At 33.3% G+C, this 72,089-nt stretch overlaps 4 protein-coding genes and 2 long non-coding RNA genes across 7 annotated transcripts; 1 reads left to right on the top strand and 5 right to left on the bottom strand.

Annotated features, from left to right (window-relative positions):
- Nucleotides 1-4,750: 4,750 nt before the first annotated feature.
- Nucleotides 4,751-8,656, bottom strand: LOC128280658 (uncharacterized). Its single transcript, XR_008270758.1, has 2 exons — nucleotides 8,566-8,656; nucleotides 4,751-4,933 (listed from the first exon to the last, which is right to left on the bottom strand). It is a non-coding gene; the product is annotated as an uncharacterized LOC128280658 (long non-coding RNA).
- Nucleotides 8,657-17,032: 8,376 nt separating this feature from the next.
- Nucleotides 17,033-19,088, bottom strand: LOC108455247 (pectinesterase-like). Its single transcript, XM_017753827.2, has 2 exons — nucleotides 17,933-19,088; nucleotides 17,033-17,842 (listed from the first exon to the last, which is right to left on the bottom strand). The coding sequence occupies exons 1-2, from the start codon at nucleotides 18,915-18,917 to the stop codon at nucleotides 17,142-17,144; spliced, it is 1,686 nt and encodes a 561-aa protein (XP_017609316.1). The 5' UTR covers nucleotides 18,918-19,088; the 3' UTR covers nucleotides 17,033-17,141.
- Nucleotides 19,089-31,590: 12,502 nt separating this feature from the next.
- On the bottom strand, nucleotides 31,591-33,650 carry LOC108455248 (probable pectinesterase/pectinesterase inhibitor 21). Its single transcript, XM_017753829.2, has 2 exons — nucleotides 32,484-33,650; nucleotides 31,591-32,393 (listed from the first exon to the last, which is right to left on the bottom strand). The coding sequence occupies exons 1-2, from the start codon at nucleotides 33,466-33,468 to the stop codon at nucleotides 32,146-32,148; spliced, it is 1,233 nt and encodes a 410-aa protein (XP_017609318.2). The 5' UTR covers nucleotides 33,469-33,650; the 3' UTR covers nucleotides 31,591-32,145.
- Nucleotides 33,651-45,294: 11,644 nt separating this feature from the next.
- Nucleotides 45,295-47,327, bottom strand: LOC108455249 (pectinesterase-like). The gene is made up of 2 exons (XM_017753830.2): nucleotides 46,183-47,327; nucleotides 45,295-46,092 (listed from the first exon to the last, which is right to left on the bottom strand). Exons 1-2 carry the CDS (start codon nucleotides 47,165-47,167, stop codon nucleotides 45,392-45,394), a joined length of 1,686 nt encoding a protein of 561 aa, XP_017609319.1. The 5' UTR covers nucleotides 47,168-47,327; the 3' UTR covers nucleotides 45,295-45,391.
- Nucleotides 47,328-55,942: 8,615 nt separating this feature from the next.
- LOC128280890 (uncharacterized) lies at nucleotides 55,943-58,483 on the top strand. 2 transcript variants are annotated; one of them, XR_008271087.1, is made up of 4 exons: nucleotides 55,943-56,079; nucleotides 56,552-56,637; nucleotides 57,142-57,222; nucleotides 58,227-58,483. It is a non-coding gene; the product is annotated as an uncharacterized LOC128280890 (long non-coding RNA). The 2 variants fall into 2 exon arrangements; XR_008271086.1 differs by lacking the exon at nucleotides 56,552-56,637 and having other exon boundaries at nucleotides 55,952-56,079.
- Nucleotides 58,484-64,643: 6,160 nt separating this feature from the next.
- Nucleotides 64,644-66,697, bottom strand: LOC108455250 (pectinesterase-like). The gene is made up of 2 exons (XM_017753831.2): nucleotides 65,533-66,697; nucleotides 64,644-65,442 (listed from the first exon to the last, which is right to left on the bottom strand). The coding sequence occupies exons 1-2, from the start codon at nucleotides 66,515-66,517 to the stop codon at nucleotides 64,742-64,744; spliced, it is 1,686 nt and encodes a 561-aa protein (XP_017609320.1). The 5' UTR covers nucleotides 66,518-66,697; the 3' UTR covers nucleotides 64,644-64,741.
- Between the last annotated feature and the right edge of the window lie 5,392 nt (nucleotides 66,698-72,089).

Below are 72,089 nucleotides of genomic sequence, written 5' to 3'. Positions count from 1 at the left end.
TTGAGGATGTTTAATCATTAAATGAAAACCATGTTATATGCTTTTGATTTTGTATAAGTGTGTAAGAGATCAAGGTTGACCAAAGCTTGGAAAATAGCCTAGGTATATTCCACACAGGCAGAGACACGACCATGTGTCTCAGCCGTGTATGGAACACGACTTTGGGACACGGGCGTGTGGAGCCTTAAAGCATGAAATTTCCAAGATTTTCGTAAGTTCTCGGTTTAGTCCCAAACCCTTTCTAAAGTATGTTTTGGGCTCCGTAAACTCAAATAAGGGACTATGTGTAAGAGAATGAACGCTTTGAAATATGAATAAAATTTTATGGCTCGTATTTTAGTTTAATGTTTGTATGTTTTTCTGGTAACGCCTCGTACCTTAGCCCGGCCTCGGATACGGGTAAGGGGTGTTACACTCGAGGTCTCGATACCTCGTTTTCAATTTTAATTATTTTAATATATATATATAATTAGTACATTTCACTATTTCAAAATTTTTCCTAACTTCACATTTAACTTATACTCACTAAATTAATAATATTTCCTACTCATTTGTCAGATTTAGTGATCTCGAATCACCGTTCACACCCTTTGAAAATTAGGTCATTACGGGTAAATTACTACATCAAGACCGAATGATCTTGTTGAATTGAATATCTTACTGGTTTTGATTCTAATGATAAATGTTATTGTGAAATGATGACAATTAATTGAATGTTCATGATGTGTTTATTTATTGGATTCTATAGTTAAAGTATAAATGCATAAATTAAGTATTGGTTTATAGAAATACCACTGAGTGTATACTCAGCGTACGGTTTGTTTCCGTGTGCAGGTTAGGTACAAAGTAAATAACGTCTCAGTATCCAAGCCAACTCCCGAACTCAAATACTTGGTGATGTATCTTATCTTGAGGAATGGTATGTACCTAGTGTAAGGATGAAAAAGGTTAATCTATATAAGCAAAATTTATGTTTATAAAATAGTCACTTATATAGTTTATTTTGAATTGATTTGGATGGTATTTAAGTATAATGTTTGGAAATTCTATGTTAAATAGTTATTAAAAATACGTGAGTTAAATCGTTATACTAGTGGTTTTAGTGTGTATTAGATGTGTTTAATCATGTTTTGGATTGGTTGAAAGATTGTCAAGGTTTGCAGGGTTGGTAAATTTGAGCTATAAGGTTCATTTTAAGTCCACACGGCATGTCACACGGGTGTGTGATTAGACCGTTTGAGACATACGGCTTGCACACGGGCATGTTGATAGACTGTGTGTCCCCTGCATCTTTAAATGTGAAGTCAGGATAGTAAAAGACACGGCCGTGTGTCTTGGTCATGTGAATGACACGAGTTTCAAGCATGGTCGTGTTTCAAAATCGTGTGAAAATGGCTTAAAAATGGTGAATAATCAGTTTACCACACGGCCTAGCCATATGGGCATGTGCCCAGGCCGTGTGCCCCTTTGATGCTTAAGAAATTGCAAGTTAGAATTACCCATGGGCTGGCCACACGGCCATAGGAGCCACACGAGCATGTGCCCCTAACTTTAAGAAATTTTTTTTTCAAAGATTTCCAAAGTTACCGATTTAGTTCCAAATCACTTCTAAAGCATGTAATGGGCCCCGCAGGCCCATATTAGGGACTTTATGGTAAAATTTGAAAAGTTTTGATTTGGAATGCAAATTTATGACTCGGTTTTGTATAAATGCTAGTGTATAAGTCCGGTAATGCCTTGTAACCCTATTCCGGTGACGGATACGAGTTAGGGATGTTACATATTTACTTAAAAATAATATTTCTTGAATATTTGTTAATGAATTAAATGAATTTTGCTTAATGTTAATAATGGACATGAATTAATAAAGTATGTAAATTTGTGCTTTTTTTATATGATTTTTGTGCATAAAATAAAATTATTTCATGTTATTTATTAATATGTTAAATTTGCTTATACAGTGGAATCATAGAGTTGAGCTTATTATAATGCTACATGGACATGAGTTATTATTCTCCTGTGTTGGACGACAAGACCAAGCTTAATGGGTTATCAAGATGCCACCTTGACCCAATAAAAAAGATTATACATGTTGGTCAAGTCTACAAGCTAGTTGGGTCATTAACCTCCCAGTTTAAGAGAAGAGAGGCCTAAATTCGGTAACCACAATTAGGTAGCCAAGAAATCAACTTTGGGAAATTTTTTGAAGGCCCTTACATTTGGAAGAACAATGGAAATCAACACACAAGATTTGCTTGAGAAACCGTCTACCCCTTACATGATTCAAGCATCTTGATGACCCCTTACATGATTCTGAAAGGACTTAATTTGGTTTCCAAACTCATGAAAGATCGAGTTGCCATAGAATATTTTCTGAACACTATTGAACATGAGAAAAATGAATTAAGTTGATTAATGTAATTATCCTAACCTATTCATGTTATTGATTGTTGAAGTTACTTTTCTGCTGCTAAATCTATTAATAATACATTTAGATGATTTTCATACTTAGATTAAAATTGCATTAGGGATCAATTTTGCATCTAGTCAAATTAGTTTAGTTTAATCATCATCACTCAAATTATTGTGTTCTTATAACCAAATTGTTAACTTATAATTTTGCTGATAATCGATTAACATACACAGTTCTTGTGAAGGCGATAACTCATGTACTTACTTATTACTTGAAATGATTGTGTACACTTGCACAAACCGAGCGTTACAGTTACGCCAAAGTAGATTGTTATAAACTGTGAAATAAAAGGGTTGCTGAGAGTAACGGGGAAGATGTAGCTGGTGCTAATTTGGCAGCCGAAAGCGGTGATGATTTCTTGTTAGTGTCAACGAGTGATAGCTCCGAGCTTACGTCCAAGTGGCTTCTAGATTCGAGATGTTCTTTCCACATCTGTCCTAACAGAGATTAGTTCTTTACATACAATTTGGTTGAAGGTGGAGTTGTGCGTATGAGAAACAATTCATCTAGTAAGGTAATCGATATTGGTACTGTTAAAATTAGGATGCACGATGAGACGATTAATACACTCTCAGATGTCAGGAATGTATCTGATTTATGAATGAACCTCATCTCCTTGAGTATTTTAGACTCGAAAGGTTTCAGAATCAACATCGAATCGAGTGGCATTAACTCATCTCCTTCAGTATTTTAGACTTGAAAGATTTTAGAATCAACATAGAGTCGAGTGGCATTAAGGTGTCTTATGGGGCTTTCATTTTGTTAAAAGGTAAAAGGACTGGCAGTCTTTACATTTTGGAAGGTTCTACAGTGATTAGTGAAATCAAACGTCCCTCGTCCGTTATGGAGTCGAAGTCAACTTGTTTGGAGCGGAGGCAACTTGGTTATAGGAGGGAAAAAGATATGATTGTTTCGTTGAAGAGAGGTTCTCTTTTGGACGCAAGTTTTGAAAAGTTAGGATAATGTGTTCGTGAAAATCAAACCCGAGTTAGTTTTAATTTGGCAGTGCATAAGTCGAAGCCTAGAAGTCTTCTAGCTTCTAAGCACAAATTCGACTAATTTAATTCCCTATATAGTTCAAGATTGGTCCAGACGGGCTTTGACAAAGATGGCGTGATGGAGATACGAGTCAATGTGGAAATTTGTTGAGTATGACTCATATTTCAATCAAACTTGAGATATAATCTCCTAGTTAAACTCTGTTTATTTGTTTCAGTCAAACTCTGATTAATTTAGATTATTTTATTATTATTTGACCTATAAATTTAGCCTATAAATAGGCTATTTTACAACCTTAGAAAATAAACCCAATAAAATATTAGAACTCATAACACTTTTAGAGAATTTTGTGTTTACATTTTGAGGAATCTTTTTTTTTTGGGTTTAGTTTTTTTTTCCATTTTTTGTACTTTTTGTTATTTTTCCATTATAGTAAAATTATCTTTGCCCATGGCTTTTTACCCTACTTGGAAGGATTTTTCCACGTTAAATTTATGTGTTCAATTTCTCAATTTCTTCCGCTATTTTTTTACTTGTTTGTTGCTTAATCAGGTCGATCCCCAACAGGAGTCATTATTTCATCAGAGAACACAGCACGATTGACTTTCAACCCAAACATACAATTGTCGGAGCTTTGTGTAAGAATTAGGCGAAAAATCATCAAATCTACCTAGATGAGAGTATGTTATTGAAATATTGATTTTGTGCTTTGGTCGACCCCATCAAATATAAGGCTTTCGACATTAGAGGCATGAGGATGAAGATGGTCGGAGGTTGACACATGTTCCAATTCAAGAGGCCAGAATGGAAGAATAAACTGAGAGTCCAACAATATAGATGTGCGACAGGTTCACGACTTTTTTAGAAGTTTCCCATTATGATATCCTAAAATCATCAATAGAAAGATACTCATCGGTTTCAGCCCTAGATTTCAACTGCGGTAGGACATACATCCACCAATTGGGGTTTGGCGGTGTAACACTCCTTAACCCTAAACCGTCATCGGATCAGGGTTACGGAGCATTATCAGACATATTGGACAACTTAGAAATAATTCATAAATAAATAACATTCATAGCATATTTTAACTTTTAAGTCTTTATAATAGACCCTCGAGGCCCAAAATACGTATTAGGAGTGAAACGAATTTTTTTTTCTTTTCAAAATTTCGGCAGCACTTCTGGTTATTTTGTATAAAACCCCCTGCAAGTTCAAACCAAAAACAACCAATACCATAAATACTATATAAACTTTTGTACCATTTCATTAGTATAAACATTAAAATACTAATTACCATTTTTATTTACAACAAAAGTCTTGTAACATTCTGATGTGATCAAAACAACACCTATGTACATGCCACTTTTAATTCAAAATATGGTACCTACTTATGAAGCTCTTGAGGATGTGATGAGATGAGAGATCTTCTAGCCGACTCTACCTCTTCGAGTCTAACTGTACCTACGTGTTAAAATTAAACGCGTTAAGCCAGTGAAGACTTAGTAAGCATTATAAGAATAAATAGGCAAATAAATCCTATTAAAATATTATAATCCCATTTGATCAATATATATTTATATGTATATAAGTTTCTTTAGTTGTATCTTATATTAACAAAATTTAATTTATTATTATATAAGTTATAAAACTTACCTTAGTACATTGATAATTCGCTTTGGTTCACAACTTATAACTTTAGCCTAAAGTAGACTTAATAGAACACATTGGATATACGGAACAAATACAAAAGTGCATTATTATGCACAAACAAACAGAGAGCACTAAAGTGCTATACAGAGAGCACAGATGTGCTAAACAGAGAGCACTTAACATGCTAATAATAGAACGGAGAGCACTAATGTGCTAATAATCAGAGAGCGCGCTAGAGTTCTTTAATGGCATGCCACTAATATCGTAGTAGTTTTAAACTCATCTACTTTGTAACGCCCCAATTTTCGGGAATTTTAAAAATGTTGGAAAAATTTAAAAATTCTGTGTCCTGTTTGTTTGTCGTAGGATTAAGTACGTTAGTGGGCCTCTAGAAGGCCCAAGCTTAAGGTAAAACCCGGTAGTTTTAATTAATTTGAATTCCATAAGAAAAAGGGGTTCTGGTTAATTGGGCTTTTAGGTATTAATTGTGTAAAATAAATCAAAAGGAAGCATATGGTAAAGTGGCTAAGTGACGCCACTGGGAATGCTATAAATGGCGTGTGGATGATTGGGAGGACCCAGGTTCAAGTCACAATGACAGCAAATAAGGGATTAATTTTTATGAATGGAAAAGGTAAGTAGTGGAACTGAAGTGAAAGTCTGTCAGGAGAGGATTTAGGAGTTGATAAGGGATAGGATTTAGGAGTTGATAAGGGATAGGATTTAGGAGTTGATAAGGGAGGAAATCTAGGAGCTGATCAAGGAACAAGAGGTGGCCGGCCAAGGGACTTTGGCATGGGAATTTCGGCTAGGGTTAGTGCCAGTATAAATTCGGCATTAGTGGTAAGTGGTGCCGTTTCCTGACCATTCTCTTCTTGAGCCACCCTACTCTATACCACCTTCCTTCCATTATTTTTAAGACTATAGCCGATTGCCTCAAATCCCGAAAACTTGACTCCTTTTGTACCGATTTTTCCCTAGCCAAATCCCTTATTTTTCTCATCATCTTTGGCCGATTATCTCAACCTTTAAACCCCAGGTTTCTGTCGACAATACCACAAGTAAAAACCCTCATATTTTATCTTTCTTTACACTTTTGCAAAAAGCCGAAACTCCCACACTATCCTAGGGACATAGCAGAATACTGAGATCACTGAGGGCTCGGCTTTTGTTAGCGTTTGAGGGCTTAGAACTGCATCAGAATCAAGTAGGAACTAAGGGGGAACGTTGACTGGAAGAATCGGTGGTAAGTCTTTCCAACTTAGTCTATCTTGCATATTTTAAGAAAAGCCGGAATCCCTAAAAGGTTAGGGAAGTTGTCGTTTTTTGGACTTGTAGCCCTAAGGGGTTGTGATAATAGTATTATTTTGGTAATAGTGTGATTAAGAGGCTGTTGATCAAGGGCTTGGACAAGTGGAACGAACGGATCTGGATCGAGACACTATTTTCGGCAAAGGTAGGAACGCTAAGGCCTAAGGTGTTGTTGGCCGAATATGGTAAGAAGTTAATATGTAGTTCGTTTCGGTAGTAAGATTAACGTGGTAGTATTATAATTGTAGGCAATTCGTGTGTGGATCTCGTCAGTGAATCGTCATAAAACAGGTGTGTAACTGACACCCTCTCATAGACTAGATCGGCAAAAGCCGAAATGCCAGAAAGTTGGTATCTTGGGAATTGGCGAGTGTGCGAATGCTCGTAAGATAGTTGGGTTTGCATGTTTGGTATTCTGAAAGTAATAAACTGCAGTATGTGCGATTTCGTACATTTTGATAATTTGGGCTTAATGGGCCAAAAATCGGGTTCATGGGCCAACGGGCTCAATTTGGTAAGTATCTTGCTGTAAGTATTACGATAGTACGTAAATGGATAGGATATGCATGAAAACCCTAGAAGTAGCTAAATCACTACAATACCCTTATGTATGGAAAATTACCATGATACCCCTAGGTGTAAATGACCAATATGCCCCTAGGGTTAATTTTGTCTGAAAAGCATGTTGATTTAAATCTGTATTATGTATGCCATGAATGAATATTTGTTGCATGAGGACATGGGTTATATTTTGGAGGAAGCGTCCTGGTGGCTATGCCACAATCATCTGATCTGGTGGCTCTGCCACATATATCTGATACGTGGTTACGCCACGATTATCAGATCTGGTGACTCTGTCACATTATTCGCTCGCGCCATTTGCATAATTTCGTGGCGTGTAGCGGTTGGGTGGGTCGAGTAGTCTCCCACATGGTGAAAGGTTGGTAAGGGGTGTATGTGGTTGGTTATGTGTTGGGTTTCGCATATACATGAAATATCGATCGATCATTATGGGCCTATGGGCTTAATTTCAGATTCGCTCGGGCTAAGGCCAATTTATTGCATTTACGTGGTTTGAGTGATATGGGCTATGGTTGGGTTAATTTTACATTGAGTTTCTCCAAACTCATCCTTATTTTCATCCATGCGGTAATCCCCACCATAGTGGGCTTGAGCTGCGAGGATTCGGAGTGGCCACTGCTCGCAATATGGATTTCTTCCGGTGATTTGGACTTCAATTTTCTTTACTTTGATGATTTGGGTTTTGTTATGTAATAAGGCCGCTTATGATTATTTTTAATTGGGTTTCGATTTATAACTTATCATGATGACCTTAAATTATATTAACTATCAAAATGGGCTAGATCTAGGTTCGTTTTCCAAAAACATAAACCGATTTCAAGTAACACGATTACAAACAAGGCTTCGCTATGATAACGTTTACAAACTTAAATACGTTTTATTCTAAAATAGACATAATTTCAATGGTAACCTAAAAATATACGCGATGTTAGAGTGTGTCAATGGCGGTGTGCATGTCTAGGATTGATCCGAAAGAGCTTGGTACTTAAGCAGTCCGATGGACTCACCTCCTTTTTCCGGTTTCTTACCTGGTGTACAGTTTCCATTCACTTTAACCCTTAATGAATTAATCCTTTGAACATCAAGTACGATTTTCTGAACTTAGAACGGAAAAATGTTTTTAACGTTTTTGATGTGGCACATCGGATCCGGTCATAACGTCTAAGCCGGGTTTGGGGTGTTACATACTTGCGCATTAAAACTGAATTTCATACATTTAAATACTTTACATAAATATCTTGAAAAAGATTTCTCATTTCTTCATCATTACAATTTAGTTCATATCACACAATTCACAAATATCACATCTTTTCACACATATACTTTTGTCACAACATTATTACTTAATGTTCAAAAATATAACTTCTTATATTCTCCAATTATAATTTTCTTTTCAAATTTCATAATCCATAATCTATTATTATTATTATTATTTATTTACTTATAAATTTAAATATATACATATATATTACATTTTATTTCTAAATAATTCTATACTACAATATAAACATCTAAATAAAATTAATTTAAAAAAATCTTGTAGTACTTACAACAAAAAGATTGAGATGATGTCTTCCTTCACTCCTTAGCCTTCTCTTTTCCTTTTTTACAATTAGGTCCTCTCCTTTCTTTTCTTTCTCTTCAATTTCATATAAAACATATAACATTTATATGTTAGAGAAAAATAATTAAATGACTTTCCTATGCTATTAAAAAAATAAACATGTATAATATAATAAATTCATCATTTCTTACATTAGCTTTCATTTCAATTTATTCCATAACTAAAATTGTTTCTATTTCTATTACAATCTATACTTTATTTTTATTTAAATTCTACTTATAACTTAGTTTAACTCCCAAATTTTCACTAATAAACCCCAATTTCAAACTTCTTATAATTTACTCCTTATTGCAATCTATTTCACAATTCAATCTTTTTTTTCAATTCTAATTTGAATTTTTCATAAGTTCAATCTCTAATTTATCCATAAATTCAACATAAACTATATAAAAAATCTACTAACTCTCAAAATTTCAACATTAACCTAATAGTATTTTGTTCTAGGATCATAAAACTCAATAATTACAAGAAAATAAATTAAATTGACTTACCAAATTGAATTTGAACCCTTGAAATCCCAAATTTTCTTTTTTCTTTTCTTTCTCCTTTTCTCTATTTCGTCCCTACTATTCTGTTTTGTTTCTTCTTTTATTTTGTTTCTTTACTTTACTTATGTTTTATATATTATATTATATATTATATAATAATATAATATATTATATATTAATACTTAAATATTAAGTTAATATAATATATAATATATATTTTATATAAAAATATCTTAGATTTTTTTCTTTCAACATTAAACCGCCTCATTTTATAATAATGGCATATTTCCCTATTTAGTCCTTTTTATTTTCTTTAATCTATAATTAAACTTTCACACTTATTTCAACCTAATCCTTTTTCCTAATTACTTCTAATTAAGTCGAATTCACCTAATCAAAACCTAATTAGACACACAACTAGCTTCGTAAATATTTATAATAAATATTTACGAATCCGATTGATCGGAACGAAGTCCCAAGAATGCAATTTTTTCTTTCTTTCTTTTCTCTTTTTATCAATTTAACTATATAACCAATAAAATTTTCCTATCAAAATTTTCATGCAGTATTCCTGTAATGACCCGAATTTTACTGTTACCGGAAAAAGTGTATTTTCGAGTCTCCGTTTCTGAAAAACGGATTCGTAAATATTTATTAAAAATATTTACTAAGTAAAATGAGTGGTTAATTAGAGTTTAATTAAGTGAATTTAATTTAATTAAGAGTAATTAAGAAAAGGACTAAATTGAATAAGGGTAAAAGTTGAATTATAGATTAAAAGAAAATAAAAGGACTAAAAAGAAATTATACAAAAGTATAAATTGAGACGGTTTACCGTGAAGAAAATCTAAGATTTTTTTTATGTTTAGTATATTATTATATTATTATATTATTATATAATAAAGATAGTTTATGTTTTAATTATATTATATTATATTATATTATATATATAAACTAAAGAAGCAAATGAAAGGAAATAGAAATAGAATGAAAGGAAACAGAGAGCAGGGGAGAAAAAGAAAGAAAGAAGGGGAGAAAAGGGAAAATTGAAGGTTTGAAGCTTTAAGCTTTAATAGGTAAGTCAATTTGATCCCTTTTCTTACAATTTTGATGTTTATGGAATTCTAGAGAAGAGTACTACATGAATTATATCAAAAGTTAGGAAGTTAATGAATTTTTATGTGTTGATTAAGTTGAACAAAAAGATGAATTAAGGGCTAAATTGATAGAAATTCAAGTTAGAAATGAAATAAGGATTGAATTATAAAGTGATTCATAAGTTTTATGCTTTAAGGACTAAATTGAAAGAATTTCAAAATTATGGTTTTATGATGAAAATAGATAATTATGTCTAAGTTTGGTTAAAAATTGAGTAGAAATAAAGTATGAATTAAGATAGAAAAGTAAGTGAATTTAGTTAGAACTAAATTGAAATTAAAGTAAATCAACATTTTGTACTAAGACTATTTTGGACAGTAGCAGTAGTCTAAGTTTGAAAAATCACCAAAAAATTTATAAATTGAATTAGAGGATGAATAAAATATGGAATTAAATATTATTGAGTCTAGTTTCTTATAGAAGAAACGATATAAGCAATTGAATTGTAAATTATGAGATATAATGAATTTTGTGAGACAAGGTCAGAATGAATTCGGGTTCCCCTGTTCTGACTTTGTAAAATCACCAAAAATTGAAGAAAAATAATTAGAGGCTTAAAGTTATATGTTTAGAATCCCTAATGAGTCTATTTTCAGGAGAAATTAATGGGAATATTATCCGAGTTCTGTACTGTGAGATAATTAACTTTTAGTGAAGAAGGGACGAAACTGTCAGACAGTAGAATAGGGGTAAATTTAAAGAATAAACTGTACTTAATGGCTAGACCAAAAATTCTGAAAATTTTATTGTAAGAAGATTTGTGAGTCTAGTTTCAGGAAAAATTAGCTGATCCTAATTTAGAATTCTGTAACTCAATATATGAATTAGTAATGTATTAATGATTATGAATTGTATTAATTTCGTAGTCAATGTGGTACCGGAAATCTCGGCTAAGAAAGGACATGACAAAGTCAACGGGAGTTAGCTCGAAAATTACGGTTTGTATTTCTATAATCTGAACTTAGTTATTATTTGTTATATCTATATACATATGGCAATTGTTAGTGTTAGAATTATGATGTTTTACTATTGGAATGGATTGATTTTGGTATGCGATGAATTTATTGAATTTATATTGATTGAAATTATTTTGATTGAAATTATATTGATTGAATTATATAATATATATGGCTTATGTAGAAATTTGAATATTGAATGAATGTTATATTGAAAATATATTGATTGGAAATATGAGGAAATTGATATGAATATATGAGATTGTGATATTTGAATATTTGGTATTGAAAAGTGAATTGAATTGTATTGAATTATGAATTAATGTGCATAATTGAAATATATTTGTTGAATTGAATGAAATTGTATGAATTGTGAAAATGGGTAAATATGTGTAATTATCGGAATGAGATATTGATGAAAGAATTATTAAATTGAGAAAGTGAATGAAATACCCTATTAACTAGTCGGGCTGAGTCGGATATAATTGGCATGCCATAAGATCTGGAAGTGTACGGGATTTGCCGGCTTTATCGATCAGGCACTTTATGTGTTGTATTTCAGGCACCTCCTGTGTCGTATCAGGCACCTCGTGTGTCGTTTTAGGCACTTTATGTGCCGTACTCTGATCAGGTACTATGTACCGTTTTAGGCACAATGTGCCGTACTGGTGTGTTTGGGTTGGAATCCGTGTATCCGTCAAAGTCCGGGTTTGTTAATAGGGGTAAATAAGTGAAAGATAAATCGAATAAATTTGATTGATCAAGCTATTGAAATGAAACGAGAAATTGAATTGAGAATTGAAAATTTAGATATGAAATTGAAAATATGAACCAAAGGTTCCTGAAATGATTGGAGTTCGAATTGATGATATATGATGCCACTTGATGAATTGAAATGTGATTTGAGATATATGAATCGTATGTATATCTTGAAAGCTATCGAGGATAGTAAGTTGATATGATATAAATGAAATTGATGTTATTGAAATGAATTAAAATGGAATATGATTGATAAGTGTATAGTTGAATATAGTTTAATGATATTGAATTGTGAATAAATTGAGGAAAGCTATACCGAATAGTAAGTGAAAGAGCGGAGTAAATAGTAATGGATTTATTTAAGAATTGAACAATTATGTTATTATGTTTATTATATGAACTGTATAAAATTTATATGGTAAGTAGTTAAAATTTATCTATGAATAAATAATTGCATAATTGTAATTGTTATTATGATCTTAAGTGTTTGTTATATTATTAAATGTTCGGATTATAGAAATACCACCGAGTATACCATACTCATTGTCACGGTTTGTTTCGTCATGCAGTTAAGTAAAGATAGTACGTTGAATCAGCATCCCAAGACGGTCCCGAATTCATTAAGGTAAAGTATGTTGAGTATTGATAATGGCATGTACCCAGGATGTTTAATGAGAGTCATTTAGGTTGTAAAAGTATTGATGAAATGAGTAAATTATGGTTGGCAACGGTATGTAGTATGAATTTTGAAATTTACTAAAAATTCGTAGTGATTCTAAATTAGTCCCGAATTGAATTTACTGTTCATATTGGACCGCGAGGGCCCATTAAAGGGACGACATCTTAAAACTAGGATATGTGTGAATATTTATTTTAATTAATGACCGAAATTGGACTGTATTGACTGGTAATGTCTCGTAACCCTGTTTCGGTGACGGTATAGGGTTAGGGGACGTTACAATTCCTATCGTAATATAGACTATGCCACAATATTAAAATAAAGTTTCTTTCTAGATCGGATTTGTGGTCATGAAACCACTATTCCGATTTTACTGAAAATGGGCCATTACAGGCGGTAACCTAGAATACAAGACCCCGACACGACACTCAGTTAGTGGTTTTGATTTCAAATTTATTCAATCGATGTTTAGAGCCGGGAACACTTACAGTAGTGTATGCACAACATAGCATACATAATACTTCATATTGTTGAAATATAATGAACCTTTCTCATGTCCACTCTTTCTTTCGCTGTCTTAGGACAATCCTCTAAAGAAAGGTGAAATCTCAATATTAGAAGGTTGATTACCCTTTTTCAAATCAGTTATAGCTTAGCTATCCAATATCTTGCTATATATGAATCTTGCGATAGTGCTATCACTTTTTTCTTTCGATCCCTTAGGATTCGAATAACTAGAACAAAATTAGCTTCTCCCAAATCCTTCATCCTAAATTTTTGGGTTAACCATAGTTTAAATGATGAATATATCCCTACATCATTCTCAACTAGTAGAATTTCACCCGACATATAGAACGAGAAAGACCACCTTTTCATCCCCTAAAAGTTTATAAACATAATGTTCTTCTATGTTTTGCTCAAATTCAAAAATCTTGACTGCTTGAACAAATCTTTGATTCCATGAGCGGGATGCTTACTTAAGTATATATAAATAAATATATATAAAAAATAAGATTAATTTTTTTATAATATAATTGTTTTTATTAATTTTTAATATTATATTAGTAATTGTTTCTTAATAAACTATTTTTTTATTAAATCTTGTAATTAAGTTTGATAATAATCATTTTATTAATCTATTTAAAGTAAGGTGTCTACATTAGGAAACAACATTATTTGTAACACCCCTTAACCCTAAATTGTCATTGAAACAGGGTTACGAGGCATTACCAGACATATTGGACAATTTACAAATAATTCTTAAATAAATAACAAACATATTATGATATAATCATAAGTTCATATATATATTTTAAAAAAAATTCAATATAAACCCTTTATAAATATTTAACCTTCCCGCAAATTTCAAATAACAACCAAACCAATTCTAGTATTTCAACAAATGCATTTATATACTCAAATATACTTAAATCATACTTGGCATATTAACTTAACAACTTAATTAATGAAAACTCTATTATCATTTCTAATTAGCTTATAAAACTATTCAAACCATTTCAATTCAATACCAATGCCATAAACAATTTTTACCATTTCACTAATTTAATTATCAAAACACCAAATACCTTTCTTTACAACAAAATTTATATAACATACCAAAATAACCATTATAATCCCTATGTACATTCCACTTTCACTTAAAGGAAGAAAACATTACCAAAATCTTGATGCTGGGGTCGAAATCGTTCGGATGCTGCACTGGGATATTGGACTCCTATAAACCTGCGCACAGAAACAACCGTGTGCTAAATATCACAGAAACAACCGTGTGCTGAATATTCCTTACTCAGTGGTATTACCATAATTCAAATTATAATAGCAATAAAGAATTATAATTACTAATCATGTAACTATCCAATTTTTCAAATATCAATTCATTCTTAAACTTTCATGAATTAACAATAACAATACAATTTTATCTATTCTTCAATTTCCATCACATATTACATGTAACAATTTCAATCACTACATGAACATTAAGTTCATGCCTTTCATTTTCAAACTCAATTTTAATCCATAATTCAACTTTCTAATTTCTTTCAATATTTTCAATAATATAATCAATCAATTTATTTTAAATTTCTCATTTCAGTTGTTCACCCTATTAACAAACTCGGACTTTGACGGATACACGGATTCCAACCCAAACACACCAGTACGGCACATTGTACCTAAAATGGTGCATAGTACCTAATCAGTATACGACACATAAGTGCTTGAAACGACACACGAGGTGCCTGATACGACACACGAGGTGCCTGAAATACAACACATAAAGTGCCTGATCGGCAAAGCCGATAAATCTCGCACTCTTCCAAATCCTATGGCATGCCAATTATATCTGACTCAACCCCACAAGTTAATAGGGTATTTCGTATCACTTTTCACTTTCAATTTCATTCTCAATTTAATTTCAACTCAATTCAATACACTTTATCATTTCAATTCTCATGCAATTCATTTTCAATACATATTCATTATTCAATCAAATTTTCATACAATTCAACTATAACACTTACCTTAAAATTTACTTACCATATACATAGATTAATTTAACATCTAATGAATAAATAAATAATTTGAATTATAGTAATACAAATCCGAATTTCACAGTTACTCCTCGACGACCTTCTCCTTCCCTTTTTGTGCCGATACCTCGAATTCTTTATTAGCTACGAAAATTAAATAATTATACTATTAATTACAGCACTAATTTTACAATAATAATTGAATTTCTATTTAATTTATATCCTAATTCCAATTTAATCCTAATTAACTCATTTACTTTTTTAACTCAATTCACACTTTATTTCCATTCAATTTCCTTCCATATTCTACTTAATTATCTAATGTTCATAATAAAACCCTAATTTAAAACTTCTTTCAATTTAATCCCTACAACACAAAACTTATAGCTTAATTTACAATTTAATCCTTTAATCAATTCTAACTTAAAATTCATTCAATTAAATCCCTAATTCACTATTTTGTTCAACATGAACTATGTTCAAAAACCTAAAAACTTCCAAAACCTCAACTTAATTTCAACAAAACTTTGTTCTAAAGCTTCGAAAACATTAAAATTAAAAGAAAAGGACTTAATTGACTTACTAATTAAAGCTTAAAGCTTAAAGCTTCCAAACCGTAATTTTTCCTTTTTCTTTCTTTTTTTCCTTTCTTTCCTTCCCCTGTTCGAATGCTCTCTGTTTCTTTTTAACTTGTTTCTTTTGTTTTATGTTTTTGTTTCTTTTATTTCATTTACTTTATTTTATTTTAACATTTAACTAATATAGATTTTTATTAATATAATAATTTAATATATAATATATAAATATCTTTACTTAAAATTTAAGAAAATATATCATTATAATACAAGTGTTTAAATACATATTTTACATATGTACTATTCCATCATCATATATTTGTCATATTTTTATTTATTCATCCTATGAAAATCTCATAATATAATTAATATAAATTATAATTTAATAAATTAATAATAATAATAATAATACACTATAGTAAATAACTATTTAATAACAAGTATAAATACTATAATTATACACATATATTTTTATACATTTGTACAATATCATCACCATCCATTTGGCAAATTTTTAATTTATTTATCATACAAAAAAATCTTATAATATAGTTATTTAATTAATAAATATCTTTTAACTTAATAATTATAATAAATAATAAATATCTTTTACTTAAATAAAAAGTAATTAAGTATTTAATTTACAATTGTACAAATATGATTACTAGACATGTATATTTTATTACCATACAATTATCTTTATTTTATTTATTTCCTATAATATAATAACTTAACTTTAATTAATATAATTTATAATGTTTTAATTAAATAATATTTTTATAATATAAATCAAGAAAAATTTAAGATTTTACCATGTATTGTTGCTTCATCTTAAGCCATTGGCTTATTCACCTATTTAGTCCCTCTTATTTTCTTCTACTTTATAATTAAACTTTTGCACCTTATTCTATTTAGTCCTTTTCCTAATTATTCTTAATTAGACTAAATTCACCTAATTAAATCCTAATTAAGCACTCAATTAAACTCATAATTACTTCTAATAATTATTTATAACTCAGTTTACTAAGACGGGGCCTGATATTACACTTTTCCGATGCCCGTGAATTTTGGGTCATTACATTATCAATCCAAATATTCCTTAAAAAATATTTTAAATGAAGTTCAATAATATTTAAATGTTGACTTAATTTTTGGGTTTTGCAAACATCATTAATAAGTGAATGGAAACAACAATCGGGAAAACAAAGAATTCAACATATATACATAGATAGATAAAAGATTAAAAAAACTATTTAATTAATTAGTAAAAAATGACATAATTAGAACAGTGATATGATAATAAGCATACAAATGGCGTTGGTATCAATAATAAGCTGTTTAGACTCCAGGGACCATGTCGGGACTATAGGGAACGTCGGAACTCGAAATCCAAGTCTCGGATTCGAGATAGACGCGAGGAGTCCATTTGTTGGCTTCATTTATATCTATCTTTTTGATACCTTTCCATGCTACCCTACGACTGGTATCGGCACCGGGTCCCCTGTTTCCAAACTCGGCAATGAAAGAAGTGTCTATTCCTATGGTGCCTGTCATGGGGGCATAACCCTCTGGTTGAATGATGTCGTCGATCTGAGATTGCATTATGATAGACCTAGCGAATTGTTTCCAGGGACGCCCCAAGTACGCCTTGTTCGTATCCTTCACTGGGATGTAATCAGGGGCACCCGAGATGGTGCAGTTTTGAAGTACAATGGCTGAGTTTGTTCCAAGATCATTCCTTCCTTGTGCAGTAACCATGCAATTTTGGCCAGGCCCTGGCTTCCTCACGATGAGCATACAGTTCTGGAAAATGCTCGCCGCATCCCCGAAGATGAAATCCACCGTTCCGGTGATGAGACAATTACTATATAACTGTCTCTCTCTGTGAGCGTAAAGAGTGTCTTGGTACCCAGTGAAATGGCAGTTGAACATGATGACCCTATCAGCAGTGGCCCTGAAGGCCACTGCTTGATGACCTTCGGGTCCTGCTGAGTTATCAAATCCAATGTCTTTAGCCATGAAACCAGCTCCATCCACACCTAAAATATTTCACAAACATACATACATATATACTAGTTAGCCACCTCACCTCACCACCAAAACTTATCTATGTATATAATACTACTTACCAACAGTTGCAGTGCGGTATGTTCTAACCGGTGGATTCTTAGCGACACTAATGTCATTTGTGATGATGGTCTTAGTTGGGCCATCACCGATGAATACAACATTAGTCATCTGCTTGGTCACGTTGATTTTTTCCTTGTAGGTACCAGCCTTAATGTGAATAACAAATCGATCGGGACTTTTCACAGGGACTTCAGCCAATGCCTTGTTAATAGTATCATATTTCCCGCTACCATCTTTAGCAACCACAACGTTAGGCTTCAAATCCATTGGTTTTGCTTGAAGGAGTTTCCGGTCAGCTTGACTAATCCACTCAAGCATATCCTCAGTCGACAAAAGCTTACGATTGAACCCCGTGCTGTCGATGTTGCCGACATTTGGAATGTTAAGTTCTTTCACGATGGTGGATAACCCATTAAGCATCGCTAAAGCATTGCTAGTAATCTCCATGCTAGTCTTCAAGATTGATTGCATCTTCTGCGATGATTCGTTACTTGATTGCGCGAATGAGTCTATACATGTCTGTTGACTAGTGAATGCACCACTTAGCCAGGTCTTCAGTTCCAAAAGGTATTTTCCGATCTTGCTCATGTCGTATTCCCCTAGCATGTCGAATGACTTTTGAAAGTCATCAATGGCTAAGTCCAACACCTCTTGGCAAACACCAAGTGCCGCTTTGTTGTTCTCATCCTTGATCAACTCTTGGACAGTCACTGAATGGGCCAACACATTCTTTATCTCGACTAGCCCGGCTTGAAAACCTGTCCTTATCAGCTCCTTAACATCGCTAGAATTTGACGACGCCAAGCTTTTCTGGCATGTCTCTTTATAATTCGTGGGTTGACATAGGGCTTGCACAGCTTTGTTTGAACTCGATATCTCTTCACCATCGTTCTTGTTTTTGATGTGTGTAACACCCACCACCACGGCTACCACCAAGGTCACCAGGAACACCGCACAAATACCAATAATAGCATTATTCGCCATTTTTAAACAACTCTTTTTTGTTTCAAAAAAAGTATCTTCTTCTCTCTTTCTTTCCCTTGAAGAAATGAAAGCAAGAAAGAAGAAAACCTTATTTGAAGTTGTAGGGTTGCTTATTGCTTATCACTTATGGCCTGTTGAGCACAGGCTTGAATAATATGTTATTGAAGTTCCCTATTTATATTAAAAAATGAATCAGTTAAAGCCCTAAAAATGGCCATAGTTAGTTTAAAATGTTTCATGGTGGAGAGTGCCCTACGGATGTGAAAGCTTGTTTAAATTTCAAGGATATTAATCGCTCTATAAAATTATGGTGTTTTAATATTCTTTTTCTTATTCTTTTAAAATTCCAGGCATTGAAATTGTTAAAAAAAAGGCTAATGCTAGGATGTAATTTATATACTTTTTTTATATATTTGGTTGAGTAAAATATTTTTAGATAAACTAATATTTTAAGTATCGAAATAATTAATTTATAAATGTAATTTAAATGCTAAATTGTAAATTAAATATTAGTTTTTAGAAAAATTTCACATTCCACAAAAGATTAACTTTCACATTTAGGATTTTTTTGACACTTCTAAATTACAGCTTTGTGGATTAAATGGTAACTAACGTCGTTTGAAACATTTGTAAGAAATCATATCATGTCATAAATAATATAATATAATAAGGTATATATATTCATTCTTTGTGGCATTCATTTTTTTCAAATTTATTTTTAATTAAAATATTATTATTTAAAATTATTTAAAATAATATTATAAAATGCATTATTAATTATTTATTTTTATCTAATATGTTTAAAATTTAACTTTTATTATGCGTTCTTTATAGTGAAAGCAAACCTGTGCATGAGTAGCAATTGTAATAATAATTATTATAATCATAAGATTATCATGTAAAATTATGCAGTACAATAATATTACATGTATTGAATTCAAATAATTTTGTATTATTAAATTCTATTTTTATATTTAATATTTCTTATCAAATTTTTAATATTTTTATGTGCATCGGCTGGTCACTTTCCATCTTCAATTTATTTAATATTTTTTATGTATTTGCTCTCCATTACTTTCACCTCAATTTAATATATTTTTTTTATCATAGTGGAAGTTTGGGATGAAAATAATGGAGTTTTGGACAAAGAGAAACAAGACATATGAGAAAAATCGAAATAAATGATCCAAAAGAATTCTTTGTTTCCTTCGAGACTTAGCATGTAAGATACAATTGTTAGTGTTTAAAAAACCCATATGCAGAAACCATATAGAGCCTTGAGATGGGGAGAAGTTTCAAAGACCATGGTTTCATCTGTCTGTCAGACTTTGGCAATGAATCCTAAGAGCATCCCAAATCGAGAGAAGATCTTATTTTAGAGAAACATAAGATAGTTTGCATGCTAGAGCCGGGGATTCATGGGAAACATTAGGAAAGGTTCAGAGAAGAAAGTTTGAGGGTACTGACTGGTACACCAAAGAAAAAACAAAATCAAACTTCAACATTCTTTGAACTGAGCTGACTCTAATTGCTGCCAAATGTCCCAAAACTTCATCCTCATCTCCACCAACTTGTAATTCCGCAATCTTACCCAACTTCAACGCGTTCTTCCTGTTTTTGAAGTCGGAATGTGTTCACCACAGGCCGTTAGTTTCTTCTTTCTCAATTTTCTTAACTTTGTTGTCTCCTTTGACTATATAGTCCTCTACAATATCCTCTTTGTAATTTCAACCAATTCCTTGCCTGCAGTCATATTATCTTTACCTATCACCTCAGTTGTTTCAACGTAACCTCGATTCTGATTTGAATGGCTGAACGCTAGTGTCTGATCCATCTCTAAAATTGGACTTGCACACTCACCTTCTTTGCCTCGGTTACTTACTTCCACTTCATCTGTCTCATTTACACCCATGTTATCAATACTAAGCAACGTCACCCCTTTCATGTCACCTTCAATATTTGAGTTTCTTCCATCACCTCCCCATAATTCAAGAGATTCTCTTACATCCGACAACACTTTCCTGTTAATAGTAATATTTATTTTTCCAATTGCTTCAAATTTTCAACCGCAACGGTATCCTCCCTAACCCGAACCAAATATTATGATTAGATCCTGAAGGTTACATTGGCGATCGAAATGGCCTAGTAGAATCATTCAATTCTCGTAACGTTTATTTTTTTTTATTTTTAGAAAACTTAGAGTAGTTGTCATATATTTATCAAAAACATCAGATTTTAAGTCGAGTTAATATTAAGGTTCTAAATTTAATATGTTTGTGGCATTTTGGGGGTAAACTTAGTTGCTTTTTGTTTTGTCGATTTGCTTTTCATAACTCCTTTCCTTGTTTCGCATTGGAAAAATTGAAACCATCAGTTTTACTTTAAACCTTATTTAGTGTGATGTTAAGCAAATTTATTAGGTCGGTTTAGTTTAATGAAATTGAATGCATACAGAAATTCAAACTTACAAAGAACCCATGCCACAACCTAAAATTAACAAAATTACAGTCCCAGAAACCATAACAAAATAAAGCAAAATTTAAATTGCTTTATTAAATAAAATTGAGACGAAACCTCCGAATGTCATGTCCGATCCTAATCTCGAGGATTATCTATAAGGATAAAATTATGGAGGTGAGCTACAAAAAACTCAAAGCGAGGCTGAAACATAGTAAACATTGTATATACATGCAGACATTCAAACTACAGTAAAGCGTATAGCCAACAACATTTCTTAGATCATTGTAGACATCATAAAAATACAGTATATACACATGGACATGCTCATATGAAAACAATATATATTTCCTACCCATCCATATGTTACACACCATGATTTCCCAGAACTCATCATTCTAACATCAAAACAGGAAGAGTCGTAGCTCAATGTGGATAAACTATTGGTAACAATTTTTTCAATTAGACTTCCAATAATTTGCAAAAAAACCGCTAGTACTCCGAACTTTTCCCTAGGTTTGCAGATTAATTGCCAGTATAATATTACAGATAAATTGCTGGTATTCCACGAAACTCCTCTGTCACCAATCAATCCCAATCCCCATGCAATGCATTATGATATACAAATAGTGTAACATATCATGCTTGTCAATAATAATTTCAATCATGGTGGCATGCTTAACATGTATTCGGTAAAAAAATATCAATCAGTGAAATGTTTTTTTTTACATGCAGTCCATTTATATAGTAACAGTCAACATGCTTAACAATACAAGACATGTAATAACATGCATTCGGCTAATCAACCAATTACAATAGGCATACATCTGGTTAACCACTTATAGCACTTACACACTTGGTTATTTACACTTTAAGGCCCTAGAACATTTGACCAATGCCAATAAAGTACATACAACGTTTCAACAATCACCAAACATATAAAGTTAGGACCCATACCTGAATAACACAAATCTGAAACACTAACAGTAGTCTGCAGCTCTTATGCTTCAGATATGATTAAATCTGGTTTAGATCTGTACCTAGCACAAAGAAACAATTGTTAGAAATCAACCACTAATCACCCTATAAGGTTCGGCCAAATCGGAGAAAACAATGGCTATTCAAATCTGATTTTCGGAATCACCACATACACTGTTTCGGCTTAAGACGGAGATGCGAATAACCTTTGATGTCAACAGTGATCTGAGCGATTTAGATTTTAACCTTCAATAAACAAATACAAATAGAACACATGTGAGAATCGACATGGACTTTTGATAGATTCGACCATTATAGAAAAGAAATATGTATTCATCTATTAAAAGGAAACTGAGCTTAGATAATAGATACACTAAGTACATTAGAAAGTACTTGGTATAGTCAAAATTGCATGAGTAATTAGAAATTTTTATTTTTAGAGCAACATTTTCTGTACTTCTTTTGCTAAACAAGCTAATGAAACTTGAGCAAATTTTTAGAAACAAAATATTGCTGAGAACTGAAGTATAAAATATGCTTTACATTGTTTGACATTACAAAAGGTAATTATATTGTTGTGGTAATTCATTTAGGTATATTTTGCTTAAGGACAAACAATAACTTAGGTTTAGGGGTGTGATAACTCTTGAAAAGAGTTATATTTCAGGCTTACAGACTTGGTTAATTGTTCATACTTGAGTAAATTTAGTTGCATTTTAGGAAATTATATTAGTACTTTTATAACATTACATCATGAAGCTTGGATTTTGCTTTCAATGTGACTATATGTTACTTTTACTCGTAAGTGTAGAAAGGAGGAAAAGAAGTGAATGAGTGAAGTTTTGTCATGTCAAAAGGTTGGATAGATTGCCAGTACATATGCCATGGAAATTTCAGGAAGATATTGACTCAACTGTTAATTCGTGGCACTATCAGCCAGCTGTACTTGTACTAGAAATATCCACCTAAAAAAGAAGGAGAAAAGAGTTGTGCTGAGAGGGGACTTACCTTATAAAAAGAAGGAGAAAGAGAGGAAAGAGAGCGGTTTTTCCTCTCACACAATTTCTCGTGGGAGATCTAGAGATGCAAAGAAAGAGGGTAGCAACTAAGGAATAAAGTAGCAACGCAAAGAAGAAAGAGAAGCATTCAATCCTGGGCTTCGCAAGATATTGCAGCACTAGAGTTGGGGCTAGATCGGCAAAAGCTTCTTGAAGTTTTTCCTTCACTATCTTAATTGATTTCTATGAATTTAAACTGTGAAAATATGTTATTGAATGATTATTTCATTTTGGATTTTAATTTCCAACTTATGAGCTTATCTCATTGGGTTGGGATTACTGGATGAATCTTTAGTTCCTTTAATGACCAAGGTATTATCCTGATTAGATTTACTATTTCATTCGATTTGGGCTATTTTAAAATGTATGCTTTCTCTAGACATAGATAAATGTATGGTATGTCCATAAACTTGATTTAATTCTGAAAAGGTTAGATGAGTTGGATTGTGATCGAATGATACAAGGGAGTACTCGATAGAATACTCGTAGCACTCTAGACATAGAGTTGCGTCTGTATAGAGAAATGAAGTAATAGTACTAGGTATTATTCTTTAGGCTTGTAAACATGCAAAGCCTTAGGTAGGGTAGCTTGAAGTCTGACTCTCGAAAGAAGTTGACTATCTTAGATTTAATCTGAATAATAGATTGGTTAAGATTTTTTTTATGGCATTATTATGTTATAGAATGAATCTTACTAATCCCAACCTTCCCATTCAACAACGTATATCTTCTCAAATTTGTCTCCATACATTTGCTACAACATTTTAAGTTAGTTATTTGATTTTAAAATTGCATACGTGATTATTCCTATACAAATTGTTATTCTGTTTTGCCATAACCTGATTTATATAGTTTATAGTAATAACTTAATCGAATTAATCCTATTCGATCCCTGTGGAGATGGTTTTACTTACTACTTTATTATTTGATTTGACGTGTACACTTGCACATTCGCATGCTATATTTACACACCCTAAAATGTTAATTTGTATTTGCCCTCTTTCTTTGGTCCTGAACTGCATGACTATAGACGGATGACTATACGTATTGAGGGTTAAGTAGATACATCATGACAGATTTCGTAAAAATAAAGTGAAATAGGAAAGATTAGTGTGATATAGTAACTATAGGCTAGCCTAAAGTGTAGAACAGAAGAAAAATTCAAAAATAAAATCAATACGAGTAGAAAAAAGTACTTGAAAAACAAAAGCATTTGTGAGTGAGACGTATTGAAAAAAGAAAATGGCAAAGTCATGAGAATAGAAAAACTCGTTCATTAGTGCACGAAAACTGGTAAGCTAGTCGTAGTTACTATATTATGCTGTGATTTCTTATATGGAGAGATAAGGAAGGTGAGAGAAGGAGAAAGAAGGCGGTGAGTGGGTAAGGGTTGATAAAGGGAAAGAATAAAGATCAATATGATGTGCCAAACTATTTTCCGTTTTGATACTTACTATTTTTAAATTCCATATCAGTCTTAAGCCTCAGAATGTTACAAGCTGAAAAGTCCTATGTGAGCTAGGTATCTTTATGCATAAATGAACGTTATACTAAACAATCGCATAAGCTACTATTTGTATTCTGCGAGGATAATCAAATTACTTGTATGATTTGTTGATGGATTCCTACAGGTGAGACCTTTAATGCTTGTATATTGTGTAATGCACTAAACTTAGATGTTTGAAACCAAAAGTGGTAAATCAATTACTCATCATGTCAAAATTATTCATAAAGAGGAAATGCCTAGTTATGTGCTTCAAAGTCAATGCTTGTATCATATTGGCGCAAGGATCGTCTTTTCTATTTTTTGTTTTTGTTTGTGTTGCTTGTGGACAAACAATGACTTAAATGTGGAGAGTTTGATCTGTCATAACTCGGTGTAGCAAATTAAACTAATTTTTTCACTTTAAGAGCTTGAAAATAAATATTATCATTAGGTTTCAATTATGTTTTAGTAAGTTTAATTAAATGCAATAAAATGTGCAAATTGAGTCTTTTATTGACTTTAGGGGCCGAATGAGGCCTAAGGGTAAGTTAACGAACTTTGTAAGTGTGTAAGAGACCATGAGAAGGTGTGTTAAATCGATACTGGTCACTATGTCGCAACATGGAGGTTTTGATGTCGCAATATAGGGAGAAGATTGGACAAATTTCGAGACTACCTTTGACGTCACGACACAGCCTAAGGGTGTCACGACATACCTCTAAAGACATCCCAAAGAAAAGTATAATGAATTCTTTGTCTCGACACAGTTAGGATGTGTCACAACATAGACTCTGGATGGGAATTAATACGAGCCAAGAGGTATTTTGGTCTGAAAAATCCAACTTAAAGCTCGAAAACGTCAACTAACCTAAGGTTAAGGACGACAACCACCTCAAATCTATAAATAAGCTCATTTGGCTCATGTTATGGACAACAATTACTTAGCTTAGGATCTCTCTTTTAATTTCAGTTTAGTTTTTCTCTAGGTTTTAGATTTATTTTTAGATTATTCTTTGTTTTATTTTAAGAGATCTGATTTCTGGATACGATCAAACCTTGTGGATTCACTTTAATTCATAATACAAATAATAATTTTTCTTAAAGTATATACTTTCAATTCAATTGGCATGTTTATACTTTATATCAATTCTCTATTGTTTATGAAAACCATGAGGAGCTAAATCTTCTATGGGGGATTAGCTAATGGATGTATGATCTATGAACTGTTTTGTAGGGCTATTCAACGGATTAGCTGTTTGGGAAAGGAAGAACCTAAACATTAGGCTTGTCGACCCTAAGAAGTCATCAAGGTGAGAATTAACCTAAAATTGGTTTGACCTATCTGTGAACACCTTTACCTCAAGCTAGTCTAGACTGTGAGGTTGGAAGATAAGTAGTCCTTTGTAATACCCCGAAAATTACTACAGCAAGAAAGTAAGATATTATCCTTGATATAGTTAAGTAAGGAAATAAAGTGAGAAAAAGAGAAATTTTATTATGTCAACATTGGGAAGTATATTATGATATATTACATTATTAATTCAAGAAAGGACTAAATTGTAAAAGTGAGAAAATTTTGTTGTCCAAGAGTAAATACTTAAAATTTGAGGGGTTAAAATGTAATATGAAAAAGTTAAAGAACCAATAGTGCAAATATTTTAGGAGTGGGATAATCTAAAAACTAAGGAAAATGGATGAATTAGGACCAAATTGAATAGGTGAAGAATTATGAGAGACTAAATCGTAATTTTCCCAAATTAAGCTATGACTCAATGATGAAATTTTAAAAGATTATAAAGGGAAAAATGATCAATTAGTAAGAGAGAGAATTCTAGAATGTAATGATTATGTTGATAATATTTTAAATTAATTAATTAGATAAATATTATTTTATTGATATTTTAATAAGATATTTATGATTATTTTATTATTTTATTTAGTATATATGTATGTGTGTGTGTGGAAAGAAAACACACACACACACACACACACACCATCTATAATCTTTCCATGCATTTCAGTTAGAAGAGAAGAGAAGAAAGAAAGTTTTGCTTTCTTTACAATTTAGTCATTCCACAAAAAAATTACCATTTTCACCTTGAAATCAAAAGAATTTCCATAGCTACCAAAAGAGAAAATTGTTAAGGAGATTAAGGGGAGTTAGAATATCAAGTTGGATTCAAGAAATAGAAGCTGGAGGAGAGAGAAAAATCAAGTTAAAGATTGAAATCAATAGGACAAGGTAAGAACTTTAAGACTTCAATATATTTTAAGTAGAGTTTCTCATGTAAGGTAATATCAAAAGCTTGAAAATGATGTTAAGGTAGAGTTTTCTTATATAAGGTTCTATGTTCTTGATATACTAGTGAAGGGAAATAAGAGAAAATGATGGGAAATATTGTAGAGAATGGAAATAAGGGTGTTATAAACTTGGTAATCAATATGTTGCACTAAAATAGTTTTGGACAGCAGCAGTAGTTAAACTTTGAAAAATTACCAAAAATTGTGGAAATCGAATTAGAGGTTGAATAAAATATTAAATTAAATTTTATTGAGACTAGTTTTTCATAGAAGAAATGGTGTAAGCAATGGAATTGTAAATTGTGAGATATAGTAAATTTTATGAGACAAGGTCAGAAAAATTTCGGGTTCCTCTATTTTGAATTTGGGAAATCATAAAAAATTGGATAAAAATAATTAGGGGTTAAATTTATATGTTTAAATCCATAATGAGTCTATTCTTAATAGAAACAAACAGAAACATCATCCAAATTCTGTACTAAAAGATAATTAACTTTTAGTAAGGAAAGGACAAAGCTATTAAACAGTAGAATAGGGGTAAGTTTGATGATTTTACTGTACTTATTGGATAAATTATAAATTCTGAAATTTTTATGGTAGAAAGATATTTGATTCTAGTTTCAAAAACACCAAGATTTTCTTAATTTATAATTCTTTAGCTCAAGATATAAATAATTTAGTGACTATGACTCAAGTGGACAAAGATGATATGAACATATGAGAAAATTGTGGAATTATATATACATTAAGGATATGGAATGGAAAGGAGGAGAAGGAAAATATATATGAATGTTTAGTTAGCATGAGTTACATTAAAGTGGTTAATTTTCATGTTTTAGGCTCGGGGACTAAATTGAATAAAAGTAAAACTTTAGGGGTAATTTTGTAAAAATATCAAAAATGACCAAATTGAGTGAAATGAATTATTTTATTGTCTAAATTAATAAATGGAATGAAATTATTAATTTAAATCAAGATTAGTTGAAAAATCGAGGAAAATAAAAAATTACCGAAATGCTCTTGAATCTTGGTATTTTTGCAATTTAGCCAGATAAGTTCGTGAAACCTAATTATGTGATATAAGGAAATATGAGTTGATGGTACATGAAATATTGATATAATGAATTAACTGATTTATGTTTATGAAGAAACGGTAAGAGAATGATATTTATCATGACATGTAAATATGTGATTATCTTTGATACGTTGATACAAGGAAAATAAGTATGTTTAAGGGGAAATCTGTTTGATTTTGATTGATCCCAAATATGAATTCCAGATGAAATAAAATGTCTGATAAATAAATTTTTAACTCCGGTAATACCTCGTACCCTGTTCTGGTGACAGATACGGGTAGGGGGTGTTACATCCTTGCTAACTCGTTATTTTAGTAAACGTATCAGAAGATCTTGCTAGGATATTGACTAGTTGATTGACGAGGAACCCGAAGCGATAGTTGATGAAGATTATCGAAGCAAACTAATCACCCATAATCAGTTTTGATTAATTTCACTTTTCAATTTCTTGAAACTTATTTATTTGTTACATTTTTATTATTATAGAAATCTTAAAAATCCCTTTTATTTATATTTGCATAATATAACTTATTTCAAGTACAAATTAGATCTTTTGATGTTTAGGTTGAAATTGATCTAATACTAAGCCTTTGCTGCAGTATTCACACTCTGCGCGTTCATAGGTCTGGAGGTGGTTATTAGACATAAAATTACCTTTCTAGTTTTTTCATCCGTTAGGTAGTGGTATTGTGATACTGATTTGCCGTAATTTGGTGTACCAAATTAAACTAGTTTTTGCATTTAAAGAGCTTGGATACAAGCATTTTCGTTAAGTTTTCTTAATTTTATTTACATTCAATAAAATATGCAAATTGAGTCTTTTATGGACCTTAGGGGCCAAATGAGGCCTAAGGGAGAGCTAATATACTTTGTGAGTGTGTAAGAGACCATTAGAAGACATTTTAGACCGATACTAGACGTTATGTCACAACACGAAAGCTCCAATGTCGCAATATAGAAAACAAAATGGACAAAGTAAGAGATTGCCTTTGATACCGCGAAACAGACTTAGGATGTTGTGACATACCCTTGAAGATAAGCGCAGAGGAGTATGCTGGTTACTGTGTCGCGACACAAGTCCTAGGTGTGACAACATCGATTCTGTGACAGAAATAAAACTCGAAGCAGGGGCATTTTGGTCTGCAAAATCAAATTTTAGTGCTCGGGAACGTCAGCTAGCCTATGGTTAAGGACGACAGCCACCTAAAGGCTATAAATAGACTCATTTATCACTTGTTATGGACACCATTCCATTCGTTTAGATTTGTTCTTTAGATTTAGTTTTGTTTTCCTGATTTATTAGGTTTTTAGATTTTAGTTTATTTGTTCTTTGTTTTCCTTTAAGAGCTTTGATTTGTGAAGACGACCAACTTCTATGGATTCGTGTTATTTTTTATATAAATAAGGTTTTTCTTAAACCTTTTACTTCAATTCATTCACCATGATTAATTCTCCCATCTATTCCATGTTTTTTATGAAAGCCATGAGGAACTAATCTTTTTATGGGGGATTAGCAAGTAGAGGAATGACCTCTTAACTATTTTGTAGGGTTAATTAGTATATTAACTATTTGGGAAAAGAAGAGTGTGAAACAAACCCTAGGCTTGACAACCCCTAGAAGTCATCAAGGAGGGAATTAACCCAAAATTGGTATTGCCCATCTGTGAACATCTTTAAACCAAGCCAGTCTAGAGTGTGAGGTCGGAAGTTAAGTAGTTCTTGCTGACTTATTATGTTAGTGGAAGATCGAAAGATCCTGCTAGGGTAGTGACTAATTGGTTGACCAGAAACTCGAGATGACAGTTGATTAGGATCGTCGAAGAGAGCTAATCACCCATAATTAGATTTGATTTATTCTTCCTCTTCAATCTCTAGACTTTTATATTTTTATATTATATATTTTTTATTACTATTACTACAAAAACCCCAAAAAAATCCTTTATATTATATTTTTTGTACTGTAACTCAATTAAAAGTACTTACTATTAAAAGTACTTATTAGATCTTTCAGTGTTTTGGTTAGAATTGATCTAGCACTCGCCTCCCTTGGGTACAATCTTCAGAGTACTCACCCATTTTGTTGTAAAACTATATTACCACTCGACCGATATACTTGCGGATATCACCTTGTCTTTCTATATTTTATTACAGTATTCACACTCTGGACATTAGTACGTCCTGAGGCGGTCAGAAACCCAGGCTTGAATATCACGATACCTCAAACAGTCTTGAAATGGGTGGTTTTGGGATGTCTCACTAATGCGATACCCATCACACAGTATAGCGATGTCATCATAGCTAGCCTCGATTCTCTTCATTTCAGCACTATAAGGGGTATCACGACTTCCATACTTTCCTATCGTGATACCCTTCTCATAGGTGAAGTTTTCTTCATGCTCAGACCACCATTAAATCTCTACTTTTCCGTAAATACTTGAGTATATGCTTAACTATTTGCCAGTGTCTTAGTCTTAGATTCACCTGATGACTACTCACCAACCCTACTGCAAAATAGATCTCTGGTTGCATGCACAACATAGTATACTTGAGTCTTCCTATCATTGAAGCATAATGAACCTTTCTCAAGTTCTCTCTTTCTTCCAATGTCTTAGGACAATCCTCCAAAGAGAGGTGAAGTCTCGATATTAGAAGGTTGATTACCCTTCTTCGAATCAGTTATACAATAGCTTTCCAATATCTTGTCTATGTATGAATCTTGCGATAGTGCTATCACTTTGTTCTTTCGATCCCTTAAGATTGAAATTCCCAGAACAAAATTAGCTTCTCCACAGTTTAAACGATGACAATATACCTACATCATTCTCAAATAGTAGAATTTCACCCGACATATAAAATGAGGAAGACCACCTTTTCTTCCCCTAAATGTTTATAAACACAATGTTCATCTAGGTTTTGCTCAAATTCAAAAATCTTGACCACTTGATCAAATCTTTGATTCCATTAGTGGGATGCTTGCTTAAGTCTATATATAAAAATATATATAAAAATAAGGTTCATTATTTTGTAATATAATTGTTTTAATAATTTTTGATATTATATTAGTATTTGTTACTTAATAAACTATTTTTATTAAATCTTGTAATTAAGTTTGATAATAATAATTTTATTAAATCTATTTAAAGTAAGGTGTCTACATCAGGAACAACATTATCAATCCAAATAATTCTTAAAAATTATATTAAATTAAGTTCAATAATATTTAAACGTTAACTTAATTTTTGGCTTTTGCAAGCATCATTAACAAGTGAATGGAAACAACAATTGGGGAACCAAAGAATTTAACATATATACATAGATAGATAAAAGATTAAAAAAACTGTTTAATTAATTAGTAAAAAACGACATAATTAGAACAATGATATGATAATAAGCATACTAATGGCGTTGGTATCGATAATAAGCTGTTTAGAGTCCAGGGACCATGTCGGGACTATAGGGAATGCCGGAACTCGGGATCCAAGTCTCAGATTCAAGATAGACACGAGGAGTCCATTTGTTGGCTTCATTTATATCTATCTTTTTTATACCTTTCCATGCTACCCTACGGCTGGTATCGGCACCGGGTCCCCTGTTTCCAAACTCGGCAATGAAAGAAGTGTCTATTCCTATGGTGCCTGTCATGGGGGCATAACCCTCTGGTTGAATGATGTCGTCGATCTGAGATTGCATTATGATAGACCTAGCGAATTGTTTCCAGGGACGCCCCAAGTACGCCTTGTTCGTATCCTTCACTGAGATGTAATCAGGGGCACCCGAGATGGTGCAGTTTTGAAGTACAATGGCTGAGTTTGTTCCAAGATCATTCCTTCCTTGTGCAGTAACCATGCAATTTTGGCCAGGCCCTGGCTTCCTCACGATGAGCATACAGCTCGAAAATGCTCGCGATCCCGAAGATGAAATCCACTGTTCGGTGATGAGACAATTACTATATAACTGTCTCTCTCTGTGAGCGTAAAGAGTGTCTTGGTACCCAGTGAAATGGCAGTTGAACATGATGACCCTATCAGCAGTGGCCCTGAAGGCCATCGCTTGATGACCTTCGTCCTCATTGAGTTATCGAATCCAATGTCTTTAGCCATGAAACCAGCTCCATCCACACCTAAAATATTTCACAAACATACATACATATATACTAGTTAGCCACCTCACCTCACCACCAAAACTTATCTATGTATATAATACTACTTACCAACAGTTGCAGTGCGGTATGTTCTAACCGGTGGATTCTTAGCGACACTAATGTCATTTGTGATGATGGTCTTAGTTGGGCCATCACCGATGAATACAACATTAGTCATCTGCTTGGTCACGTTGATTTTTTCCTTGTAGGTACCAGCCTTAATGTGAATAACAAATCGATCGGGACTTTTCACGGGGACTTCAGCCAATGCCTTGTTAATAGTATCATATTTCCCGCTACCATCTTTAGCAACCACAACGTTAGGCTTCAAATCCATTGGTTTTGCTTGAAGGAGTTTCCGGTCAGCTTGACTAATCCACTCAGGCATGTCCTCAGCTGACAAAAGCTTACGATTGACCCCCGTGGTGTCGATGTTGCCGACATTTGGAATGTTAAGTTCCTTCACGATGGTGGATAACCCATTAAGCATTGCTAAAGCATTGCTAGTAATCTCCATGCTAGTCTTCAAGATTGATTGCATCTTCTGCGATGATTCGTTGCTTGATTGCGCGAATGAGTCTATACATGTCTGTTGACTCGTGAATGCACCGCTTAGCCAGGTCTTTAGTTCTAAAAGGTATTTTCCTATCTTGCTCATGTCGTATTCCCCTAGCATGTCGAATGACTTTTGAAAGTCATCAATGGCTAAGTCCAACACCTCTTGGCAAACACCAAGTGCCGCTTTGTTGTTCTCATCCTTGATCAACTCTTGGACCGTCACTGAATGGGCCAACACGTTCTTTATCTCGACTAGCCCGGCTTGGAAACCTGTCCTTATCAGCTCCTTAACGTCGCTAGAATTTGACGATGCCAAGCTTTTCTGGCACGTCTCTTTATAATTTGTGGGTTGACATAGGGCTTGCACAGCTTTGTTCGAACTCGATATCTCTTCACCATCGTTCTTGTTTTTTATGTGCGTAACACCCACCACCACGGCTACCACCATGGCCACCAGGAACACCGCACAGATACCAATAATAGCATTATTCGCCATTTTTAAACAACTTTTTTACAAAAAAATTATCTTCTTCTCTCTTTCTTTCCCCTGAAGAAAAGAAAGCAAGAAAGAAGAAAACCTTATTTGAAGTTGTGGGGCTGCTTATTGCTTATCACTAATGGCCCTTTGAGCACAAGCTTGAATAATATATATTGAAGTTCCGTATTTATATTAAAAAATGAATCAATTAAAACCTTAAAAATGGCCATATTTAGTTTAAAATGTTTCATGGTGGAGAGTGCCCTACGGATGTGAGAATTTGTTTAAATTTCATGGATATTAATCGCTCTATAAAAATTATGGTGTTTTAATCTTTTTTTCTTATTCTTTGAAAATCTCGTGCTTTGAAATTTTTCAAAAAAAATCTAAGGCTAGGATTTAATTTATATACTTTTTTTTATATATTTGGTTGAGTAAAATAGTTTTAGATAAACTAATATTTTAAGTATCGAAATAATTAATTTATAAATATAATTTAAATGCTAAATTGTAAATTAAATATTAGTTTTTTAAAATTTTTCACATTCCACAAAAGATTAACTTTCATATTTTAGGAGTTTTTTGACACTCATAAATTATAGCTTTGTGGATTAAATGGTAACTAACGTTGTTTAAAACATTTGTAATAAATCATATCATATCATAAATAATATAATACAATATAAGAAGGTATATATATTCATTCTTTGTGGCAAACTTTTTTTCAAATTTATTTTTAATTAAAATATTAATATTTAAAATTATTTAAAATAATATTATAAAATGCATTATATTTATTTATTTTTATCTAATATGTTTAAAATTTAACTTTTATTATGCGTTCTTTATGGTGAAAGCAAACCTGTGCATGAGTAGCAATTGTAATAATTATTGTTATAATCATAATATTATCATGTAAAATTATGCGATACAATAATATTACATATATTTAATTCAAATAATTTAGTGTTATTAAATTCTATTTTTATATTTAATATTTTTATCAAGATTTTAATATTTTTATGTGCATAGGATAGTCACTTTCCATCTTCAATTTATTTTATATTTTTTTATGTATTTGCTCTCCATTACTTTCACCTCAGTTTAATATATTTTTTTCATAGTGAAAGCTTGGGATGAAAATAATGGAACTCTGGACAAAGAGAAACAAGACATATGAGAAAAATCGAAATAAATGATCCAAAAGAATTCTTTGTTTCCTTCAACACTTAGCATGTAAGATACTATTATTAGTGTTTAAAAAACCTAGATGCAGAAACCGTATAGAGCCTTGAGATGGGGAGAAGTTTCAAACACCATGGTTTCATCTATTAGTCAGACTTTGGCAATGAATCCCAAGAGCATCCAAAATCGAGAGAAGATCTTATTTTAGAGAAACATAAGATAGTTTGCATGCTAGCGTCGGGGATTCATGGGAAACATTAGGAAGGGTTCAGAGAAGAAAGTTTGAGGGTATTGACTGGTACATCAAAGAAAAAACAAAATAAAACTTCAACTTTCTTTGAACTGAGCTAACTCTGATTGCTGCCAAATGTCTCAAAACTTCATCCTCATCTCCACCAACTTGTAATTCCGCAATCTTACCCAACTTCAACGTGTTCTTCCTGTTTTTGAAGTCGGAATGTGTTCAACACTGGCCATTAGTTTCTTCTTTCTCAATTTTTTTAACTTTGTTTACTCCTTTGACTATATAGTCCTCTACAATATCCTTTTCGTAATTTCAACCAATTCTTTGCCTGCAGTCATATTATCTCTACCCATCACCTTAGTTGTTTCAACGGAAACTTGATTCCCATTTGAATGGTTGAACGCTAGTGTTCGATCCATCTCTAAATTGGACTTGCACACTCACCTTCTTTGCCTCGGTTACTTACTTCCACTTCATCTGTCTCGTTTACACCCATGTTATCAATACCAAGCAACGTCATCCCTTTCATGTCACCTTCAATATTTGACTTTCTTCCATTACCAGCCCATAATTCAAGAGATTCTCTTACATTCGATAACACTTTCTTGTCAATAGTAATATTTATTTTTCCAATTGCTTCAAATTTTCAACCGCAATGATATCCTCCCTAACTCGATCCAAACATTATGATTAGATATTGAAAGTTACATTGGCGACCGAAATGGCCTAATAAAGTCATTCAGTTCCTGTAACATTTATTTTTTTGATTTTTAGAAAACTTAAATTAATTGTCATATATTTATAAAAGACATCAGATTTTAAGTCGAATTAATATTAAGGTTCTAAATTTAATATGTGTTGTGGCATTTTTCCAATTGCTTCAAATTTTCAACCGCAATGATATCCTCCCTAACTCGATCCAAACATTATGATTAGATATTGAAAGTTACATTGGCGACTGAAATGGCCTAATAAAGTCATTCAGTTCCCTTAACATTTATTTTTTTGATTTTTAGAAAACTTAGATTAATTGTCATATATTTATAAAAGACATCAGATTTTAAGTCGAGTTAATATTAAGGTTCTAAATTTAATATGTGTTGTGGCATTTTTGGGTAAACTTGTTTGCTTGTGGCATTTTTGGGTAAACTTGTTTGCTTTTTGTTTTTTTGTATGCTTTTCATAACTCCTTTCCTTGTTTCGCATCAGAAAAATTGAAACCATCAGTTTTTACTTTAAACCTTATTTAGTATGATATTAAGTAAATTTATTAGGTTTTTTCAGTTTAATGAATTGAATGCATGCAGAAATTCAACCTTAAAAAGAACCCATGCCACAACCCAAAATTAACAAAATTACAGTCCCAAAAACCATTACAAAATAAAGTAAAATTTAAATTGCTTTATTAAATAAAATTGAGATGAAACCTCCAAATGTCATGTCCGATTCTAACCTCAAGGATTATCTGTAAGGATAAAATTATGGGGGTGAACTGTAAAAAGCTCAACACGAGTTTTAAACTTAGTAAACATTGTATATACATGTAGACATTCAAACTACAGTAAAGCATACAGCCAGCAACATTTCTTAGATCATAGTAGAGCAAGACATCATAAAAGTACATTATATATACATTGGCATGCTCATGTGAAAACAATGTATATTTCCTACCCATCTATCTGCTACACACCATAAGTTCCCCGGAGATCATCATTCGAACACCAAAATAGTAAGAGTCGTGGCTCAATGTGGATAAACCACCATTAACAATTTTTTCAATTAGACTGCCAATAATTTGTGGATAAATTGCTAGTACTTTGCGGATAAACCGTCAGTACTCCGAACATTACTTCAATTGCCAGTATAATATGATGGATAAACTGCCGGTACTCCACAGACCTCCTCCATCATCAATCAATCCCAATCCCCATGCAATGCATTATGGTATACCAATAGTGTAGCATATCATGCTTTTCAATAACAATTTCAATAACAATGGCATGTGTAACAATTTAATTCGATAAAAATAGTATCAATCAGTGACATTTTTTTTTAATGCAAGCAATAAACAATGTATCAATCAATGGCATGCTATATTTGCAATCCATTTATATAGTAACAATCAACATGGTTAACAATACAATACATGTAATAACATGCATTTAGCTAATCAACCAATAACAATATGCATAGAATTGGTTAACACTTATAGCACTTACACACTTGGTTATTTACACTTTAAGGCCCTAGAACATTCGACCAATGCCAATAAAGTACAAACATGATTTCAACAATCACCAAACATACAAAGTTAGGACCCATACCTGAATAATGCATATCTAAAGTACTAACACTAGTCTGCAGCTCCTATGCTTCAGATCTGATTAAATCTAGTTTAATTTGTACCTAACACAAGGAAAAATTGTTAGAAATTAGCCAATAATCACCTTATAAGGTTCGGCCAAATCAGAGAAAACAATGGCAATTCATATATGATTTTTGGATTCACCACATACACTATTTCGGCTTAAGACGAAGATACAAATAATGTTTAATGTCACATTGATCTGAGTGATTTGAATATGAACCTTAAATAAAAAACACAAAAATAACACATTTGAGAATTAGCCATGGACTCTTGATAGATTCAACCATTATAGAAAAGAAATATGTATTTAGATTTGACTAATAAACAACTTACACTTCGCGGATCTCAGACCTTTGATAACAAATAATCACAAAATGGATTCATCACTTGCAGAGGGCAAAAAAAATTTGACCAAAGATGAATGGTGGTTTCATCAGCAAAAGAATGAGAGAAAATGAGAGAAGGAGAGGAGAAGCAAAAGGGGCAATAGTAGTGGTGGCTGATCAACTAGGACGACGTCAATGAAAGAGAAAATATGAGGTTTCAAGGGGAGGCAATAAAAAAGATAAGAGAAAAGAATTATTGAAGAAATGATGGGAAGAGAGAAGGTAGGACGCAGATAGGGTGAGCAAATGAGGCTGAAAAGAAAAGAAAAGAAATACAATATGTACCTAGGGTTACAACATCGGACGACAACACCTAGGGTTTGGGCAAAAATACAAAAAAGATAAAAATTATGCAAGGGAGGGGATTCAGACTCGGGTTTTAAAGACAATTTCACTAACACTTAACAATTGGACAAGTAACTTATTTTTTAACTAACGGGTAAGGATAATAATAAAATTTGAAATGAAAGGCTTATAAAGTTGTATTTATAGTCTATTACTATGTAATCTAGCATTGACTAATTTACCATTAAGTGAAAAATAAACTTAAGTTTGTCGGACATAAAATTGCCTTTCCAGTTTTTTCATCCGTTAGGCAGCGATATTATGATACCCAAACTTGAATATCGTGATACCCCTAACAATCTGGGAATGGATGGTCTTGAGATGTCTTGGTACCGCAATGTCATAGTAGCCAGCCTCGATTTTCTTCATTTCAGTTTTTTCAAGGGTATTACACTTCCATGCTTTGATATCGTGATACCCCATTGTAGGTGATGTTTTCTTTCTGTTCGGGCCACCGTCAACTCCCTATATCACTTAATCAACTTGTTAGGTTTCCCATGCCACAATTGGCCAATTTGGGTGTCAGAAATGACTTGAAACTAATTAAAAAATTATTAAAAACAAAATTAAAAATCGAAAAAACCATATAAAAGACACTTAAATTGTTTTAAGATAAGCTCCTTAAGTGTATTAGAGAGTTTAGTTTGACGTATCAAATTAAGTAGATCACCTAGGACAACAACACAGCCTGCTATTGATTTCCTCAAATCTCGACACGTTTGGAAGTCAGAATCAGTCTATCCAATAAGAGTAAGATCTCTTCCATAATACACAAGCATAAAATCCTTTATTCTTTGTAAATACTTGAGTATATGCATAACTATTTGCCAGTTTCTTGGTCTTGGATTCGCCTAATATCAACTCACCAACCCTATAGCAAAATAGATATCTGGATGCATACACAACATAACATACATGAGACTTCCTATTGTTGAAGCATAATGAACCTTTCTCATGTTCTCTCTTTCTTCCACTGTCTTAGAACAATCCTCCAAAGAGAGGTGAAATTTCAATATTAGAAGGTTGATTACCCTTCTTTGAATCAGTTATAGCACAGCTCTCCAATATCTTGTGTAACACCCCTAACTCGTATTTGTCGTCGTAACAGAGTTACGAAGCATTACTAAAAAAATGAAACAGTAAACCATTCAATTCATACACTAATACAATAAATATTCTAAATTCATTCAAATACATTCATAACGTCCCTTAATTGAGTCCTTGAGACTCTAAGAATATAAAAGAATCAATCCGAGACTAAATCAGAAATATTTGGAAAGTTTAGGAAAAAGTTGAAAAATTTGGACTACAGGGGTCATATGACTGTGACACATGCCTGTCTCTTAGGCCATGTAACTCGCTGACTTGCATGCCTTTAACCTGTAGGGAACACACGATAGTGTCGTATGGCCGTGTGTCACACAAGGTTGAGACACTCGCCCGTGTCTCAGACCATGTGTACCCAAAATGAACATTAAAACACAATATTAGCATTTCAAGTTTGCTTGGACCTTAAGAAACTCAAATGCAAACCAAAATGCCAAATCAAAATGACTTTAATCGAGCCAAAAACACACTAAAACCAACCTATTAAGTGCCTAACCAATGTACCCTCATTGGTACCACAAGTATATATAATTATTCATCAAAATAATTATCAATTCATTCAAGCAATACCTATCCAAAATACCTATCAAAGGTATCTCAATCATAACATTTCTTTAATACATATCATTCACATTAGCATATAAACTATACCTCATTTTCATATATTATATAAGTTGACCATTTACACAAAAAATCATCTATAGTTTTTATATAAACCAAAACATTAACGATAATCACACAAGAGCCTATACATGCCATATAAGCTAAATTAAACATTCCAAAAACTATCGAATTGAGTTGGATAGTGTGACTTGAGTGCTGATTCGATTGTCCAACCTTCCGAGAATCTACAATGATATTAAAAAATATAAGTAAGCTTAAAGAAGCTTAGTAAGTTCAACATATTAAACGATAAATCTTACTGAAGTAAATACAACAGTTCAAACAATAATAATCAACCATGAGAGTTCCCTGTCATCCACAATTTCAACCGATGAATTCATCTCTGTTCAGATCAATATTCAATAAATAAAAAATCTTTCAAATTCATTAAAAATATTACCTTACCTAGATTTTTCATTTGAAGAACAACTTACAGATAAGAGTGCATAGTCAGATCAACTGAACACACTAGACAGAAGCTCATAAGAGCTAATCCAACTGAAACACGCCGGACAGAAGCTCATAAGAGCTAATCCAACCGAAACACTCCAGACAGAGAGTATAACACGAGAGTTCACAACAACTGCTGAACCTCGGGTAATATACAAACATCTCCCTCCAATACCATCTCCACTCTAAACCCCTAAAACACAAATCACTATTGTACTTTATCCCGCGTTCAATCCAAACCGAGCATCAATTTAATATTATATATCAAATTACCATTAATTATCAACAATTAAAAATAAATATATAATTTGTACCATGTTAATCTACTCAAAAATTCATATTGATGTTAAATTCTAACTGTACAAATTTACCTAGCTAAATTGCAGAAATGTCAAAGTACATGGGCATTTTGGTAATTTTTTATTCTCATTGATTTTCCACTCGATCTTGATCTAAATTAATAATTTCATTCAATTTATTAATATAGATAGTAAAAAAAATTATTTTATGCAATTTAGTCATTTTTGACATTTTTACAAAATTGTCTCTAACATTTTACTTTTGTTCAATTTAGTCCCTGAACCTAAAACATGTAGATTAACCATTTTTACCCAATTTTGAGCTTAGCTGAGTGTTTATAGCTCCCAATACAGCCCATATTTATAAATAAATTCACATAAAATCCCTGTATTTTTATTATTTTAACAATTTAGTCCCTAATCGGGAAATTCATCAAAAATTATTTAACAAAATACTTTTAAATACTAACCAACACTTCAAATTAATTCACAAAATTCTTCAATGGAAAAATTCAATATCTTTAACAGTTTCAAAATCGAAGGTACAAACTAGCTAGACCTAGTTGCAACGATCTCAAAAACATAAAAATTAAAAGAAATGGGTGAAAATAGCTTACCAAGCACCCCAAAAAAACTGGCCGAATGGGTTTTCATCACCCACAATAACCATTTGGTTAAAGCATTTGAAAGAAGGAAGAAGATGATAATTTTTGGTTAAGTTATTTTAGTTTATATTAATTAATTATATTATAACCTTTAAAATTTAGAAGATTTACCATGCAACCTTCCTAAGAATATCTATAACACCCCCTAACCCCAAACCGTTACCGGAACGAGATTATGAGGCATTACCGGACATATCAGACAACTTACAAATAATTTACAATTAATATAACTTTCATAGTATAATATAATAATTAAGTCCCTATCTTGAACTCTCGAAGTTCAAACACGTATTAAAAGTAGAACGGGACTTGTTCGAGTATTCCAATTTTTTTTTTTATAAAAATTTCGGCAGCATTTCTACTTATTTTTACCTAAACCTCCTGTAAATTCAAACCAAAACAACCAACACCAATATTTCACATTCATATACTAATATTTATATTATTAACAAAATTTTAATTTAATAACTATCATAGCATCATTCAAAATTGATTAAAAACTTCATTCATTTAACAACTTAATGTTCATATATCAAAATATCATGTACTTTCCTTACCATTTCATTTAACCATCTAAATTTTATAATTCATCCTTCACTACCCAAAGTAATATACATATTCAAGTGACTAAATAACACCTATGTACATGCCACCTTTACCCAAAAGAAAAATATATAACACCAAGTTTGTGTTGGAGTCGGGATTGTTCGGATCTTGAGCCGGGACACTTGACTTCTACTAACTGCATGCACGAAACAACCGTCATCACTGAGTATGGATATACTCAGTGGTATTACTATAACTCAAGACTATTTAATATTAATAAATTACAAACATCAACCATAAATTCTATAATTATTTAAACTACTTTTATATATAATTATTTTACTTCATAAATCTTAAATTCATAATTCATTTTTCTCATACTAACTCAATTCATAATTTAGTTCATACATTCTTTCTCGTACTTTTCAATAGTACTAAAACAAATAATCTCATTTTCAAAATTTCATTTCAATTATTTACCCTATTAACAAAGCTCGGACTATGACAGATACGCGGATTTCCACCCAAACACACCAGAATATCCAACCCAAACACACCCGGAATATTGTAAATCCTCCATAATACACCGGTATAATATATCCTCCCAAACACACCAATAAGGCATTAAATGTCTATTCGGATAAACTGAAGTATATAATAATAGAAACATCTTCTTGGCCGAACTACAATCTCTTCATCACATCACAAATCCAATGGCATGCCATTTGTATCGAATCTAGTCCGACAAGTTAATAGGGTATTATTTTACTTTTTCTAATTTCAATTTAATTTACACAAAAATTTTCAATACTCATTCAATTCAAATATCTATTATCTTAATTCATATACAAATTAATTTTCACACAAGTGTATACCATCAACACCATACAATTGTCACCATTTATTTATTTTTCAATCAATACACTTTTCAAATAATCACATACTTACCTCAAGCCTTACTTACCATACATAACAATTAAAATTTCAGCAATCAATAATAATTAAAATTTGAATTATAGTAATACACACCGTAATTCTCCGTTTTAGTCCTCGATGACTTTCTCCTTTCCTTTCGATGTTGATGCTTCAGGTTCTTTATTGGCTACTGAAAATAATAGTAATTTACATTATTATTTACAGCACTAATTATAATAAATAATTAAATTTCTAAACAACTCCTACCTTATTCCCAATTTAATCCTAACTAAACTTAATTATTTTCTTAATCCAATTCACTCTCTTTTTCTATTCAAATTTTGTCTAAACTTATATTTAACTATAAAATTTCCAGCATATTTCCCTAATTTCGAAATTTCTTCAATTTAGTCCCTACAACATAAAACTTATAGCCTAGTTTACAATTTAATCCCTTAATCAATTCCAACTTAGAATTCATTCAATTAAATCCCTAATTCCATAATTTTTCCAACATGAACCCTACTTGGAAACATATGAACTCTTGAACTATCAACTTAATTTCATCAAAATCTTGTTTCAAAGCTCCTAAAACATCAAAATTAAGAGAAAAGGACTTAATTGACTTACCTTTTAAAGCTTCAAACCTTAAAACCCTAGTTTTTCCTTTCCCTTTTCTTTCTTTCTTTTCTTTCCCTGTTTCGAAATGCTTCTGTTCTGTTTCTTCTTTGTTTCTTTTGTCTTTCTTTTTATTCTTTTATTATTTCATTTATTTTACTTATTTATTTTATCATTTAACTAATATATATTATTATTAATTTAATAACAATATAATTAACACATTTGTATACATGTATCTTTGTACATTTGTACACTATTATTACCATCCATTTGTCTTTCTTTTATTTATTTAACAAATAAAAATCTTATAATATTAATATTTAATTAATAAATATCTTTAACTTAAAATTTAAGTAAATACATAATTATAATACAAATGTATATATTCATATTATTACAAATGTCATTATTTAATTTGTTTTTCATACCAAAAATCTTATAATTTAATTATTTAATTAACAAATATCTTTATACTTAAATTATAAGTAATTAAATATTTAAATTACAAATGTACCCATACAATTCTTACACATGTATATTTTATTACCATACAATTGTCTTCTATTTAATTTATTTATAATATATTATCAATTAAATAATCATAACAATTTAATATAAAACCATAATAATAATCATTATAATATATCAAACCTAAAAAATCTTTGATTTTATTTCACCAATATGCCACCTCATTTGTAGTCAATGGCTTAATTGTCATTTTAATCCTTTTTATTTTCTATTGCTTTATAATTAAACTTTTACCCTTTATTCAATTTAATCCTTTTATTACTTACTCTAAATTAAGCTAAATTCACTTAATTAGATCCTAATTAGACACACCACTAGGCTCATAAATATTTTTAATAATTATTTTCGAACTTATTTCACTAAGATGGAGGCCCTATAACTCACTTTTCCGGTGCCCGTGAATTTCAGGTCATTACAATATCCACTCACATTAAATATGGTACAATTACCATCCAGGTCCAAGAATTTACCTTTCCATATCTATTAGATCCATTTAACTAATATCATTCAACTTTTACACCTTTTTCAATTTAGTCCTTTTCACCTAATTAACCTTTTAAATATTAAAATTTCATAACGAAACTTTAATACAACCTTAATAACACTCCATAAATATTTATAAAAATATTTACAACTTGATATATAGAAACGATGTCCCGATACCTCATTTTCTAAAACTACTTGACTTTAGGGTTTTACAACTTCAACTTAATTTATCATTTATATAACATAAATTACCAAATCAAAAACCTTTTTAAAACCGTATTTGACTCATAAATATTAAATGATAATATTTATAAACTTACTCGTCGGATTTGTGGCCCCAAAACCACTATTTCTGATACCACTGAAAAATAGGTTATTACATCTTGTCTATGTATGAATCTTGCGATAGTGCTATCACTTTGTTCTTTCGATCACTTAGGATTCGAATGCCCAGAATAAAATTAGCTTCTCCCAAGTCCTTCACTTAAACTATTGGGTTAACCATAGTTTAAACGATGACAATATCCCTACATTATTCTCAACTAGTAGAATTTCACCTGACATATAGAACGAGAAAGACCACCTTTTCATCCCCTAAATGTTTATAAACACAATGTTCTGATATGTTTTGCTCAAATTCAAAAATATTGACCGCTTGATCAAATCCTTGATTCCATAAGCGGGATGCTTGCTAAAATCCATATATAAAAATATATATATATAAAATAAGATTGATTTTTTTATTAATTTTTAATATTATATTAGTAATTATTACTTAATAAACTATTTTTTTTATTAAATCTTGTAATTAAGTTTGATAATAATCATTTTATTAAATCTATTTAAAGTAAGGTGTCTACATCAAGAAAACAACACTATCAATCCAAATAATCCTTCTAAAATATATATTAAATTAAGTTCAATAATATTTAAACGTTGACTTAATTTTTGGGTTTTGTAAACGTCATTATTAAGTGAATGGAAACAACAACTCGAAACCAATAAATTCAACATATATACATAGATAGATAAAAGATTAAAAAAACTGTTTACTTAATTAGTAAAAATGACATAATTAGAACAATGATATGATAATAAGCATACTAATGGCGTTGGTATTGATAATAAGCTGTTTAGACTCCAGGGACCATGTCGGGACTATAGGGAACGCCGGAACTCAGAATCCAAGTCTCAGATTCAAGATAGACGCGAGGAGTCCATTTGTTGGCTTCATTTATATCTATTTTTTTTATACCTTTCCAAGCCACCCTACGGCTGGTATCGGCACCGGGTCCCCTGTTTCCAAACTCGGCAATGAAAGAAGTGTCTATTCCTATGGTGCCTGTCATGGGGGCATAACCCTCTGGTTGAATGATGTCGTCGATCTGAGATTGCATTATGATAGACCTAGCGAATTGTTTCCAGGGACGCCCCAAGTATGCCTTGTTCGTATCTTTCACTGGGATGTAATCAGGGGCGCCCGAGATGGTGCAGTTTTGAAGCACAATGGCTGAGTTTGTTCCAAGATCATTCCTTCCCTGTGCAGTAACCATGCAATTTTGGCCAGGCCCTGGCTTCCTCACGATGAGCATACAGTTCTGGAAAATGCTCGCCGCATCCCCGAAGATGAAATCCACCGTTCCAGTAATGAGACAGTTGGTATATAGCTGTCTCTCTCTATGAGCGTAAAGAGTGTCTTGGTACCCAGTGAAATGGCAGTTGAACATGATGACCCTATCAGCAGTGGCCCTAAAAGCCACTGCTTGATGACCTTCGGGTCCTGCTGAGTTATCGAATCCAATGTCCTTGGCCATGAAACCAGCCCCATCCACGCCTAAAATATTTCACAAACATACATACATATATACTAGTTAGCCACCTCACCTCACCACTAAAACTTATATATGTCTATAATACTGCTTACCAACAGTTGCAGTGCGGTATGTTCTAACCGGTGGATTCTTAGCGACACTAATGTCATTTGTGATGACGGTCTTGGTTGGGCCATCACCGATGAATACAACATTCGTCATCTGCTTGGTCACGTTGATTTTTTCCTTGTAAGTACCAGCCTTAATGTGAATAACAAATCGATCGGGACTTTTCACGGGGACTTCAGCCAATGCCTTGTTAATAGTATCATATTTCCCGCTACCATCTTTAGCAACCACAACGTTAGGCTTCAAATCCATTGGTTTTGCTTGAAGGAGTTTCCGGTCAGCTTGACTAATCCACTCAGGCATATCCTCAGCCGACAAAAGCTTACGATTGAACCCCGTGCTGTCGACGTTACCGACGTTTGGAATGTTAAGTTCCTTCACGATGGTGGATAACCCATTAAGCATCGCTAAAGCATTGCTAGTAATCTCCATGCTAGTCTTTAAGATTGATTGCATCTTCTGCGATGATTCGTTACTTGATTGCGCAAATGAGTCTATACATGTCTGTTGACTCGTGAATGCACCGCTTAGCCAGGTCTTCAGTTCCAAAAGGTATTTTCCAATCTTGCTCATGTCATATTCCCCTAGCATGTCGAAAGACTTTTGAAAGTCATCAATGGCTAAGTCCAACACCTCTTGGCAAACACCAAGTGCGGCTTTGTTGTTCTCATCCTTGATCAACTCTTGGACCGTCACTGAATGGGCCAACACGTTCTTTATCTCGACTAGCCCGGCTTGGAAACCTGTCCTCATCAGCTCCTTAACGTCGCTAGAATTTGACGACGCCAAGCTTTTCTGGCATGTCTCTTTATAATTCGTGGGTTGACATAAGGCTTGCACAGCTTTGTTCGAACTCGATATCTCTTCACCATCGTTCTTGTTTTTTATGTGTGTAACACCCACCACCACGGCTACCACCATGGCCACCAGGAACACCGCACAGATACCAATAATAGCATTATTTGCCATTTTTAAACAACTTTTTTACAAAAAAAGTATCTTTTTCTCTCTTTCTTTCCCCTGAAGAAAAGAAAGCAAGAAAGAAGAAAACCTTATTTGAAGTTGTGGGGCTGTTTATTGCTTATCACTTATGGCCCCTTGAGCAAAGGCTTGAATAATATGCTATTGAAGTTCCATATTTATATTGAAAAAGGAATTAGGTAAAACCAAAAAAATGGCCATATTTAGTTTAAAATGTTTCACGGTGGAGAGTGCCCTACGGATGTGAGAATTTGTTTATATTTCATGGATATTAATCGCTCTATAAAACTATGGTGTTTTAATCTTCGATTTCTTATTCTTCTAAAATCTCTGACTTTGAAGTTGTTTAAAAAAAGGCTAATGCTAGGATGTAATTTATATACTTTTTATTTATAAATGTTTGAGTAAAATATTTTTTAGATAAATTGATATTGTAAGTATCGAAATAATTAATATATAAATTTAATTTAAATGCTAAATTGTAAATTAAATATCACTTTTTAAATCTTTTCACATTCCACAAAAATTAACTTTCGTATTTTACTATTTTCTTTGACACTTATAAATTAAAGCTTTGTGGATTAAATGGTAACTAATGTTGTTCAAACATTTGTAAGAAATAATATCATATTATATCATAAATAATATAATATAATAATGTATATATTCATTCTTTGTGGCATTCTTCTTTACTCAAATTTATTTTTAATTAAAATATTATTATGTAAAATTATTTAAAATTTATTTTATCTAATATGTTTAAATTTTGACTGTTAATATGCATTCTTTATAGTGAAAGCAAACCTGTTCATAAGTTGAAATTGTAATAATAATAATTACTATAATCATAATATTAATGCGGTACAATAATATTACATATATTTAATTCAAATCATATTATTAAATAAGTTTGCTGCCTCCTTCAAGGATGACGAACATGGCGGTAGATGTGATGTCTAAAGGGGTTAGAGATTGGGCAATTGGGTTGTACGTCTTCACACAGCCACTTTTAATAGTGCAGGACATTTTTTTTACAGGATCAGTGTTAAATAATGTATTTGATTTTTTGGTTGAGGCTTAAACTTAACTTCCTATTTTGTAACTAAAAAAACTTTATTGTCTCCTTTGGCTATATACTCCTATTCAATTGCCTCTTCGTAATTTCAACCAATTCCTTGCCTGCAGTTATATTATCTCCACCCATCACCTCAGCTATTTCAACGTAACCTTCTTCCCATCTGAATGGCCCACCGCTAGTATCCGATCCATCTTGAAATTGGACTTGCCAACACTTACTTTCCTTGCCTCAGTTATTTACTCCCACTTTAATAGTCTCGTTTACACCCATGCTATCAGTACTAAACAACGTCACCCCATTCATGTCCCCTTCAATATTTGACTTTCTACCATCACCAACCCATAATTCAACATATTCACTCATATTCGACAAAACTTGCTTGTCAATAATATTTTTTTTCCAATTCCCCGCCGTTAGCAGTAATTGTCTCTAGCCATCTTCTCTCGTGAGCACCTGTTCAACTCCATCTTTTTCCAATTGCTTGAAATTTTCACCCGTAACTGTAACTTCCCTAACTCAAACCGGACATTATGATTGGATCATAAAAGTTACATTGGCCACCGAAATTGCCTAGTAGAACTATTCAGTTTTCATAACTTTTATTTTTATGATTTTTAGAAAACTTAGAGTAGTATCATATATTTAGCAAAAACATAAGATTTTACATCGAGTTAAACTTAAAAGTCCAAATTTAATATGTGTTGTGACATTTTTGGGTAAACTTAGTTGATTTTTGTTTTGTCATTTTACTTTTCAAAACTCTTGTTTCGCAGCGAAAAAGGTGAAACCATCAGTTATTACTTTAAACCATATTCTATATGATGTTAAGAAGATTAATTTGGTTTGTTCAGTTTAATGAAATTGAATGCATGCAAAAATCCGAACTTAAAAAGAACCCATGCCATAACCCAAAATTAAAAAATTATAGTCCCAAAAACCATAACAAAATAAATTTAAATTTAAATTGTTTCATCAAATATGTGGAGAATGCTTCTATTAGGCCCAAACAGTTAGTCTTGTCCCGATGAGAAACGAAAGCTCTTCCCGACGACGTGAATGTCTTGACGTCCTTACTAGTAGAGTGTTGGGAAATGTGCCCACATTGTGGTGAACATATAATTGTTTTCTATTGATTGAATGATGAATAAATAAATGAAGTTAATTTCATATATCACTATTATGTCTTTTATATTTTGCATGCATAACTGATCTATCATAATTCGGTGTAGCAGATCAAACTAGTTATCATATTTGAAGAGTTTGAATACAAGCATTTTCGTTACGTTTTAGTTAAGTTTTATTTACATTTAATAAAATGTGCAAATTGAGTCTTTTATTAACCTTATGGGTAGAATAAGGCCTAAGGGATAGCTAACGCACTTGGTGAGTGTGCAGAAAACCTTTAGAAGGTGTACTAAACTAATATTGGTCGCTATGTTACAACATGCGATGCTTGATGTTGCAACATAATAAGCAAAATGAAGAAATTTCAAGACTACCATCAATACGACACAGACTAAAGGTGTCGAGGCACAGACTGAAGATAGCTACAGAGGAGTATATTGGTTGCTAGGTCACGATACAGTTCCTAGTATGTCACGACATCGACTCTGTGATGAAATCAAAACACGAAGTAAGGGTATTTTGGTCTATACAATTAAACATTCAAGCTCGGGAACATCAGCTAACCCAGGGTTAAGGATGATAGCCACCTGAAGGCTATAAATAGACTCATTTGTCACTTGTTATGGACATCAATCCTTTGGCCTAAATTCTTTTTGTAAAATTCAGTGTAAATTTTTTTCGTTTTTAGGTTTTAGATTTTTTTTCAGTTGTTTTTGTTGATTTCAAGAGATCTAAATTGTTGAAGCATTCAAACATTGGGGATTCACAATTGACATCAATACAATCAGACTCTTTCATTTACTTTATCTTATCGTTTTAATTAGTATGTTTTCTCTTTATATTGATTTCATATTGTCTATGAAAGCCATGAGGAACTAATCCCTTTATGGGGGATTAGCGAGTGGATGTATGATCTATTAACTATTTTGTAGGGTTACTCAATGGATCAACTATTTGGAAAAGGAAGAACATAAAACAAACCCTAGGCTTGGCAACCCCGAAAAGTCATCAAGGTGGGAATTAATCCAAATTGGTACTTTCCATTGATGAACACCTTTACCCTAAACCAACCTAAACTGTGAGGTCAAAAGATAAGTAGTTCTTACTGACTTGTTATGTTAGTGGAAGACCAGAAGATCCTAATAGGGTAGCGACTAGTTGATTGACGAGGAACCCGAAGTGACAGCTGATGAGGATTAAAGCGAGCTAATCACCCATAATCAATATTTGATTTACTCTACTCTTCTATCTATTGAGTTTTGAGAAAAAAATAAAATAAAATAAAATAAAAAAAAAGAACACACAAATTTTACGTGAAAACCCTTTCGGGAAAAAACCACGGGCAGAGGAGAAGAAAATTCACTATGTCGAAAAATTGAATCAATACAAGAGGAATAGACTATGTCTAGTTATAGGCTTGTAAAGCCATATTCTAGTAGGATTGAAACACCTTATCCTAATCAATATAAAATAGATGAAGTTTAATAAGGTTTAAAAAACCTTATTCTAAAATAAAATAAAAGAAGTCTAGTTCTATATGGATTTTACTTTTATTTTATTTTCCATCGTATTTTATTTAAATAAGAATTTAGGTCACTTAATTCTAACAATCTCCACCTTGACACAAATTCTCAATGAACAAGTTCTTCATTGCGAACTTTTAATAAACAAGTTCTCCACCTCTTCCATAAAACCCCTTAAGGGTTTAACTTCAACAATAAACACCAACCAAGTCTAAGCAATGCTCAAACTTGGTTATAGGAAGTGACTTAGTCATCATATCTGCAGGATTTTCATGAGTACTAATTTTGCTCACAACAATATCACCACGAGCAATAATATCACGAACAAAATGATACCGAGATCAATGTGTTTTGTTCTCTCATGAAACATTTGATCTTTTGTAAGAAAGATGGCACTCTGACTGTCACAAAATACTGTGCTGATTTGAAGGTCTTCATAGAGTTCACTAAAGAGTCCCTTCAACCAAATAGCTTCTTTACAAGCCTCAGTAATCGCCATGTACTCAGCTTCAGTGGTAGACAAAGCCACTGTAGACTGCAAAGTAGCTTTCCAACTAATTGCACAACCTCCGATTGTAAAGACATAACCTGTGAGAGATCTTCTTTTATCAAGGTCTCCAGCGAAATCAGCATCAACATACCCTATGACTCCATCTTTTGTTCTTCCAAACTGTAAGCAAACATCAGTAGTACCTCGTAAGTATCTTAGAATCCACTAAACTGCTTTCTAGTGTTCTTTACTAGGATTCACTATGTATCTGCTAACTGCACTGACTGCATATGATAAATCTGGACGTGAACAAACCATAGCATACATGAGAGATCCCACTGCACTAGAGTATGGAACATGTGACATGTACTCAATCTCATCATCTGATTGTGGAGACAAAACTGATGAAAGTCTGAAATGGACTGCTAAAGGATTACTAACAGGCTTAGCACTCTGCATATTGAACCTGCAAAGAACTTTCTCAATGTACCCCTTCTGACTTAGGTACAATTTACTTGTTTTTCTATCTCTGAGAATCTCCTTTCCAAGTATCTTCTTTGCTGGTCCTAAATCTTTCATCTCAAATTCTTTACTTAGTTGGGTTTTGACATTTCTTATCTCTCCTTTATCTTTTGCTGCTATCAACATGTCATCAACATAAAGAAGTAGATACACAAAAGGACCATCACTGTTTTTCTTAAAGTAAACACAACTATCAAAACTACTTTTGAAATCATGAGAAGTCATAAAGGAATCAAACCTCTTGTACCACTGTCTTGGTAACTGTTTCAAACCGTAAAGGGACTTTTGCAGCAAGCAAACATAGTCCTCTTTTTCTGAGACTATAAAACTCTCCGGTTGTTGCATGTAAATATCCTCCTCAAGTTCTCCATGCAGAAATGCAGTTTTTACATCTAACTGCTCAAACTCCAAATCATGCATGGCCACAATACCAAGCAAAGCTCGAATCGAACTATGCTTAACAACTGGAGAGAACACATCTGTGAAGTCCACTCCTGGAATTTGACTGTAACCCTTTGCAACAAGCCTTGCTTTATATCTGGGTTCTTCAACTCCTAGAGTCCCTTCTTTCCTTTTAAACACCTATTTACAACGAACAACCTTTTTACCTTTAGAAAGTTTCACAAGGTCCCATGTTTTGTTTTTGTGGAGTGATTCCATCTCTTCTTGCATAGCAAACATCCACTTTTTTTAGTCTTCACAGCTAACCGCCTCAGAATAATTAGATGGTTCTTGATTCGCATCTATATCTTCAACCACATTTAAAGCATAAGCAACTAGATCAGCCTCGGCATACTTCTTTGGAGGTTTAATTTCTCTTCTAGTTCTGTTTTTAGTGATAGAGTATTGTGGTGAAGAAGCAACTATATTCTCAACTTTTGTTCTGGCTTGAGGAGTTGACTCTGTATTAATCTGATGCTCCACCTGCTTTTGATTTTTTTTATTGGAAGATTCTTTAAGAGATAAGTTAGGTAGCATAGCAGTTTCATCAAAAACAACATCTCTGCTAATCACAACTTTTCTATTTTCAGGACATCATAACTTATACCCTTTTACACCAGCTTTATAACCAAGAAAAACACATTTAATGGATCTCGGTTCTAATTTTCCATTATCAATATGAGCATACGCAGGACACCCAAAAATCTTTAAATTAGAATAATTAGCAGGGTTATCAGACTATACCTCTTGTGGAGTCTTTTTCTCAATGGCAACGGATGGAGATCGGTTGATTAAAAAACATGCAGTAGAGGCTACTTCTGCCCAAAATGACTTCGATAAGTTGGCATTTGACAACATACATCGAACCTTCTCCATGATCGTTCCGTTCATTCGTTCTGCAACGCCGTTTTGCTGTGGAGTATGACGAACTGTCAAGTGTCTCATGATCCCTTCTGACTTGCACAATCTATTAAACTCATCAAAACAGAACTCTAAGCCATTGTCTGTGCGGAGGTATTTTATCTGTTTTCCCGTCTATTTTTCAATCATAATTTTCCAAGACTTAAATGCGAAAAACACATCACTTTTCTGCTTCAGGAAGAACGCCCAAACTTTTCTGGAAAAATCATCAATAAAGGTTAGCATATAATTAGCTCCACCTCTCGAAGGCACTCTGGATGGCCCCCACAGATCAGAATGAATATACTCCAATATTCTCTTCGTGTTATGGATTCCTCTAGTGAATCGAACTCTCTTTTACTTCCCAAAAACACAGTGCTCACAGAAATTTAGTTTGCAAATTCCTTGCCCATCAAGAAGTCCTCTTTTACTCAATTCTACTATGCCATTCTCACTCATATGCCCTAGGCGCATATGCCAAAGTTTAGTAATATCATCATCTGACAAGGAAGAGGAAGCGACAGCTGCATCACCAGTAATAGTAGAACCCTGCAAAACATATAACTTGGAAGTTTTTCTTTGCCCTTTCATCACAACAAGGGAACCTTTGGAAATCTTTAAAATCCCACTTTCAGCTGTATATCTGTACCCTTTTGAATCAAGAGTACTCAACGAAATTTAATTTCTCTTTAATTCTGGAACATGTGGTACCTCATAACTGTTCTGACAACTCTATCAAACATCTTAACTTTAACTATTCCAACACCTGCGATTTTACATGAAGCATTATTTCCCATCAAAACAACACCTTCAGATACTGTTTCGTAAGTTGTAAACCAATCTCGATTGGGACTCATGTGGAAGGTGCAGCCTGAATCAAGTATCCATTCCTCGCTTACTTTAGAATCATTGATAGAAGCAACTACAAGTTCATCAACGCTGTAATCTTCTACAACATCAGCTTCATCGGAATTTTCTAGTTATTTTTCCTTTTGATTCGCAGCCTCCCTTTTAATCTTATTTTGTAACTTATAGCACTTAGATTTAATGTGCCCTTTCTTCTTGCAGAAGTTACAAGTTTTACCTCTATTTGAAGACTTCGATCTACCTTTAGATTTACCACGAGGATTTCGTTCCTGTATCCTACCACGATCATCATCAGCATTCCGATCTTGTCTCCCACGAACAATGAGACCCTCTCCCTGAGAGTCGGGTTTAACCACAAGATACTTCATCTTATCATAAGAGGTTAAATAATTATAAACCTCATCAACTGTAAGAGATTCGCGGCTATATAAAATTGTGTCTCTAAAGGTTGAATAAGACGGGGGCAATGAACAAAGTAGAATCAACCCTAGATCTTCCTTATCATACTGAACCTCCATGGCCTCCAAGTTTGAGAGAATTTCTTTAAACACTGTTAAGTGTTCGTGTACAGATACACCTTCCTCCAAACGATGAGCATAAAGACGTTGCTTCATATGCAACTTGCTTGTTAGAGTTTTTGACATACATATTTGTTCTAGCCTCTTCCATAATGCAGCGGCAGTCTTCTCTTTCATCACATCCTGCAAAATTTTGTTGGACAAATGCAGATGTAATTGTGTTAACGCCTTTCGATCCTTACGCTTCTTCTCTTTATCTGTTAATGTCGAAGGCATCTTATCTATCCCTAGCAAGGCATCCTCCAGATCCATTTGTGCAAGAACTGCTTGCATCTTAATTTGCCACAACGCAAATCTGGTGTTGCGATCCAACAGCGGAATTTCATACTTCAAAGATGCCATTACCGTGATCGAGATGAATAACCCGGAAGCTCTGATACAAATTTGAGAATAAAATAAAATAAAATAAAATAAAAATAAAAAGCACACAAATTTTACGTGGAAACCCTTTCTGGAAAAAACCACGAGCAGAGGAGAAGAAAATTCACTATGTTAAAAAATTGAATCAATACAAGAGGAATAGACTATGTCTATTTATAGGCTTGTAAAGCCATATTCTAGTAGGATTGAAACACCTTATCCTAATCTGTAACAGCCCGATTTTGGGCCTAGTCGAAATAGTGGTTTCGGGACCACTATTTCGAGGCTAGAGAAAATTTTTTTAGTATTATTTTATGTGTTATAATATAATTTTATAAGTGCATGTAAATTTTGGTAAGTTAATTTTAGCAATTTCTAGTCCAATTTTGAAAAAGGACTAAATCGCGTAAAAGGTAAAAGTTGTGTTTTAATACCTAAAGGTGTTAAATTGCCTTGTATCTTAAATTGGGGGTATTTAAAGTGAAATTAGGCCATTTAAAGTGTGATGGCCGGCCATGGGAGACAAAATTGTTGAAAAGTCAAAATTAGGAACAGCCCGATTTTGGGCCTAGTCGAAATAGTGGTTTCGGGACCACTATTTCGAGGCTAGAGAAAATTTTTTTAGTATTATTTTATGTGTTATAATATAATTTTATAAGTGCATGTAAATTTTGGTAAGTTAATTTTAGCAATTTCTAGTCCAATTTCGAAAAAGGACTAAATCGCGTAAAAGGTAAAAGTTGTGTTTTAATACCTAAAGGTGTTAAATTGCCTTGTATCTTAAATTGGGGGTATTTAAAGTGAAATTAGGCCATTGAAAGTGTGATGGCCGGCCATGGGAGATAAAATTGTTGAAAAGTCAAAATTAGGTGAAATTTGGTCACCAATTTTGACTAGTTTTATTATTAACAAATCAAAAAGAAAAAGCTATCATTTTTCTCTTCTCCTTCACCGAAATATGCAGCAAAGAAAGGGCTTTGAAGCTGGAAAATTTCAGCAACATATTTCCCTTGCTTGTAAGTGATTTTAATGTCTTTGCTTGATGATTTTTACATTTTTGGAACCCCTAAAGCATGAGCTTTCATATGAGTGGTCTATTTTGCAAAATGATGAAGAGTCTAGGGTTTTGCCATGAGATTAAATGTGTTGTTTGCTGTATTTTTATGGAAGATTATGAGTCCTAGTTGTCTAATAAACAACTTTTGTGAAAGAAATTGCATGAAAACACCTTAAAAAGGGCTAGATTGCTAAGTTGTAAAATGAGTTGTAAATGTGTGAAATAGTTGAAATTATGAGTTGCTATAGTTATGAAAATGGTTCATATAGACTCAAGGAGTAAAGAAATGTGATAAAAATTATTTTACGAGCCTAGGGTTAATTTGGTAGTTTTGGCAAAATATAGGGGCAAAATTGTAAAAATTGCCCAAGTATGTCAATGGACTAATTTGATCAGTACATTGTTTTAATAAGTTGAATGTGATATTTTAGATGATGAAAATCGAGATTTGGACCTAGAACGGAAAGAAATCGATTAAGGGATAATTACGTTTTTTTTTTACCTTTGTGGTATCGAGGTAAGTTCATGTGTAAATAATGTAGCATAATTGTTATTTTTAAGTTATTGATGTTAAATATATGATATGCTGATTTTTATCATGAAATATATGCTTTGTGGTTATTTTCGAATAAAATGCAAGTTATGTGTATTATCTGTTATTTTACGGAAGCTGGCAAGGATATGTGTTCGAGGAAAATCCCGTTTGAACCTTAGGAATAGATTAGGATACAAATGACATGTCACTAGGATGGTTGAGCATCCGAACTCGTTGAGTTGAGTCCGAGTTCACTTATGGATGCGAATGTTCGAACTCGTTGAGTTGAGTCCGAGTTCGTGAGATGTAACTAGGCATCCGAGCTCGTTGAGTTGAGTCCAAGTTCACTTATGGATGCGAACGCCCGAGCTCGTTGAGTTGAGTCCGAGTTCACTTATGGGCGGGTTACATGGTAGCTTGGCTACATATGTGGCACTTATGGCAAACTTTCCATGTATCCGAATTATATTCCGATGTGTTCAACAGGTAAAATTCTACTCAAATGGAGGAATACTTGAGATGAAAGGGACGTATTGGTAAATGTTGTGAAATGGATACTTTGAACAGGTATGTACTTAACCCTCAGGTTGAAAACTCGACATAACAACAATATGGTAAGATGGTAAATGAAAATGTGATATGAATGTCTCGGTGATGATTATACAAACAATGTTGTATTAATTTTGTGAACAATGATCATGAATGAGTAATTTAGCCTTGACAGATTTGAGTTACTGCAGTAGTGTAACTTTGAAAATACACTAAAAATAGTGGAAAATGAGATAGAGGCATAACAAAATATGAGATTAAAGCTTAATGAGTCTATTTTCACATGAAAGAAATAGGGGAAGAAAAATAATTCCATATTGTGTGATATTTGAATTCTTGTGAAACAGGGTCTGAATGAATTCGAGATCCCCTGTTCTTACTTTAGAAATTCACCATAAATTGTAAAAAAATTATTAAGAGTCATAACTTACATGCATGGATTCCTTATTGAGTCTATTTTTAAGGAAAACAAATGGCATGGTCATTGGAATTCTGTACATGGACAAATTCGGTTTGTAGTGCACAAGGGTCAGAGTAGTCATACCCTGAAATAGGGGAAACTTTAACTAATAAACTGTACTAAATAGCTTGACCAAAAATTCTTGAAAAAAATTAGTAAGTAGAAATATGAGTCTAGTTTCAAGAGAAATAGACAATAACATTATTCGAGTCTTGTACTATGAGATAATTGAACTTTAGTACAGAAGGGTCGGAACTTTCAGACAGTGAATCAGGGGTAACTTTGAGGAATAAACTGTACTATTTGGCTTAACCAAAAATTCTGAAAATTTTATGGAAGAAAGGAAAATAAGTCTAGTTTTAGGGAAAATTAACGTAACTTAATTCAGAGTTTCGTATCTCCAGATATAAATAATTTAATGACTATTGCTCAGAAAGACAGCTTGTAGTGAACTTGAGAATATGTTGTAAACATTGATGAAACAAGTTAATTAGTGCTTATTGTTTTCATATGAACTTACTAAGCGAAAGCTTACCCCCCTCTTCTTTTCCATGTTTTCTAGAGTTTCCAGGTTTGCTCGGGTTGGAGGCCGTCAGAGATATTATCACACTGTCAAGCTAACGCTATTGGTGTAGTGATTTCAAGTACTTTGAGCCTACGGCATGTGTAGGAGTTTAAATATTAGAGTATGTGATATGGCTTTAATCATATGTGTTGGCCTATTTTGATTATGGGGTTGTAAATCTATTTTAATTATGCATGCATGTGCGATGGTATTATGTGATGAGTTTATAATGATTATAGTATGAATGTGGTAAAGATGTGAGTAAAATCTATGATATCTATTGCATGTAAAATTGCCATAATCATGACATGTTAGGAATATTTAAGTACCTAATTTTGCCATGTTGTATGTTATTGTATAAGTATGCGTGTATCTATTGTGAGTGTGACAAAATGGCTTGGAAAATAGCCTTGTATTTGTCCAGGTTTTTGGACAAGGGTTTGGGACACGGGCGTGTCCCTAGCACACGGGCGTGTGCTCTATACCCACACGGGCGTATGAAGCCTTGATGCAAGAGATTTTTTAAGTTTTTCCTGAGTTCTCGGTTGGGTCCCGAACCACTCCGGATGTATGTTTTGGGCCTCGTAAGCCCGTATATGGGACAGATTGTATGTGAAAATAAAAGTTTTAATTATTTGAGATTTCATGGCCTGTTTAGTATGGAAGTGTTAGTAAAAGTCAGGTAGCACCTCGAACCCCGTCCCGGCGTCGGATGCGGGCGAAGGGTGTTACACTAATTAATATAAAATAGATGAAGTTTAATAAGGTTTAAAAACCTTATTCTAAAATAAAATAAAAGAAGTCTAGTTCTATATGGATTTTACTTTTATTTTATTTAAATAAGAATTTAGGTCACTTAATTCTAACAAGTTTTATTTCTTTTATGTTATTTGATTTTATTATTATTAAAACCTTAAAAACCCTTTTTATATACTTTCATATTATAATTTATTTAAAGTGCTAATTAGATCTTTTAGTATTTAGGTTAGAATTAATCTAACACTTGCTTTTCTTGGGTACGATCATCGGAGTACTCACCTACTTCGTTGTAAAAACTATATTACAACTCGACCCATATAGTTGTTGATACTATATCGTAATTATCTATTTTATTGCAGTATTCACACTCTGGGCGTTAGTACGTCTAAAGGCGGTCAAGTTGTTGGCGCCGTTGCAGAGGGGGCAACGTCACTAGATTGATTTTAATTTTTTTCATTTTAAAAGAATAATTAGGAAATTTGTGGTTTATAGTTACAACTTTCAAATTATTTTGTTAATTACATTTGTTTATTCTTAGGAATCCTAGGCACAAAACAATCAGTCAGCACAAAGCCATGGATTATTTCTATTATATGTGGTTCGACGAAGACTTTGATTATGATCAAAATACTTACGAAGAAGGAGTGTATGAAGATTAGGAGATCCAAGAGATTCAATGATTACTCTTACTCGAATTAAGTCAACTTCGAAGAGAAACCCCAGATCTTTCCCAAGATAATAACAACCATATTGATATACCATCAGAAAGGTACCATGATGTGCTAAGTTCGAAGTTGAGAAAAGAAGAGAATGACATTATAGACGCTTGTGAAGAAGGAGAACTCCTACACTATTACTCAGACAAAAAAGTATCTAAATGAGTTGAACACCACTACAGAAGGGGAAGACATAGAGCTAGTGGGGAAATTGGCTAGCAAGCTAAAGAATTAGACCATCATGGAACTCATTGTCTTAGAACCATTGGATTGTACCACTAAATTTGAAATACAGTAGCAGCATAATGCAAATCAACCAATAGAAACATTGGTAATTAAGGTCGAGCTAGTAGAAGGGTGTCTATTGATACAAGAATTTTTAGGGCAAAAATGGAAAAAAAATAATAGACCCAATTGATAAACTTGAATTGATTAGGCTTTGCATGCCTTTAGACTTTAACCATGAACCTTGGGGATTTGAAGGTCAAGGAATTTTCTGGATGTTAAACAAAATTGGAAATATGTATATATATATAGATAGAACTTATGCTTATATAGAATGACTCAATCAAGTTGGGCAGTTAACAAGTATAGATGTTGAACGGCAAGCATCGCAGAGTGCACTAACATTGCAAGAGACATGTCGTCAACGAATGAAGCAATGCAGTAAACCAAGAATGGAAGAACTTAAAAATTTTCAGATCTGGTATTTAGAAAGTTTAGTACAAATTCCCTTGCTAATTCATTTAGCAACACCTGTGCCAACCATTACCTCGAGTATATCTGAAAAGCCAGTTTGGAGCAATGACACAAGTAGAGACATGATAAGTGACAAGTTTAAACCATACTTTTCACCTTTCTTACGAGGCAAAAAATGCTAAGTGCAGGCTACTGTGGTTGTGTAATCATGTGGCATTGCAAATCATCAATCATTGTGACCTATGAAAAGAGTTGTCAGTCATTAAAGTAGGCTAAAAAGGTAAATTCAGAGAAAGAAACAATCCTAGATAGATAGAATGGCATGATGGGTGTTTGACCAATACAAATAGAAATGAACTACAAGGAGCCTATCAATGCATCTTGACTAAGCTGACGGACGAGTCCAGCAGCAAAACCTAATATTTTCTATTAATTGATCATTATTAACTGTATTAACTATTTGTCAGTGTCTTAGTCTTGGATTCACCTGATATCGACTCGCCAAACCTACTGTAAAATAGATATCCGATTGCATGCACAACATAGCATACATGAGACTTGCTATTGTTGAAGCATAATGAACCCTTCTTATGTTCTCATTTTCTTCTGATGTCTTAGGACAATCCCTCAAAAAGAGGTGAATTCTCGATATTAGAAGATTGATTACCTTTCTTCGAATCAGTTATAACATAGCGCTACAATATATTGCCTATGTGTGAATCTTGCGATAGTGCCATCACTTTGTTCTTTCAATCCCTTAGAATTTGAATACTGAGAACAGAATTAGCTTCTTCCAAATCCTTCATCCTAAACTGTAGGGTTAACTATAGTTTAAACGATGACAATATCTGTAACAGCCCGATTTAAAGCCTAATCGAAACAGTGGTCTCGGGACCATAAATTTGAAGTTTGGAAAATTATTTTTATTATTATTATAAGGTTATAACATGATTATATTAGTGTATGAAAAATTTGGTGAGTTAATTTTGATATTTGCGAGCCCGATTGCTAAAAGGGACTAAATCGCAAAAAGGGAAAAAGTTGCATTTTAGTACCCCAAATGTGTTAAATAGCTAGAGAGCTAAAATTAAGGGCCTTTAAAGAGCAATTAAACCCTAGAAAAAAGGTGGCCGACCATAGGAGACAAGTTTAGTAAAAAAAGGTCAATATTAGGTGGCTTGATGACATAATTTTGTGATAAAATAATACCTATGAGCTTAGCTATTATTTTCTTTCTTCTCCACACCTTCTCTCCATCGAAAATATCAAAAAAAAGAGGGGTTTTGAAGCTTTGAAATTTCAGCAACTTATCACCTCAACAAGTAAGTGATTTCCATGTCCTTAGTTGATGATTTTTGTATTTTTGGAACCCCTAAAGCATGAGCTTTCATATGAGGGGACTATTTTGAAAAATGATTAAGAGTTTAGGGTTTTTTCATGGATGGACTTGTGATGTTTTCTGAGTTTTTATGGAAGAATATGAGTCTTAGAAGATTTCTTAACAACTTTTGTGAAAGGTGTTAGCATGAAAACACCTAAATGGGCTATTTTGCATAAGTTGCAAAATAGGTGATAAGTGTGTGAAATAGTGGGATTTTGGGGTTTCTACAAGAGTAGAAAGAGTTCGGTTAGGCTTGAAATACGAAGAAATTTGATAAAAGTTAATTTTCGATCATAGGGGTAAAATGGTCATTTTGCCAAAGTCTAGGGGCAAAATGGTCATTTTACCAAATATGTGAATTTACGGTAGCCTAATTATAATTAGTGACTAAACGACCACATTTTTTTATTCTAGATCAAGTTTTTCAAAAACCGAATCTAGACCGGGGGAAAGCCAAGCAAATCGACTAAACCAACTAGTCGAGTACATTTTGTAAACTGAGGTAAGTTGTATGTAAATAATGCAACTATATCAATAAAATAGGTGTCTAATTGTTACGGAATGGATATAGCATGAATTGCTTAATTGAGTATTGAGAATGCATAAGAACAATGAGATGGTAGAGATTCCTTTAAAATACTAGGAAATGAACCGGATGTTCAAACTGAGACATTCGGGTCTCTTATGTGAGCTAGTGTAAGACATGTCTGGAAAATTTATCGGCCACATTATGAGAGCCAGTGTAAGATCATGTCCGGGACATGGCATCGACATTGATACGAGGGCTAGAGTAAGACATGTCGAGGATACGCATCGGCCTCGATAATGATAGTCAGTGTAAGACCATGTCTGGGACATGGCATCGACTTGAGATTTGAGCCAGTGTAAGACTATGTCTGGGACATAGCATCGGCACTTTATCCCTAGATCAAGGTTTATAGAATGACCAGTAGTGTACCTATTGGTTCAATGGTGCAAGTATGCTTGCTAGTTAATGATAGAAGCATAACCATGTTGTGAGTGATACAAGTACCAAATTGGTACATATGAGAAATGAGCTCATTAGAGAGCACATGACTTGTATGGATGGTAATGAGTAAGTCATACTTATGCTTATCCTTGTGTTATGAGCATGACAACTATTGATGAATTGTTGTTGTATGTTTATTTATATGCAACTTACTAAGCTTTTATGCTTACCCTCTTTTTCTTTCCATTTTCTTATAGTGTCGCCTAATTAGCTCAAGGATCACTTGGAGTCAGAGATATCGATCACACTATCGTCTAAAACCTTCAGTATAATTGGATTTATATTTTTGAATATGGCATGTATAAGGCTTAGATTTGATTATTTTGTGCCCTTAAGCATTGGTCAGAGGTGTAGGCTTGGGATAAGCCCCACACTTTGTATTTAGCCTTGATGTTGACTATCACTCATTTTGATCATATGCAAAGATGATATTTCCTGGTTTGAGTAAATTGCCTTATGAAAGAATGTCTATAGTAGTTGAAGTGGTTGTATGGTATAGGCTAGAATTGGTGTTGGTTGAGTTTGTGTTAATTTATATCGGTAGGGGTGGCAAATAGGCCTGGTAAATAGCCTTATTTTGTCCACATGGGTAGGCACATGGGCGTGTGTCTAAGCCGTGTGTGACACACGGTCAGCCCCATAGGTGTGTGATGAGGCCGTGTGTCCCCTGCACGTAAAAATTTCAAGTCAGTATGCATGGTAATAAACAAACGGGCAGAGACACGGCCGTGTGACTCAGCCATATGGAGGACATGGCCTAGCACACGGGCGTGTGCTATGGCCGTGTGACATGGTGGGTATGCTGACGTCAGAAATAGAATACTCAAGTTTTCTCACACGGGCTAAGACACGGGTGTGTCAAGGACGTGTGAGCAACACGGGCCAGGGACACGGGCGTGTGTCTAGGCCGTGTGAAGCCTGCACTTGAATTTTGTAAAATGGTGTAAATAATTGGCCACAAGGGTAAGGGACACGGGCGTGTCCCTAGGTGTTTAGGCCGTGTAAGACACACGGGTCATCAACACGGCCATGTTAGGATGATTACACGGGCATGTTACCTTCTCACACGGACGTGTGCCCTGTTTTAAATGCAAAGTTTGCATAGATTGGATAAGGACCTGGAAAAATTTCGAATGGTTTCCAATGGTCGATCTAGGCCTCATAGGCCTATATTAAGAGGTTTAAAGTAGAAATTGAAAATATTTTAAATTGGACCGAGTCTTGGTGACTTAAAATGGATTGCATGTACGAGATCAAGTAGGTAATGCCTTGTACTCCGTCCCAGCTTGGGTTACGGATATGGGGTGTTACAATATCCCTACATTATTCTCAACTAGTGGAATTTCACTTGACATATAGAACGAGAAAGACCATCTTTTCATCCTCTAAATATTTATAAACACAATGTTCTTCTTTGTTTTGCTCAAGTTAAAAAATCTTTACTACTTGATCAAATCTTTGATTCCATGAGCGGGATGCTTGCTTAAGTCCATATATAAAATATATATATATATAATAAGATTGATTTTTATAATATAATTGTTTTATTAATTTTTAATATTATATTAGTAATTGTTGCTTAATAAACTATTTTTATTAAATCTTGTAATTAAGTTTGATAATAATCATTTTATTAAATCTATTTAAAGGAAGGTGTCTACATTAGGAAACAACATTATCAATCCAAATAATCTTTAAAAATTATATTAAATTAAGTTCAATAATATTTAAATGTTGACTTAATTTTTGGGTTTTGCAAACATCAAGTGAGTGGAAACAACAATTGGGAAACCAAAGAATTCAACATATATACATAGATAGATAAAAGATTAAAAAAACTGTTTAATTAATTAGTTAAAAACGACATAATTAGAACAATGATATGATAATAAGCATACTAATGGCGTTGGTATCAATAATAAGCTGTTTAAACTCCATGGACCATGTTGGGACTATAGGGAACGCCGGAACTCGGAATCCAAGTCTCAGATTCAAGATAGACGCGAGGAGTCCATTTGTTGGCTTCATTTATATCTATCTTTTTTATACCTTTCCATGCTACCCTACGGCTGGTATCAGCACCGGGTCCCCTATTTCCAAACTCGGCGATGAAAGAAGTGTCTATTCCTATGGTACCTGTCATTGGGGCATAACCCTCTGGTTGAATGATGTCGTCGATTTGAGATTGCATTATGATAGACCTAGCGAATTGTTTCCAGGGACGCCCCAAGTATGCCTTGTTTGTATCCTTCACTGGGATGTAATCAGGGGCGCCCGAGATGGTGCAGTTTTGAAGCACAATGGCTGAGTTTGTTCCAAGATCATTCCTGCCCTGTGCAGTAACCATGCAATTTTGGCTAGGCCCTGGCTTCCTCACGATGAGCATACAGTTCTGGAAAATGCTCGCCGCATCCCCGAAGATGAAATCCACCGTTCCAGTAATGAGACAGTTGGTATATAACTGTCTCTCTCTGTGAGCATAAAGAGTGTCTTGGTACCCAGTGAAATGGCAGTTGAACATGATGACCCTATCAGCAGTTGCCCTAAAAGCCACTGCTTGATGACCTTCGGGTCCTGCTGAGTTATCAAATCCAATGTCCTTGGCCATGAAACCAGCCCCATCCACACCTAAAATATTTCACAAACATACATACATATATATTAGTTAGCCACCTCAACTCACCACCAAAACTTATATATGTCTATAATACTACTTACCAACAGTTGCAGTGCGGTATGTTCTAACCGGTGGATTTTTAGCAACGCTAATGTCATTTGTGATGATGGTTTTGGTTGGGCCATCACCGATGAATACAACATTAATCATCTGCTTGGTCACGTTGATTTTTTCCTTGTAAGTACCAGCCTTAATGTGAATAACAAATCGATCGGGACTTTTCACGGGGACTTCAGCCAATGCCTTGTTAATAGTATCATATTTCCCGCTACCATCTTTAGCAACCACAACGTTAGGCTTCAAATCCATTGGTTTTGCTTGAAGGAGTTTTCGGTCAGCTTGACTAATCCACTCAGGCATATCCTCAGCCGACAAAAGCTTACGATTGAACCCCGTGCTGTCGATGTTGCCGACGTTTGGAATGTTAAGTTCCTTTACGATGGTGGATAACCCATTAAGCATCGCTAAAGCATTGCTAGTGATCTCCATGCTAGTCTTCAAGATAGATTGCATCTTCTGCGATGATTCGTTACTTGATTGCGCGAATGAGTCTATACATGTCTGTTGACTCGTGAATGCACCGCTTAGCCAGGTCTTCAGTTCCAAAAGGTATTTTCCGATCTTGCTCATGTCGTATTCCCCTAACACGTCGAAAGACTTTTGAAAGTCATCAATGGCTAAGTCCAACACCTCTTGGCAAACACCAAGTGCCGCTTTGTTGTTTTCATCCTTGGTCAACTCTTGGACCGTCACTGAATGGCCCAACACGTTCTTTATCTCAACTAGCCCGGCTTGGAAACCTGTCCTTATCAGCTCCTTAACGTCGCTAGAATTTGACGATGCCAAGCTTTTCTGGCACGTCTCTTTATAATTAGTAGGTTGACATAAGGCTTGCACAGCTTTGTTCGAACTCGATATCTCTTCACCATCGTTCTTGTTTTTTATGTGCGTAACACCCACCACCACGGCTACCACCATGGCCACCAGGAACACCGCACAGATACCAATAATAGCATTATTTGCCATTTTTAAACAACTTTTTTTGTTTCAAGAAAAGTATCTTCCTCTCTCTTTCTTTCCTTTAAAGAAAAGAAAGCAAGAAAGAAGAAAACCTTACTTGAAGTTGTGGGGTTGCTTATTGCTTATCACTTATGGCCCCTTAAGCAAAGGCTTGAATAATATGCTATTGAAGTTCCATATTTATATTAAAAAATGAATTAGGCAAAACTGAAAAAATGACCATATTTAGTTTAAAATGTTTCATGGTGGAGAGTGCCCTACGGATGTGAGAATTTGTTTAAATTTCATGGATATTAATTGCTCTATAAAATTATGGTGTTTTAATCTTCGATTTCTTATTCTTCTAAAATCTCGGGCTTTGAAATTCTTCTAAAATATTTTTTAGATAAATTGATATTTTAAGTATCGAACTAATTAATATATAAAAATAATTTAAATTTGAATTGTAAATTAAGTATTAATTTTTTAATCTTTTCACATTCCACAAAAATTAACTTTCGTATTTTAGGTTTTTTTGACACTTATAAATAAAACTTTGTGGATTAAATGGTAACTAATGTTGTTGAAACATTTATAAGAAATCATATCATATCATAAATAATATAATATAATATGGTATATATTCATTCTTTGTGGCTTTTTTTTCCAAAATTATTTTTAATTAAAATATTATTGTTTAAAATTGGCTAAGAATAATTTTTAAAATAATATTATAAAATGCATTATAATTATTTATTTTAATCTAATAGGTTTAAAATTTGACTGTTATTATACTCTTTTTTTTTACCGTGAAAGCAAACCCTGTGCATGAGCACCGATTATAGTAATTTTTATTATAATCATAATATTATCATGTAAAATTATGGGGTAAAATAATATTACATATATTTAATTCAAATAACTTCATATTAATGAATTCTATTTTTTATCAATTTTTTAATATTTCTATATGCCACTCACCTAGACCTGCGAAAGTCCGCTCGAAATGTGGGATGATTTGGGCAAAAATATAGTTCCAAAAAATGAGTTTGGATAAAAAATAAGGTCCGTTTAAAAATGTGTTGGGCCTTGGGTAATGAATTTTTTGCTTGAGCCCAGCCCGGATCCACTAAATGACAAAAAAGATCTATTTTTTAATATTATTTTTGTATTGTTTTCTCTTTATTTTACTACCATTTTACTATTATGTTGCTATTATTTTGTTGTTATTGTGTGGATATTGTATAAAACTTATTTTATTGTTAATTTTGTTATTATTTTAGAGACATTTGTTTATTAAGTTGCATCTATCTTAGTGTTATTTAAGTATATATATATTTTAAAATTTATTTTTAATTTGTTAGGAAATTTTATTTTGATATTTTAGCATTTTGATGTATTATATATTATTTAAAATAATATAAAATTAATCTGACCGGGCGAGTTAAACCCGAATTTTAGCATTTTTATTCAAATCGAGCAAATGTAACATTTTAAGCTTATTTTTTGAGTCAAATCTGAACCTAACAAACGGGCCTAAATTTTTAATTGAATCAGGCCTGGCCATGCTCACCTCAAGTCACTCTCCAACTTCAATTTATTTAATATTTATTTATTTATTTGCTCTCCATTACTTTCATTTAACTTTCAAACACCGTGGTTTCATCTGTCTATGAGACTTTGACAATGAACCCAAACAGCATTCAAAATCAAGAAAGTTTCTTATTTTAGAGAAACATAAGATAGTTTGCATGCTAGCGCCGGGCATTCATGGGAAACATTAGGAGAGGTTTAGAGAAGAAAGTTTGAGGATACTGACAGGTACACCAAAGAAAAAACAAAATCAAACTTTCTTCAAAGCTAACTCTATTGCTGCCAAATCTCTCAAAACTCCATCCTCATCTCCATCAACTTGTAGACTGTAGTCCCACAATCTTACCCAACTTCAACGCCTTCCTCCTGTTTTTGAAGTCGGAATGCGTTCACCACTGGCCGTTAGTTTCTTCTTTCTCAATTTTCTTTACTTTTACTGCATCCTTTGGCTATGTACTCTTCAATATCCTCTTCGTAATTTCAACCAATTCCTTGCCTTCAGTTGTATTATCTCTACCCATCACCTCAACTGTTTCAACGGAACCTTGATTCCCATCTGAATGGCCCAACGCTAGTGTCCGATCCATCTTGACATTGGACTTGCCAACACTCACCGTCCTTGTCCCGGTTACTTACTTCTACTTCAACTGTCTCGTTTACACCCATGTTATCTATACTAAGCAACGTCACCCGTTCCATGTCAATATTTGACTTTCTTCCATCACCACCCCATAATTCAACAGATTCTCTTATATCCGACAAAACTTGCCTGTCAATAGTAATATTTTCCAATTACCCGCCGTTAGCATTAATTGTCTCTAGCCATCTTCTCTCATGTGCACCTGTTCAACATTTATTTTTTCCAATTGCTTGAAATTTTCAGCCGTAACTTTAGATTTGTTGTTAGTATTCCCTATGAAATTGTCGACTTTATGCCCCGAACACTCCAGCTTATCGTCGTCAACCTTTGTTCGCGACCCTTCATCTTCACTTGAAGCATTCTGCGGAAAATCATTCGCCATGTTTGTTTTGGCTGGATCTTCATTTATATCATGGCTTCTCGACTCGACATCATCACCTCATTCCCACAGCAATAAAATCTACTAGGAATTACTGCTTGATCAATCTCAGCTACTCTTACAAAGTGCTCTTTATTTCGCACCTTCAATTTTATCAGCTATTCTATTCTCCCTTATATTTGTACTAATTTGTATGTTCATCCGGTAAAATAAATGATTGTATATTGCTAGTGTCACTGTCGATCCTAATGAAATTTCCCCAAAGGCTGGAAGGTGGAAATATTCCATGCTTGTAAAGGTAACCCAAAATAAGAGTTGTATTTTTAATTTCCAGGTTCTCTCCACAGAGCTAAAAATATTAGAAAAGGCCTCCCATCCCCTTTGCTGCAGTTTGAAAATAATCTCTTCATTTTTAAAGAACACGTTACCTGAAATCCTCCTATCTGCGGTGTTTCTCTATCTTCATTTGAATTTCATTAACTGTGAAATGTTGACTTGTTTTACCGCTAAAATTTTTTCTAGTGTAGATTTTCATTACTTACTGTACCAATAACTTCCTTCCAAGCTCAATTCTGTTGTCGTCTGAAAGTGTGGCTGCCCAAAACATAAAGCTAAAAATGATTTAAAATATTATTTCTCAGTTGTTAAGGGGCCAAAATAAATTTAAAATATTATTTCTCAATTGTTAAGGGGCCAAAATAAACATTTCTAACTTTTAAAGGCGAAGAAAATTTTTTATCAATTTTTAATGGGTCTAAAATGTTTTTTTTAAGAGACTAACTTTTAAGCGATGTAAATAACTTTTAATAAATCTAAAACATCATTTTATTGTTTTCTTTAGGGTGTAAAAATATCAAGAACGGCCTACTTCCTTCATCATCGTATCTTTTTCCTTCTTTCCTGATTCATCCACCAAACGTTTCTCGTTCTTCTCCTTATCACTTTCAGATTTTGCTTCCTCCATTGCTTGTTATCATCAGTACTTGGTACTTGGTCAGCTATCTTCTTTTAACCCACTTTGGTTCAGTTTTACATGTTTCCCAGCATCATGACCAAATCGATCTTGTGCCGTTTTCCTTCTCCAGTAGTATTTCTTGGTTGAAACCTTGCCAACCTCACTTCACCACTCAACCTCGAAACTACACCCATTGCTTCATCGAGATTATAGAATATTACAAACCCAAATTTTGATCCATTTACACTTGTTTTTGTAGGGATTAAAGCATCCGCCACATCACCATACTTGCTGCAGCTCGTCTTCAACCATCTCCACTTTACCTTCGATGGAATGTTGTTGTACACTGTCGAGACTTGCTGCAGATACTTTTTTTTTCTTTTTTTTGATAAAAAGACCCGAGGGTCAAAACTCAATTTATAGCATCATTCAAAACAAGATCATGGACCTCCACAGGATAGTCCATTTTAAAATCCTTATTACAAGCATTAGTCTTAGCCCAACTACAAAGGCAATCGGCCACTTTATTGCAACAGCGCGGGCCCCATTTAAACGTAAAATAACTAAAACAATGAGTTTGCCTCTGTATCTCGCGCAGACGATGACCTAGCATAGTCAAATCATGGCTCTGATTTTTAAAACGGTTCACTAGGCTGGCACAGTCAGATTCCAACTCCAAGGCAGTCCAATTATTAGACCGGGCAAACTTTAAACTTTCATCCATGTTCAGCATCTCAGCCCTCTCAATATGCATCTCCTTATCCACAACCCCCATCCGCCCCCATGAACAAAACCTTCAGAATCTCTGGCAACCAACCCGAAAAACACTTTCTTTCCAAAAACAGAGGCGTCAAAGTTAATCTTGATCATCGCGGTTTCCTCCAAACTTTATCCTTAGCTTTCTTAGGCAACATTGGCTCCTCCAGCAGGTTAAAAATTCGAAAATCCTTGCTCAAAGCTACTGCTCTTTCCCAGGTCACTTTGGCCCCGTCCTCGATACCCCTAAAGATCCGGTTATTTCTACTATTCCAGACATTCTAAAGGACGGTTATGGGGTCAGAGACCGCCTTATAATCCAAATCTCGCGCCATGTCTTCGATCCAGTCAATGCACCTGGAGTAATTCCCGACCAAAAACTTATTATTAAGCCCACGATACTCAAGCACTTCACGAGCCATCTGACAGTCCTTCATTGCATGAATAAGGGTTTCCATATCTTTACCACACCTCGGACAAGAATCGTCAAAACCATTACGAAATCTGGAAATCTTATCGTACGTAGGCAAAATATTATGCCCAAGTCTCTAGCAAAGAACCCGAATTTTCGGGAGGGTTTTTAATTTCCACGTGATTTTCCAGAAAATCCTGTGAGGTCCGAAACCTACCTGTTTAAGCACCAACCACGAGCAGGCAGACTTTGAAGAAAAAATGTCGTGGGGGTTATGAAACCATGCACGTCGATCTTCAGGACCATTATGAATAATGGGAATATTGCAAATATGGTCCCCCATATTATCACCATAGATATCCCGAACCCTATTTCTGTTCCAATCATCCTTACTACAGTTGAACAAATCACACACCTTTTCTTCTTTGACCTGCCCTTTTTCAAGACAAATGGAATTACCAGACAGCCCTTCGAAACCCAGTTGTCGTGCCAAACTCTAATACTTTTTCCATTACCAACAAACCAACCAAAGCCCTCCTGAAGAACCATAGCAGCCTTAGCAATACTCTGCCACGTAAAAGAGGGCTTGTCCATGCTTTTAGGATGAAAGACATCTCCGTCAGGAAAATACTTAGCACTTAAAACTTTATAGCAAAGAGTATCCCTACAATTAATGAGACGCCACACCTGTCGACCCAACAAAGTAATGTTAAACAGTCGAATATCCCTAAAACCAAGGCCTCCCATACCTTTCGGGTAACACAACCGGTCCCAAGGTAGCATGTACCACCCTTTCTTCTTATCCCCACCGCCCCACCACACACGCCTCATCAATGATTGGATCTCCTCTAAAACCCTCTTAAG

The sequence above is a fragment of the Gossypium arboreum genome, chromosome 9 (genome assembly GCF_025698485.1).
Source record: "Gossypium arboreum isolate Shixiya-1 chromosome 9, ASM2569848v2, whole genome shotgun sequence".
Classification (NCBI taxonomy): domain Eukaryota; kingdom Viridiplantae; phylum Streptophyta; class Magnoliopsida; order Malvales; family Malvaceae; genus Gossypium; species Gossypium arboreum.
This window is presented reverse-complemented; position numbering and strand designations above follow the sequence as displayed.

Coding starts and splice junctions, on each gene's coding strand:
- LOC108455248 (XM_017753829.2), bottom strand. CDS start 33,468: ATGGCGAATAATGCTATTATTGGTATCTGTGCGGTGTTCCTGGTGGCC. Junction 32,394..32,483: donor ATACCGCACTGCAACTGTTG/GTAAGTAGTATT, acceptor GAAATATTTTAG/GTGTGGATGGAGCTGGTTTC.
- LOC108455247 (XM_017753827.2), bottom strand. CDS start 18,917: ATGGCGAATAATGCTATTATTGGTATTTGTGCGGTGTTCCTGGTGACC. Junction 17,843..17,932: donor ATACCGCACTGCAACTGTTG/GTAAGTAGTATT, acceptor GAAATATTTTAG/GTGTGGATGGAGCTGGTTTC.
- LOC108455249 (XM_017753830.2), bottom strand. CDS start 47,167: ATGGCAAATAATGCTATTATTGGTATCTGTGCGGTGTTCCTGGTGGCC. Junction 46,093..46,182: donor ATACCGCACTGCAACTGTTG/GTAAGCAGTATT, acceptor GAAATATTTTAG/GCGTGGATGGGGCTGGTTTC.
- LOC108455250 (XM_017753831.2), bottom strand. CDS start 66,517: ATGGCAAATAATGCTATTATTGGTATCTGTGCGGTGTTCCTGGTGGCC. Junction 65,443..65,532: donor ATACCGCACTGCAACTGTTG/GTAAGTAGTATT, acceptor GAAATATTTTAG/GTGTGGATGGGGCTGGTTTC.